A 72,089-nucleotide genomic window follows, 5' to 3' on the forward strand; every position below is an offset into this window, starting at 1 on the left:
GACACACACTGATCCGCACTCTTTTCCTGTCTCTGTGCAGGCGCCATCAGAGGTCATAGAGGTCATCAGAGGTCATAGAGGTCATCAGAGGTCATAGTTGCATCGGTTATAAGAGAGTCCCTCTCTGGCTCAATGTCCCACCTCTATATGAAAAACAGGCCAATCGTTGTTCATGTGGCTGCTCAGCCCAGCCAGCAGGCAGAGCTGAGACTCGATGTATACGATGTATTCGAGATCCCAGTTCTGGTGTGCTATCGTGTGTTTTTACCGCTGCGTCACCTGAGCGGCTCCCAGACTAATGTAGTTTTACCATAAGGTGACGACCACTGTTTCATGTTCCTTGTAATTGGTGCAGTCAAATTAGCTTAATTTAGGAAAAATTTTACACATTTTAAAATGTATGTTAATTAAAAAAACATAAAAAAATTTTTTTTTCCTTTTTCTCCCACTTTAGCGCATCCAATTTCTGCCCGTCAATCATCCTCTCACTAATGCTGGTCCCTGCTCCTGATTGGGGAGGACGAGGCTGCTCCACGCCCCCTCCGACACGTGCACAGCAATCGAACACTTGACGAGTGCAGTGCAGTACAGCGCTGTGTACGGAGAGCCACACCCTCTACCGCACTCCTTTCCCATCTCCGTGCAGGCGCCACCAACCAGCCAGCAGAGGTCGTAATTGCACTAGTCTGAAAGAGAGAGTCCCCATCCGGCTTAATCCCGCCCCTGTCTGAACAACAGGCCAATCGTTGGTCATATGGCCGCTCAGCCTCAGCCGGCAGGCAGAGCCGAGACTCGATACGATGTATTCGAGATCCCAGCTCTGGTGTGCTAGTGTGTGTTTTTACCGCTGCGCCACCTGATTGTCTCCCAGACTAACGTAGTTTTACCATAAGGTGACGAGTTGGGATTTTTACTTGACCAAAGAGACCACTGTTTCATGTTCCTTGTAATTGGTGCAGTCAGACTAGATTATTTTAGTAAAAATTGTACACATTTTAAAATGTATGTTAATTAAAAAAACATAAAAATTGTAAGACTGCCACACAGCACATGTAGAAGTATATATGAACTTTTGTCTGTTTTGTATAAATGGACTAATAATCCGAAAGCCATTAAAGACACAAAAGAAAATGAACAGTAATAGTCGAAATGTAAAAGTAATTTAAGAGTAGAAGCCAAGAGTTGAAGAAAGAGGCGGGCAGCTCGGCCTCTTCACAGACAAGCAGCATGCAGACATGGAGAGAGAGAGCAGCAATTTTCTTTTTATAAACACTTCCTGCCTTTTTTCCTTTCCCTAGTTGGTAAAGGTCGATCTTGATTAGTGTTATTATTTTTTCTCCCATATTTAACCACAGGCTTAGTCAGCCGCTTCAAGCAGGGCTAAGACGAGCAAAAGGAGAAAAAAAAAACACATTTCTCCTCACCTGTGATGAGCAGAGAGCATTCAGTTCAGTATGTGTCTCTGATTTTTTATACTAAGATCTACAGTCTGCAACCTTTAGCATTTTCTCTTCATTTAGAAATTACGTTCTCAATCTGCAAGCTGAGAGAAGGTAGACGGCTTTGATAAAAGCTGCCATTATCCGCCAACTCACCTATTTAGTTTAGAGTAGGCTGCTATTGTCTCGACAGGCGTTCACGTGTATCTGGGCATTTGAATGTGCTCATTAGGCTTTATACTGCAATCGGTGCGGAGGCGCACGTGATTGACACCTGTTGATTCCGGGGGAAAAAAACATTGCTGTTCAAAACTGCCAGCTACACTGATCAGCCATCGTATTAAACCCACATCCTTGTTTCTACACTCACTGTCCATTTTATCAGCTCCATTTACCACATAGAAGCACTTCGTAGTTCTAGAATTTCTGACTGTAGTCCATCTGTTTCTCTGCATACCTTTTTAGCCTGCTTTCACCCTGTCCTTCAATGTTCAGGACCCCCACAGGACCACCACAGAGCAGGTATTATTTAGGTGGTGGATCATTCTCAGCACTGCAGTTACACTGACATGGTGGTGGTGTGTTAGTGTGTGTTGTGCTGGTATGAGTGGATCAGACACAACAGCGCTGCTGGAGTTTTTAAATACCGTGTCCACTCACTGTCCACTCTATTAGACACTCCTACCTAGTTGGTCCACCTTGTAGATGTAAAGTCAGAGACGATCGCTCATCTATTGCTGCTGTTTGAGTTGGTCATCTTTGAGACCTTCATCAGTGGTCACAAGACGCTGCCCACGGGGCGCTGTTGACTGGATATATTTGGTTGGTGGACTATTCTCAGTTCAGCAGCGACAGTGAGGTGTTTAAAAACTCCATCAGCATTGCTGTGTCTTATCCACTCATACCATCACAACACACACTAACACACCGCCACCATGTACAGTAATTGTCACTGCAGTGCTGAGAATGATCCACCACCTAAATAATACCTGCTCTGCGGAGGTCCTGTGGGGGTCCTGACCATTGAAGAACAGCAGGAAAGGGGGCTAACAAAGCATGAAGAGAAACAGATGGACTACAGTCAGTAATTGTAGAACTACAAAGTGCTTCTATATGGTAAGTGGAGCTGATAAAATGGACAATGTGTGTAGAAACAAGGAGGTGGTTTAAATGTTATGGCTGATCGCTGTATATTGCTGTAATATTCCAAAATCTACTGGAAAACACTGGGTGCATAATGGAAACATACACTGGACAGATACTGGACATCTCAGGGCATCACACACTCACATCTAGGGTTGATTTTTTGCACCCCATCCACCTTTTGACATGTTTCTGGGAAATACTTTCATTTGCAGTAGGACGTTCTAACAGACAAACCTGGTGTGTTCAGGTGACACAACGATCTAAAGTTTAAATCTGAGCTGTGCTATCGACCGGCCGGGTGCCTACACAGAAATGGTTGACTGTTTGGAGAGATCGAAGGGTTCTAAGGGATTCCTCATTACTGCTGCAGCTGCGGCCTCTGCTGGCTGTTTAAAGGTGCCTGAACAGAGATGGTGAATAATGGAGAGCAGCGTGTGACTCTACAAAGCTGTTAATCCGTCTCTGGCAGGTGAAGAGAAGCAGTTGGCGACTGTACACATGTCAGAGGGGTTGTGTGTTAGGTATGTCCTTTCTTCTTTCTTGCTCAACAGTTGAGGAATTATATAACTGGGTAGTTGTATATGACTAAATTGGGAAAAAAGAACAGATACATAAACTGAAGTACTAGTTTATGGATTTTAGATTCAGAGCCATGGACTGTTTAACCCACACAGTGTGTGTAATTCAATACTGATCCATGGGTAATTATGACAGACGGGAAGATTTAGCCCGGCTGTACAATGTATGATGTGTGTTCTTCTTTTAGACCATGGTCTCATATTAGCAGTGGGGTTTATAAGCAATGGCTTTGCTATCTATCTATCTATCTATCTATCTATCTATCTATCTATCTATCTATCTATCTATCTATCTATCTATCTATCTATCTATCTATCTATCTATCTATCTATCTATCTATCTATCTATCTATCTATCTATCTATCTATCTATCTACCTAATCTAATCTGATCTAATCTAATCTATTGATGGATAGATTTTAAACTCTGGGCGCAAGGCAGGAACAGGGTGCCAATCCATGCCAGGGCTTCTGTCATATGCCAAGGCTAGTATATAATAATAAAAATAATAATAATAACCAAACATAAGACTAAACTTAAAAAAAAAACAATTGTAATGCACAATAATCTAAAATTTGCATTCAAGCATTTGAATCAGAACTATTAAACAACAAAAAATATAAATTCTGTGTTTATTCGGCTTGCTACATTTAAAGAAATAAGGCTTGAGTGCATTGTGTGTGTGTATGGATATATGTGGGTGTATGTGTGTGTGGTGGGTAGGAGACTGAGGGGCGTGGGCTGATGGCGGGCTATTAAGAGTGTCTGCTCATTTGTCCACCCACATGCCAGCTCTGCGCCGTATCTCAGACTCCACAGAACATGCCCACATAAAATAGCTAGCCCCCTGCTTTCATAGAACACACACACACACACACACACACACACAATGCATACAGAAAACAAAGATTTATCCCCTAACGCCTTTTAACATAAATCATTATCAGGAACTGGGATTGAAATTATTTTGACTAGGAACTTTGTTTTTATAGCACTTATTTCCAGAGGAATAAGAAAACTATAAAAATCAATTCAAAGCATGAAATGTTGTAAATTAGTATCCACACGCTGTTTTAAATTAACTTTAATGTTTATAATTACAAGGGCAGCACAGTGGCTTGGTGGGTAGCACTGTCGCCTCACAGCAAAAAGGGCGATCTGGGTTCTTTTCTGTGTGGAGTTTGCATGTTCTCCCCTTGTCTGCTTAGGTTTCACCTGGGTGCTCCAGTTTCCTCCCACAGTCAAAAGACATGCAGTTATGTTCATTGGCGATACTAAAATTGCCCGTAGGTGTGTGCGTGTTTCTGTATGCCTTACGCCCATTGAGAGCTGGGATAGGCACCAGCACACCCTCCTTCCCCGCAACCCTGATTAGGATAAGCGGTATAGTGAGACTATAGCTACAGTCAGTGCTCTTATTGTGCTGGATATTTTATGACACTGACAGTGTGCATGGTGGTGGTGTGTTAGTGTGTGTTGTGTTGGTATGAGTGGATCAGACACAGCAACGCTGATGGAATTTTTAAACACCTAACTGTTACTGCTGGACTGAGAAAAGTCCACCAACCAAAAATATCCAGCCAACAGCGCCCCATAGGTAGCATCCTGTGACCACTGATGAAGGTCTAGAAGATGACCGACTTAAACAGCAGCAATAGATGAGCGATCGTCTCTGACTTTACATCTACAAGGTGGACCAACTAGGTAGGAGTGGACAGTAAATGGACACTCCAGCAGCGCTTTGTCTGATCCACTCATACCAGAACAACACACACTAACACACTACCACCATGAATGATCCACCACCTAAATAATACCTACTCTGTGGTGGTCCTGGGAGAGTCCTGACCATTGAAGAACAGGGTGAAAGCAGGCTAAAAATGTATGTAGAGAAACAGATGGACTACAAGGAGGTGGTTTTAATGTTATGGCTGATCAGCGTATAAACATTTTTACACTTTTGTGACCATTTCGATTTCTAGTTTGTTGACTACGTTTAAGGGAACAGTCTGACCTGCACAGTAAAGCCGTAGTCTCAGGTCTTGTATTCTTATTGCTCCTTATTATTAGATAGATATGTTTTGTTGTCTCTTTTATACTGATAGTCTATTAAATTAAATATGTAAGGTAGTGTGTTGCAGGAAATAGAAGTAAATTCATTTTAAATATTTTAGTCTGCAGCACTCACAAAAATGTGCAATCTGAGACAACATAAGTATAACCATTGCTTAAGGGGACTGAATACTTACGTGCGCCTGTTGCACACCCACCTTTCAGACGCACACAGACATGCATAATTCACGCCTCTGCCTTTCCTTAAACCACACTTATGCCTTCTTGTCTGCTCTTGTCTCACAGTGTGAGACAAATAGCCTGGAATTGCTCTCGGGCTGAGAAACGCATAAAGCAGTGTTGCGAATTTTAAACCCCCCTCTTACAAACAGCATTTAGAGGTCAAACATTTAAAAGCTCATAAAAGCATGTCATTAGATTCGTCCAGTAAAACAGCTTTAATAAAACAGTTTCCTACAATAGATGACTGTTCTGTACTTTAGAGTGTCTTAAACTCTCACGAATATTCACGAGTTGAACATTTAAATGATTTCTAGTATTCTTGCTGTATTGCTTTTTAAAGGGCAAGTAGTGTCATCCCATTTATGAATTTCATTTTTTTTCATCTATAAAAACGCTGAGTTACTTAAAAACTGCTGGATCAAAAAATGCAGCAAATTAGATTATACACCAATCAGCCATAACATTAAAACCACCTCCTTGTTTCTACACTCACTGTCCCTTTTATCTGCTTCACTTATCATATAGGAGCACTTTGTAGTTCTACAATTACTGACTGTAGTCCATCTGTTTCTCTGCATGCTTTGTTGGCCCCCTTTCATGCTGTTCTTCAATGGTCAGGACCCCCACAGGACCACTACAGAGTAGGTATTATTTAGGTGGTGGATAATTCTCGGCACTGCAGTGACACTGACATGGTGGTGGTGTGTTAGTGTGTGTTATGCTGGTATGAGTGGATCAGACACAGCAGCGCTGATGGAATTTTTAAACACCTCACTGTCACTGCTGGACTGAGAATAGTCCAGCAACCAAAAATATCCGGACAACAGCAGCCCATGGGTAGCGTCCTGTGACCACTGATGAAGGTCTAGAAGATGACCAACTCAAACAGCAGCAATAGACGAGCAATCATCTCTGACTTTACATCTACAAAGTGGACCAACTAAATATGAGTGTCTAATAGAGTGGACAGTGAATGGACACGGTGTTTAAAAACTCCAGCAGCGCTGCTGTGTCTGATCCACTCATACCAGCACAACACACACTAACACACCACCACCATGTCAGTGTCACTGCAGTGCTGAGAATCATCCACCACCTAAATAATACCTGCTCTGTGGTGGACCTGTGGGGGTCCTGATCATTGAAGAACAGGGTAAAAGCAGGCTTAAAAAGCATGCAGAGAAACAGATGGACTACAGTCAGTAATTGTAGCACTACAAAGTGCTTCTATATGGTAAGTGGAGCTGATAAAATGGACAGAATAAAAAGTAAAAGAAACAGCTTACTCTCGTCACTGTGGGTTAAGAAAACAAACAGAAAAGATATTGCGCACTTCTGGTTGCATTAACACAACTAAGTGAGCAGAATTTGGTTTGGAACACTAAAGCCTTAAGTGTTGCACTGAAGGAAGTGGTAATACAGAGGACAGCCATGGTAAGACGGTTGAAATCACTTAGAAAGTAGTTTTTTTTATTTAAAATAAATGTGCAGGTAATAAACATTAACACATTATTATGTATTTATGAAAACATACAGCTATTGCAAACACGTCAGCTTCTGACCTGTGTGATCAGTTACCATCATGTGTTAAACAGGCTAATTCTTTTTTTGGGATCTCTTGGTGCATGCCGTGTTCAGTAAGCTTTTTAAATCATGCATCTATAAATGCTTTCATATATAAAATGGCAGGAGGAGGTTTCATTCCAAGAACGTTTTAATGCAACATAATTCTTAAATGTCAAATAGTATTGTAATGTGTTTAACTGCTTTTAATATGTCATTTTGGTGAAGTAACTTACTCATCTATTTTTCATACATCAGAAGATGCCTGAAAACTTTCAGACTTGCAAATGGACCAATAATTGCTTTAACCACAGGAAATGTCAACAAAATAATACTGAACTACTTTTACTTTGCACAATTCATATTAGTTTTTATAATAGGCTCATCTATCATGGAGATCAGCAGAGGGCACGGTTACAGAATCATGTTCTTCTGCCTTGCCAATTATTGTAGGCATAAGAGACATGAAGGCACACATGATTGATGTGTTGCCTGTACCTCATTAGGCGTTACATTGCTCCAGTTGGGAGTGTTTCAATTTGTCATGGTTTCTTCCTCACAAAGTTGCCGGCTCTTCTTTTGGCAACCTGCTATTCTCTGAGACCATGAGGGTGGCACGGTGGCTCAGTGGGTAGCACTGTTGCCTCACAGCAAGAAGGTCCTGGGTTCGATCCCCAGGTGGGGCGGTCCGGGTCCTTTCTGTGTGGAGTTTGCATGTTCTCCCCGTGTCTGCGTGGGTTTACTCCGGGTGCTCCAGTTTCCTCCCACAGTCCAAAGACATGCAAGTGAGGTGAATTGGAGATACAAATTTGTCCATGACTGTGATCGATAGAACCGTGTGAACTGATGAACCTTGTGTAATGAGTAAGTACCGTTCCTGTCATGAATGTAACCAAAAAGTGTAAAACATGACGTTAAAATCCTAATAAACAAACAAACAAACTGAAACCATGATGATGGGCTCATTCTGGTCAGTTTTCTGCTGGTGCAGATGCCGGTACCCTTTATGTTTTCCTGGGTACACAGATCTTATAGGAGACAGACAATATTTTTTGTAATATTTTCTTTCAAATTCAATTGTTTAAAATTTCTAATGTTTAACAAAAAAACAATCTGCTTTTTTACAATATTTAATAATGAAGAACTTTGACACTATATACATTAATACTGCTACTTACACTGGTATATTTGCATTACTACAACTTGCGAATTATAATCATTACTACTACAGTGGTACCTTGTAACTTAACGTCCCCTAAACTCAAAATCTTTGAAACTCAATGCCCTTTGATGAGAAAATTGTACGCTTAGACTCAACATTTCCCTTAAACTCAACGTGTTCAGTTTGTATTTTAAAAATTTATTTATTTAATTTCAAATTAACAATGAACAGTCGTTTTCTGTGTTCGGCTTGATTGACGGTAATACATCATCAAGGTGTGCACATGAGACGAAACTGCATTTGTGTGGAAATAACCGTCAGATTCACTCTGAAAGCTCCACATGTATCTGTGTTTATTGGGATTTTTAGAGAAATTGTAAAGAAATTGGGGTTCTGAGAAATTGTAGGAATCAGCTTTTTATTTCAGTGTTTTTATATTATATTTGTGTTATTTTCAGTGTATACGTGTCAAAAACAACCTAAAATACACTGATCAGCCATAACATTAAAACCACCTCCTTGTTTCTAAACTCACTGTCCATTTTATCAGCTCCACTTACCATATAGGAGCACTTTGTAGTTCTACAATTACTGACTGTAGTCCATCTGTTTCTCTACATACTTTTTTAAGCCTGCTTTTACCCTGTTCTTCAATGGTCAGGACCCCCACAGGGCTACCACAGAGCAGGTATTATTTAGGTGGTGGATCATTCTCAGTACTGCAGTGACACTGACATGGTGGTGGTGTGTGTTGTGCTGGTATGAGTGGATCAGACACAGCAGCGCTGCTGGAGTTTTTAAATATCGTGTCCACTCACCGTCCACTCTATTAGACACTCCTACCTAGTTGGTCCACCTTGTAGATGTAAAGTCAGAGACGATCGCTCATCTATTGCTGCTGTTTGAGTCGGTCATCTTCTAGACCTTCATCAGTGGTCACAGGACGCTGCCCACAGGGTGCTGTTGGCTCCATTAGCACTGCTGTGTTGTATCCACTCATACCAGCACAACACACACTAACACACCACCACCTTGTCAGTGTCACTGCAGTGCTAAGAATGATCCACCACCCAAGTAATACCTACTTTGTGGTGGTCCTGGGAGAGTTCTGACCATTGAAGAACAGCATGAAAGGGGGCTAACAAAGCATGCAGAGAAATAGATGGACTACAGTCAGTAATTGTAGAACTACAAAGTGCTTCTATATGGTAAGTCAAGCCGATAAAATGGACAGTGAGTGTAGAAACAAGGAGGTGGTTTTAATGTTATGGCTGATCGGTGTATATGCAAGTCCACGGGACCATGGTACCACTGTACTACTATCATTACTATCATTATTACTGTATATTGTCATTTTTTGGCATGGAAACGTAAATAATTAACATTCTGTGATTTATCATTTGGATTTAACAACAATTTCTATCCTTCATCATCACTTTAGTCTTTGATTCACTGTTTTTGTCTGCAATAAAACAAAAGAAATGTCCAGCGTTCAAAAACCTTTGACTGGCAGTTTAAAACACTAAACTGATGTTTACTTTAAAAACATAGTCAAGTTAATTAGTCATATGTCTGTTCAGATAGTCATTTTAATAACTTACAAAATATTAACTGTGACTTTGTGCCACAAACACCGTAAATATGTACTGTAAATACACATCAACATTCAATAGTCTAATTATTCTTGATTCTCTGTGTGGGTACACCCGGACCAGTGTCCTTGAGTAATAGAATTTGGCCTTCTTTTTAAGACGGAAGTGCCATCCCATGCTAACTCAGTCTCACCAACCGGTTGACTTGATCTTAATTCTAAACTTGCAGTATCAGTGGGTTCTCCTTCTTTAGATCGCAGCTCCATGAGCTCTATCTCATGTTTAGCTGCAGTTTCGAGAACACGCTGCTTGCTGTAGAACACCACAAAGTTGTTAATGATGGGGTGTATGGGCAGGGCGATAGCAATGACACCACACAGGAAACTGACAGCAGCGTTGCACCGACCAAGTGTGGTCTTGGGATAAATATCACCATAGCCCACTGTGGTCATGGTGATAATGGCCCACCAGAAAGACTGAGGGATGCTGGTAAACATGGTCTCTGGGTGGCTCTGCTCCACTGTGTAGCCAAGTGCTGAGAACAGAAAGATACCCACGCCCATGTACATGAGCAACAACCCGAGCTCCTTGAAGCTGCTTCTCAGAGCATAGGTCAGCGTCTGCAGGCCAGAGGAGTGGCGCGCCAGCTTAAGGACACGTGCCACTCGCATCACGCGCAGTGCCTGAACTGCCTGTTGTACTGTCGCCAGCTGGAGCACAGCAGCACCGAGGTACGACAACAACAAAAGCACATAGAAAGGTGCGATTGCCAGCAAGTCCACTACGTTCATAAAAGAAAGGGCAAAGTGCAGCTTGTTTGGTGACGCTGCCAGGCGCAGAATGTATTCCACCGTGAACCAAATAATACACGCCGTCTCAATGGCCTCCAGGACTGGATTTTCAGTTCTGTTTCCGTCCTCGTCCTGAACGTGCAGTTCAGGCACCGTGCCCACGCACATCACCACAGATGAGATAAGAACAAACAGAAATGAGAGCAGGGCAATAGCACGGGCAGCCCAAGATGACTCTGGTTTTTCCATCAACCTCCATAGAAAGGCCCTGCATTTTCCCCAGCCGTCACTTGCCGGGGTCCCTTCCATGTCATCCATAATAGCACGCACCTTCTCGGCGATCTCAGCAAGCTCATCCTCGACCTCTCTCAGGTTGCTTTTGCAGCAGTCGTCAAGCAGATCCAAGTCCACTTCCCAAAACTCCATCTCCTTCCTAAAGCGTACTGGGCAAGTTCCTCTTGCCATGTGTACCTCATCATACTGATATACCTCGGCAATACACCGGAATGCATCTGGGTCACGGTCGAAGAAGAACTCACGCGTCGTCGGGTCGTAATCGTCGCAAAGCACAGAGAAGTCGGACGAGCTGTCCTCCAAACAACATGCAAGTTTTGCCAGACGTGTAGATGGGTAGCGCTCAAGGGAACTGGTGGACAGTACATGTCTGGAGCCGCCTATGTTTACTGTGATCTCCACATCCTCACTCGCCTCTGAATATGTCCTTTTTGGTGTTGCCCACATTTTGAGAGTTTAAGTGTATCCTTTATGCATCTGGAATGATAATGCAGCTCTGAGGCAGTTCTAATAGTGGTATAGGAGGGGCCAGTACTGCTGTTTAAACATGGTCAGACATCTGGTGGTCCACCTAAATAAAGAATAAGAATTAGCCTAAGCATTTGCAAATTGTTGCAAAAATAAAGACTTAAGAATGACGTGATGCCGCTTTCTATTCTGCCTGGTAGGTATTGACAAATAATTTTTAATTTGATTGGTCAACATTAAACAAATCAGGGTCAAAAATGCAGATCTACATTTGAGGTCAGGCTTGCCATTGGATTGTCTTTACTTTTCATTCTGGCACAAATACTGCACTGCATGGACTGAAATACATTGAATGTACTGTTTCTATTGGCACATTCAAAGCACCACACAGTTTATATCATTTCAAGCATGTATTCAGGATTTCATTCTTTTAAATGCAAACCTACATGTATTGTTTTACTGTTAAGAGGTTGAACAATGTTAAATCAATGCGATGGATCTTTAACTTTTCATTTTGGCACCTTTTAGTCATGTCAGTTTGATTTAAACAGTCTCACCTGCACTGCATTGAACTTTTTTCACTGTAATGATTGCAATGACACAGATGTTTGAAGCACAACATGGTGGAAAGCAATAAAGCTATGCCGTGATTAAATTTTACAGTCAGTTCTATACAATTCTGACACAAAGATATAGAGATGTAAAAACAATGTAATAGAGGTTTAGCTTTTGCATTTCAGATTTTTCCACTGTTGTGACTGCATTTCAGTCGGCACTAATTTCTCTCCATATGGGATGGCACTGTCGCCTCACAGCAAGAAGCTCCTGGGTTCGATCCCCAGATGGGGTGGTCCATGTCCTTTCTGTGTGGAGTCTGTGTGGGTTTTCCCCGGGAGCTCCGGTTTCATCCCACAGTCCAAAGACATGCAAATGAGGTGAATTAGAGATACAAAATTTTCCATGACTGTGTTTGACATTTAACTTGTGAACTAAATGTTGTTTCTGTCATAAATGTAACCAAAGTGTGTAAAACATGATGTTAAAATCCTTCCTAAAATCCTTAAATCTCTTAATATGATAGAGTGGTCAAAGATTCAACCAAAACTTTATCAAGTGTCTGATGAAGGTCAAACAAGCTTGTGCAGTATGCAGCTTAGGGAACATTCAATACTACCATATGTTAGGTGTGCTGTATTCTAAATAAATGAAAGAGCTATTTGTTTTAATCATTCACGCATGGAAATTTAGGCACCCTATGTCAAATGTCATTTTTACGTAAAAAAAACATTTTTTATTTAAAATTAGTTAACACATTATTTACAAAGAACTTACTTAAGTGTGGCATTTTTCTTCTAATTTTGTGTACAATTGGTATGTATTTGCTGGATTAAAAATACTACAAGCCTTATAACATTAAAAGTGTTTTAACCTCAGTATAATCCACATTGCCACAGTGTTTTATATTTTCCCTAATGAATAAAAATTACATAAGACTTTACATGTTTCAATTGTATGTAAACTTTTGACTTTAAATGCATTGAACATCAAGGGCTTAGTGGAAGTATCTATGCATGTGGGCAGATTTGCAAATTAAAACTTTAATAAAAAAATCGTTTTATTTTAAAGGTTTGAGTTGTCCAGTCTTCCAGGGTTCCATATACTGACCCATATGATTAACAACTATAAACACGCTATCCAAATCAGACAAAAATTAGGAATATACTTACTTTACCTTCGGCTGATTTTAATTCCTACATAGCAGTTCGCAGTTCGATCGTCCAAGCAAATACTAATCCTGCCCAAGTGTCCAGTAACAACAGAAAGAGCCTCATGAAGCAACAAGAGGTGTGGAGAGAGCACACGGAGTAGTAAGTGACTGAGTGAGAGAGAGAGAGAGAGAGAGAGAGATATGTAAATGTGAAATAAAGTACAGTTTTGCAGGACAGAAGGCAATCTGCTGTCCAGTTCTCTTATTTCGGTCTAAAATTGCATTACTTTCTCTAAGAAAATTTACAGATCTGAAGTATGCATCTGTAAGAATTTATGCCTAATTTTGAAAGAGCATTGAGTCTTTGTTGCCCTCTCAGTCTGAATTCCATCATGGTACACATGCATTTATACTAGAATTTCACAGATCTGCTCAATGATTAATACTATTAACTAGATTAAACCAGATAATTTGTGCGCAATTACGCACATGGCACAGTATCAGTTACGTGGGAGATGTCCCCACCTAGTGTCCAAATGCAGATATGGCGAGACAGTAGAAACGAATGCAGGATTTTTATTTAATTTCTTTATCCTGGTCAGGCCTGGTTCCAAACACTTCTTTCTCTTATATGAAGTCATGTACATACATGTGTGTATACATTTCAATTAAGGAATATAAATGAAATTAAACGTTCTTAAGGCCAAAGACAAAAAACAAACAAAATTCTAACAGCCAGTATTTGTCATGGTATGGGTTGTGTTAGTGAAGGCACTATTACTGCTGAGGAATGCGTACGCATATGGAGAAACATAGCCTGCCATTTAGACATTTTTTTAAGGGATGTCTCTGCTCGGTAAAGCAAGACAATGCCAATCCAGATTCACAACAGTGTGACTTTGCAGTTAAAGGGGACAGTTGCTATGCCTGCCTGCAGTCCAGACCTGTATCCTATTGAAAATATATAGTATATTATAAAGCACAGTATATGACTGAGTTACAGGACTGTTTAGCATATTAAGTGTTACATCAAGCAGTAATTGGTCAAAAAACAAATATGCTCACTTTTACAGTTAGTCCCCAAATGATTGTAGAATAAATCAACATGCTGTCTTTGTACTGTTTTAATAAAATACAAAAGGTGCTAAAAGTGTTATCTGTTTTTATTTAAATTTTCCTGACTTATTGTCATAGCTTCATTTTGATCTCAGGTTTAGGACTTCTGCATTAATAAATAATAAAATGTGACTTGGTCTTTATCAAAGTCCAAACTTTTATTAACAAAAAGAATGTAAATGTTTTCTCAGTATAATTCACATGCTTTGATTTGCTCTTTCAATATATACACTGTTTCACACAATTTTTAATTCTGTGTATTTGTGAATCTCATCCTAGGGCATTAATAGGGTAAGTAGGGCATAATGGAAAACCTTCATTAGTTTACATTAACTAACTAGTCACACCTATTGTAGCTTTAAAATTGTTCTTTGTTCTTCAAAATGACTCAAACCAAATTTATATGTGTGTGTTGTTTCATTAGACATATAATCCAATTTCTGGCTATAGATAGATAGATGGATAGATAGATGGATGGATGGATGGATGGATGGATAGATGGATGGATGGATGGATGGATGGATGGATGGATGGATAGATAGATTAGATAGATAGATACTTTATTGATCCCGAAGGAAATTAGAGAAGGTATTGTAATAAATTATTGTGTATTGTAATAAAGCGACTAAGAAATATTTACTAGTGGCCTAAAAATTTTGATAGGTACTGTCTGCATTCATGTATGTATGTATGTTGCATATATTCACACACACACACACACTCACACACATAATCCATTTTATTTATGGCGCCTTTCAAAACACTCAAGCACACCTTACAAAAGCAAGAAAGTAACAGACATCAATAAACCATTAAAATGTAATATAAATCAATAAGATAAATGCAATAAAATAAATGAAATAAAATAAATGAAATAAAATTAAAAAAAAAAATCGGTACAAACTCTCAACAGTCAAATGTAATCACAGTTAGACATATATTGGAGGTAGTAGTACCAATAAAGTTTGAAAGATTAAAGATTAGTAGTAGGCTAGCTTGAAGAGGTGAGTTTTAAATTGGGATTTAAAAGTAGAGAAACAATAAATAGATTATACTGTATATTATACACACACACACACACACACACACACACACACACACACACACACACACACACACACACACACACACACACACACACACACACACACACACACACACACACACACACACACACACACACACACACACACACTGATGATACTTTTATTTTGATAAGCGGTGAAATAACTCGTCACCGGAATATGACTTTTGTTCTGTTCAGTTCTCTGCAGCTGTTCTAGAAAAAGCACACTGGAAACTGAACTGTCCTCTGAGACTTTATTTGGTCCAAACATGGTATGTACTCAAGTGTTTTTATTTTAAATCATGTTTCATATCAAACAGTGTGTTACTGGTGTCTTTATTACCTGCTACTACTGTTTTGTTAGGGCCTGCTAGCTCATTTATACATGTAGCCTGTTAGCATTGCATGTTAGCGTATTTTCTAACAAGCTTAGAGTTAACTTCCTAAACAAATACGGTTTTCACAATGAAATGTATGCTTTAAATGCTTCTACAACCTGTCACGACTTAAAATTGAGCTCCTAAATTATATAAACACGAATTATATAAATGTTTGTGATTCCTACGCGAGTTTGTCAGATTCTGTGTAGCTAATCGTTAGTTAGCCATAAACCAAACTGATCTCCCTTCGTTGGTGCACTACATATTATTCGAACAAGTGATTTGTACACGCCAACTAGTGCACTATGTGTCCAAGACAAAGCCATTTGGGATTCAGCCGTTCTTAGAGCGTATATGTTTACATGCACTTCTGATGGACATCAGTGGTGGACTAAAGTCTGAAATCCACTATTGATTTTGCATTATTCTGTTTATATAAAAATACAGTGTGTATTTTGAAAAGGTTTAACTTTGTATTAAAATTGGTATATTGATTACATGTTTTGGAAAGGAAAACATTAAATGAAAATGGCCAAATAGGAGAATGTTCATTAGTGATCTCAGATTTTTGGCCCCCACTGTATGTAATGGCAGTTTGTTTTAGACCATACTTCTTTACCCAAGAAACGTTCACAAATGTGTTCAATCATGTACTTGTCAAATGGACAGGAAAAAAGAAGTATTGGTATTATTCTAAGCCCTGGGTAAGGTGAAGTGTGCTGGACTTCTTTTGTGGGTGCAAATAAGTAATCAGCTGTAGTCAAGAATAATCATATATTTGTCAGTAACACAATCTATCTTTCAGTCTCACACAATTCTGCTCGTTCAGCCAACTAAAAGACCAGAAGGAAGAACATATGCCGATTATGAATCTGTCAATGAGTGCATGGAAGGTGAGCCCTTTTTATTTTATTTATTTATTTTTAAATACTTTGAAGTACATGACTAAGTCTCATCAACTGTTATGATTTTAGGAGTGTGTAAAATGTATGAGGAGCATCTGAAAAGAATGAATCCCAACAGTCCCTCCATCACTTACGACATCAGTCAGCTGTTTGATTTCATCGATGACCTGGCTGACCTCAGCTGTTTGGTGTAAGTTGCATGGATTTTAAGGCAGTTGTGTATGGACTAGCTTTTGTTTAGTACTAAGTGAGCAGCAATTATATATCCGCATTGAAACTTTGATTTTACATGACTGTGTGTGCATGTTAACACTAACTGTTACAAAGAACCTATACAAACAAAGCAAAGGCAATAGTCAGCAGCTATATTAAATACAGTGGATTCAGATCACTTAAAGAGTAAGCTTCAATTAAGTTTTAGGTCAAATCAGGGATAATTGTAGCAGAGGGGTGCACTTGACCACAATTTCGACTGTAACCATTAAATGCTGCTCAATTAAAAAAAAAAAAGAGTGGTTTGCTTATGCTAGTATGTAAATAAACACAAATAGTCCTCTGTAAACTTGATTTTTCTTTTGCTAAACAAAATTAATTGCGTACAACCAGACCATTTAGGAAGTGGTGTTTGTCGCAAAGGCATGTTTTACTATGAGAAAAAGCTGCTACCCAATATTGCAAACTAGATTTTATTTATATCATTAACAATCAGATGTATCTATGACCATTTGTGTGCTACAGTAATCGAGCTGCTAGGCTGGCATGCTAAGTTAACTGGCATAGTTTCTATTAGTAATGTGTAGACGTCTTATATTTCAGGATTTGAGTTTGCATTTTTCTGCTCTGGCATTGGGCACTTGTCATTTGTGGTATGTGATTTGCTCAAAGTTGTGGATGAAAATACATTAATTTCTCTAATTTGGACAGGTACCGGGCTGATACACAGACCTACCAGCCCAACAACAAGGACTGGATTAAGGAAAAGATCTATGTATTGCTAAGACGCCAGGCTCAGCAGGCAGGCAAATAGAGCAGCGAGGAAAGGTTTTTGTGGGCTGCATGGATTTTTTTGGACATGGGATCCATCCATGTAACTGTTACAAACTGCTGAATTTTTCTATGCCATAAATGTTTGTTTATGATGCCCAGTGTAGGATTCCACTGATGAATGTTTGTGTTTTTGATCAGCTGAGATGACTAACATCTGAGTGGTGGGTGTTGTACTGTGGGACTTAATCTTATTTACATTGAAGTGGGATTGGAAGTATTTTTTAAAATATATTTTTATTTTTTATCGAACTTTACATTTTTACATTGTCTTTTTTTGTTATTTCAGTACTTCACAGAAACCAATGTAATCTAAATTCTGCATACATTCTGATGCTGTTAATACACTAGTCTAACTTTAAAAAAGCTAATTTTTACAAATGGTGTCATACAGAATTCCTCTTGGCAGTCTTTCATAAATACTGAAAGCAAAGTCTTTAGACATCCTTTCATTTAAATTTCAAATGTTATGGCATGTACATTTGCAATTTATACTTTATAGAAATTTGTATTACATTTAACATTTATATAACTTAGTGGTTAGGTTCGGTTATCTTTCTGTTATGTTCCAGTGGTTCGATTAGTTGTATGATTATAACCTCCAACCACCAATATCTGTTTTTTAAGCTGCCATTAAGCAGTTTTGTTTTCTTTTTCTTTAATACAATAAACAAGTTAAAACAAATACTGTGAACCGATGTATTTTTTAATTATTATAACACATTAAACTCACCAACACAATGTTTCTCAACAATGTATTTAGCTTATCTAGTTTCTCTGATCCTCTCCTATTAAGCCCTGTTAATGACCTAGTGGTGATTATTGTCAGAACAATATTTAATTTATAAATCCTGAATAATGCCACACAAACCTCATGTAATTGCTTTTAGTATATACTCTGTGTATTAGTATCTCTAACTTTTTCATTGTAAATTGTTTTCTTCCTTTTACTGATGTTAATTTTAAAACCATGCCTTATTAAATTATGATTGAAGTATGTGCAAAATAAATTTTAAAAATACAGATTTCTGCAATGTTAGTCCAGACATCACTGGTCAAATTTCATGTTTTTTAAAATTTTATCTTGTAAATGTAAATAAGTTGAAACAACTGCAATACCAAAAGTGGCAAGTCACTAATTGCAAACTGCTGGCTTGCATTTTGTACCCCTACTGATTATAACATAATAAGCCAAAAAGAAAAAACACTGCTGTCTAAAATATTATATCACACTTGTGTCAATATTATGTGAAAAGAGGAAAGTGTACAAAGTGTATAGCATGGGAACAAGCATTTTAGTTTTCAGAATGCTTAATAATGTTAACTTCTGTGGATACACGGGTCCAACAGTGGCTGCTTGGCATAGCTGGGATTCAAACCTTTAAAATTTCAATCGATAGCCCAGAACCCTAAACACTGGGCTATCACCACAAATGGCTAAACTAAGCCATGTGTGACCTATAATATAAAACCAGTGCATAACAATGAAGAGTGAAAGTGGCAAATGGTGACAATAGACTATAAAAACAGTGCAACGATGTAAGCAGTACAGCCAAGACAGTAATTACATTGTGAACATCAAGCGGTCAGGCATTGGTTAACAAGCTGATACTGATTTGTTCAGTTGTAAGGAGTGATGTGTGCAATAAAGTGTGTATGGGCAGAGCTATTGGGTTAAAAAATGACTGATAAGTTAAATTAGATAGCCTTTGAAAAGAAGCTATGTAGTTGGCATTTGGTCTGACATGATGAACTTGTTACACTTCTGGAATTGTTGCCTGGAGGTTTGAGGTCCTTAGCAATTTTCTTTGCCCTAATGTTGTCCTTAATTTTGTTGAGTCCTTAGTCGTCAATGAGTTGTCAAAATTTCATATTTTGATTATGCTTTACTAATTCTGCCAATAGTGGTCAACACTTAGGGTTGCCAACCGTCCCAGAAAATACGGAATCGTTCCTTATTTGATCAATGGGAGAGAAATGCTGCAGATTAGATTGAGACAGGCCGATATGTATGAAACAGAAGGAAACTGTTGAAAGCGTTTGATTATTATTTTAAGTAGTGTTCACTTTTAGTCTTAGTAACGCCGTGTGTGCGCAGGCGTATCAGCATAACAACCTGTTTATTACTCCGCTGTTTGAGTAGCGCAGTGGGCAGAGCGCATTGCAGATATTTTTTCGGCTTAGGGCGAAACTGAATTAACACCAGCAGGGCCGGCGCTATAGGGGCGCTGTGGGCCCCCCCCCTTTTCTCACTGCTCCCCTAAGCAACGCAGTCCAGAACCAGGGCTGCATGTCAGTGTGAAGATGGATTATGTAAAAATGTTGTTTGCACTATTGAGAAAAAACGTTACCTGTGACGGTGTAAGACCCGGCATCCCACCCCCCACCCTATGCCCTCACAAACCCGCCAGTCCAGGGTGTTCCTTATTTCCAATTCTGAAAGTTGGCAACCCTATCAACACTTCAACCAGAGTTGTGCCAGGGGCTTGTTTAATGGCTATCAAGTGACTGAAGTAAAAATGTCTGTCAAATATATAACAAAGTAATGGGTGTGTTGTATATTTTTTATTAAAATATGTATAAAATGACTCGAATTAGTGAGTTTTATTGTTGAAAACCTCTGTGTACCATTCATTTATGGAAAATGCTCAGACCGCTGGAGGTGCACGCTGTACCTACTGTAGCTTTAATTGTGTGGTTCGCCCCTGCGCTCTGAGCGAAGGAAACCCCGTGCTGGCTTGCTGAGGGGACCCAAGATGGCTGAACACTTACAGTTGGGCTAATCGGTACTCTCGGTACAGACTTTACAAATTTGATGGTAACCGGCGCTTATATAAGATAATAATTGTACCGGAAAGTAGGACGAGTTGAATTATTGGAGCGGTTCGGTTCAGTAATGTGGGTGTGCGTGTGAGGAGAGACACTCAGCCCCGATACAGCCCGCAGCCAGAACATGGCGGAACACTGGCACAACACTGAGCTTTGCTGCTAAGCTAATGTAGTTGAGCATGAAAACATTGGTCTGAGTTTAACATTTCACAAACACAACTGGGCCTTAATGGGCCAGTGATGCTATCGGGTTGTTTATATATATTTTCTTTATTTTTTTTACACTGGGTTAGGTTTAAAGTGAAGTCAGAATGTTAAAGACGAGCAGATAGCCTGCGTTAGGCTAGGACGGCTAGTTAGCTTGGCTAACTAGTACTGTTTGGCTCCATTTAGCTGTAGCACAGAGCTAATCTGAAAGGGCATCTAAAATATTTTTTTTTCCCTAATTTGTTTTGTGTGGGGTTTTTAAATATCAATTTGCAAAGTAACTCGGTCACCAGTGTCGGAATTAATATTGCAGGACTATGTTGTGGATAAATGTGAACACACAGCTTTACGCCGAGACGTCAGGAATGACAACAGGTAGCCGTTAAGTGTCCAGTCTACAATTATCTGTTCAGCGGGTCTAACACGGGATTCTGGAAATAATATTACCACAGCAAAAGTCAGACTAAATTCAGATCCAGGATGACTGACACTCGGAGACGGGTGAAGGTCTACACCCTGAATGAGGACCGACAGTGGGATGATCGAGGTACAGGACATGTATCATCTGGATATGTAGAGCGACTCAAAGGCATGTCTCTGCTGGTGCGTGCTGAAAGTGATGGTAAGTTTGAACTCATGGCAAAGTCATCAATTGATGTACATTTATTTGTTATTTTATCCAGCACACCCTTCATACAGGTGTATTCTGCACATATTTACTCATCTGTTGCTATGCAACATTTTTCATGACTGACCAGATTTGTTTGGGTGTCAAATCATAGGGCCTGTCAAAATGACAAAATTGCCATACAAATACGCACAATTAACTATCCCAGTGTCTACCAGTTTAAGCCATCATTACTATACAACACATTTTCATAGAATATGTTAAATATAACAGAGAAAGAGAGAGAGAAAGAGAGACTGAAAACAACTGACTCTATAAGCAATATCTTTACCAGAAACAATGCAAACATGATCATAAACTTTCTTACAAATACAAACTTGAGGACTTTTTTATAAACGCAATAAATTCCTGCCCCAAATAACCGGTCCTGCCTTGAAATAACTCAACAGAGTAAACAAGGCGTTAGAAAAACCAAATAAACAAAAAACAAACAAATAAAAGTCTACCCGTTTCCGTTTGTCATATTTATAATGTAATTCTATTCTACAGATGTATTATTTAGTTTACAGACTTTCTCAACATGTCCAGCTCCTAGTACTGTAAAATACAGCAGGCGGCATGGTGGCTCAGTGGGCAGCACTATCGCCTCACAGCAAGAAGGTCCTGGGTTCGATCCCCAGGTCCTTTCTATGTGGAGTTTGCATGTTCTCCCCGTGTCTGCATGGGTTTCCTCCAGGCGCTCCGGTTTCCTCCCACAGTCCAAAAACATGCAGTTAGGTTAATTGGAGATACATTTACATTTTCAGCATTTTGCTCACGCATTTATCCAAAGCGACTTGCAGTTGTGACAGTATCTAAGCAATTGAGGGGTAAGTTTTGCTCAAGGGCCCAACAGTGGCAACCTGGCAGTGGTGAGGCTTGAACCAGCAACCTTTGGATTACTGGACCAGTACCTTAACCATTAGGCTACACTGTGCCCGATTGTCCATGACTGTGTTTGACAGTAAATAAATAAATAAAATATAGCAAATAAGCAACTTTACAGAATCGTCTTTATGAACTTGTTTTATGTACAAAAGTTTACCAATGATACAGATTATAAGATTTTAAGAACCTAGTTCCAACTGTTTATATTATCAAAACTAGCACTGTATAAACCAACATTAATAGTTAATAACCTTTTTTATGTTGTGTGTGCTGTTTTATTTAAGGAGACATTTACTGGTGAGAGTCAAGTCATGTGTTAATTCTATTTTTTACTAACAGAATGAATGGTTTTCTGGATGTGCTTTTTTAAAAGAATGTCAGGGTATTGTAGGGTGTATTGCGGTCCCTTTCTGTTGAACTTGTGCATAGCAGTGTTCATTAATTGTATATCTTCAGACTGTACCTATTTAGTCAATCATAGTAGGTACAGGTACATTTATAATTTAAAATTAAAAATAGAATATATTTACTTCTCTGCTTAAAGAGAAATTAAACAGTTTTTTTTTTTTTCTTACAGGGTCTTTATTGCTCGAGTCCAAAATTAACCCCAACACGGCTTATCAAAAGCAACAGGTGAGCCAGATGCTTGTTTTAATTTTCATCATTCATTTATCATTTTCCTAAACATGCCTTATTGCTACACGGAAGAACGGTCTAGGTCATAGGTACACAGCTCTAGTACTGAGGGCCGGAGTCCAAAACAATGTGATGATTAACTTTCTCAAACATACTTGATTTAGATCATGACCAGACTGCCCTGAGCCTGTTTGTGCACCTTGCCTACACACTAAAAAGTATGTGTAAAATGGGCATGAGCACTTAATTGATCTTAACTGCCATCATGTGTCGTTACAGTGTATTTTAATATCTGCATCGATCCTCCTACAGGTTTGAACCACGTGCTTGGTGCTCATGTTAAATTGCGGAAAACAGCTGAAAATAAATAGTACACAGGCACGTTCCTGAAATTCCTGTTTAAATGTATTTTATTTTACTGAAAAAAGACAATCTAATGCAATGTGAACTGCAACGGGCTTATACATAATTACACTGAAATGAAGCAAAAAAAAATTCAAGTACTTGCCCATTTTCTCTACCAAATGCTTGAGATGTTCCAAAAAAAAACAGCAGATATTTATCAGTTATTTACACTACACTAAAACAAAAACAATAAAGTTTGTTGCTACTAGTAAAACACACCGCTAAATAGACGACTTGTTCTTTTCCTTTATTAGTGTATTTTTTATTAGAATGTAAATTATTTGATTTTTCAAGTTACCATGTGGCTGTTTTCTACAAGACCCAGATTTAATCGCAGTGTGATATGACTTGTTTTGGTTAAATGCTTCCATTTTAATGACACTAATTATTTACCAGCGCATTGTAGACTGTAGACACGTGGATTAGTTGCTATGGTTACTGCTACTATACTAAAACATCAGTGTGGGGTGTGTGTGTCTGTGTGTGTTTATACAAGTATGTACAACATTTGAACCACAACTATGTATACAAGCGCAAACAAACCTGTTAGTAATCCAATCACTGGCTTGACTTCACAAACCTAAACAACACAGTCATGTAACTGCTAGGACTTTAAATGTTGTATTGAAATTTTGCTTGACTTTTCCCTCCCTTTTTTCTTTCAGGACACATTGATTGTCTGGTCAGAAGCTGAAAACTATGACCTGGCCCTCAGTTTTCAGGAGAAAGCTGGGTGTGATGAGATTTGGGAGAAAATTTGTCAGGTGATTTTACAATGCACTGACACTAGAAAAAATGTTGAGGCCAGATATTGTTAGCATATTGTCAATTTTTGGTTATATTTAAATGGAAATATTTACACAAAACACACATAACTGAAACAATGTAATTAACAATTCGCTTGTTAAGTGTGACGTCACGCGTCATTTCCGGGGCCAAACGAACCTAATCGCAAACGCAAACAACTATGGCTAAACCTGTGAACCTTTTTATATATATATTGTAAGATCCATATTGCACTAATTGTAATGATCTATGTTTATTGTCATAAATATTTTCTGTTTGGTTAAAGAATACTTATTTGAGGTGACTTGGTATTTCAGCTATTGATGATTTTTCCTGGTAATCAGTGTATGCTGTTATTCATTAGTCCTCTTCGGTGGAGCCTGCGGGGGACAGAATTGTACTGACTCTATATACCGACAATATTGATCAAATATACGGAAAGAAAGAGGACGTGGAGCAACAGATTTATTTTATTTATTTATTTTTTAATTTAATTTAATTTTTTTATTTTTTTAATTTTTTTTTTAATTTAGCACGTCCAATTTCATCCCATCTATCATCCTCTCATTAGTGCGGATTCCTGCTCCTGGTTGGGGCTGACGAGGCCGTTCCACGCCTCCTCCGAAACGTGCACAGCCAATCGACCGTCTTATCACCCACACTTGACGAGTGCGTGGCAGAGTACTGTGCACGGAGGATCACACACTCCGCCACACCCCCTCCAGTCTCCATACAGGCGCCACCAACCAGCCAGCAGAGGGCGCAACCGCCCCGTTCCTGAGAGAGCATCCCCTACGGTCTCAAGTCCCGCCCCCCACCCGGACAACAGGCCAATCGTTGTCCATAGCCGCCCAGCCTCGACCGTGAAGGCAGAGCTGGATTCGAAACGACGCTCCTTCGAAATCCAGCTCTGGTTGCAGCGCATGTCTTTTACCGCTGCGCCACCTGAGCGGCGAGCAACAGATTTATGATCGAAGTTTTGTTTGTTATACGCCAATTGCGAACATAGTGAGTTTTTATAAGAAACTTGGATTAACGGATAAGTCAATGTAAGAAGAAAGTTAAAATAAATTCTGTTTGTGGAAAACTTAAGGAACTCGTGTTGCTGTCGTTGGAAATTGGATTTACAAACATTACCCGAGTCATAAATGTCTAGTCCTTCTCAATAGCGGTCTGGACGAGAAAAGGTCTTATTATATACATATATTATATATTAGAAACATACATTAAGATACAAATAAGACAAGATGTGCAGTACACTAGTGCATTTCAGGTAATCAGAATATCATGACATGTCATTATTTCATTTCATGTCACCTCATCAAGAGGTAAGCGCTCATATTTTTAATTCATTACATGAAAACTGACATTTCTAACTCTTTGGTTTTACTTTTAATCAGTATAGCTTATAGCTTATATAGTAAAAATCCAGAATCTCACATTATTATATGAAAAAAAAAAAAAAAAAGCTTAACACGTGTAATGAATATACAATGACAGTTTACCTTTTTACATTGAATTATGAACAAAAATATTACTTCATGATATCTAATCGCAAGGAAAGCGGTAAAAAGACAGTTGGGTAGTTTTTTTTCCGACTCGGACCTGTTGAAGCAGTACGGGACACAGCACTGTGGCATATTGAAAATACGAGCGACTCGGCCAACTTGGACCCGGATGTGACGTATCATAAGGTCGACACGTCACCACTTAACAAGCGGATAGCTTGGTTATTTTCTTGCTGCCAGGCATAATACAGACATGTGCCCAGAAGCCACTTGCAGATCGAATGATACTTTATGCCCAGTTCACACTACACGGTTTTTGCTTAGATTTTTGCTTTGTGACAGGTCGCCACTGGATGTGCCAGCTCAGAGGCAAATTGGCGTTCGCTCTGGGCTTGAAAATCGACTATCAATCGCTATGTGTGTTCTGTTTAACGACTTGATTCGAGTGAGACTCAAGAATATCTAGCCTGCTAAATATCTGGACCTGTCTGTGATTGTTGTTAGATTTTAGATTAGATTTTTGGACATGGTATCATTAAACCCTATTACCCATAATAAAGCCAGCACCCTTTTATTACCCTAGCCCAACCTTTTGGTCACCTTTTGCAGTCCCCCTCTGCATGGTCATTCCTGCCCCCCTGACCTCCTCCTCTTTCTTTCTAATCCTCCCCTTATTTCTAGTGTATATAAAGTCTTCCCAAAATATATGTAGTTAGATTTTCTGCCGGTCTTGCAAGCTGTGCCCATACGCCTGTATGTGTCAATAAACTACTCCTGAAGACCCGGAAGTCTCCTGGCTCCTGTTTAGCTGAATTTCTAGCGTCTCATGTGTGTTTTTGTGTTCTAATAAATTATAATAAAAACAAAGCAAAACCCACTTCAGCAAAGTAAATTGCACACCACAATTACGCTTCTTAAGTTCTTTAAGGCGCACATGTGGTGACCTCTGCTGGCTGATTGATGGAGCCTGGACAGAGACGAGGGATAATAGGATTTAGTCAGATGCTCCGCGCATGAGACTGGGTCCCATATGAACTCACCTTGTGCACATGAAAAGATGCAGTCGGCTACTGCACGTGTCGGAGGGTATGTGTGTTAGTCATTGCTCTCCTCGGTCAGAAGTAGAGGTCAACATCAGCAGAGAGAAAGCGAAACTACATTGTAAGAAAATTAGAGAAAAATGCACTGTATCCACTGTACCCACTGTACCCATGTCCTAACCAGCACATTTTTGTGTTTTTCCATCCCTAGGTTCAGGGCAAGGACCCGTCGGTGGATATAACCCAGGAGATAATAGATGAGTCAGAGGAGGAGCGGTTTGAGGACATGTCCTCACCAGGCCTGGAGCTTCCACCATGCGAGCTTTCACGGCTGGAAGAGGTGGCCGAGATGGTGGCATCATCACTGCCGTCACCACTGCGGCGCGAAAAACTAGCGCTGGCGCTGGAAAACGAGGGCTACATCCGCAAGCTGCTGGAGCTGTTCCGAGTTTGTGAGGACCTGGAAAACCGGGAGGGTCTGCACCACCTGTACGATATTGTCAAGGGGATTTTCCTGCTGAACCGCACAGCACTTTTTGAAGTCATGTTTTCAGACGAGTGCATCATGGATGTGATTGGGTGCCTGGAGTTTGACCCAGCACTTCCACAGCCACGACGCCACCGCGAGTTCCTCACCACCACGGCACGCTTCAAGGAGGTCATACCCATTACGGACCCTGAGCTGCGGCAGAAGATACACCAGACCTATCGTGTGCAGTACATACAGGACATGGTGCTTCCAACGCCCTCTGTGTTTGAGGAGAACATGCTGTCCACCTTGCACTCATTCATCTTTTTCAACAAGGTGGAGATTGTCGGCATGCTCCAGGTAGGTCTAGCAAACATCTCTACTCGCACACAAACATACAGCAGTTGTATCAAAAAGCACAAAAGCCTGTTAAACATTTTATGCTGGACATGCAAGTACTTTTTGATCCCTATGACAAATCACACTACCAGCATGCTTAATGTTTGCCTAATTGATAATTTTTTCTGGGTGAGCTAAAAGCTGCAAGTTTAGGTTAGTGCTGGTGTCCGATTCATAGAGTTCATTTCACCCTCTCAGATGTTTTTGAATCATTGGGATTTGTTGGCTGCAACAAGTTTAAGGCTGCAGTGAGTGAGGTGGTCTAACTTATCTTGAGCGTCACACACTGCACACATAGACCACTGAAGTCGTGTCGTCATATTGTAGGCCACACCATGTTGTTATGCCCATATTTGGTAACCCGGGTGTAACAGAAATTTTGAATGGGAAAGATGAATGAAAATTTCGCAAATTGCCTCTCTCGCAACCTGTGGTCATAAAAATTTTTCCAAAGCTGTTACGTTTTGTTTTATGGAGATTCTTCTGTCTATTATCACTGGATCCTCTGAATTATGAAGTCGTTAAAGAGTCAAAATATGAATATTGCTACATGTAAGCTAATGCTACTGCGCACTGAATTGACGTCACTAGACTGGAAGCCTCTTAAATTTTTCTTTTTTTTCTTTTATAAACCTCTTAAATAACCGCACGAAGCAGCGCGATTCACCAGAGTAACAGTGGAGTGATATTCACAAGTTTTACTTTATATTTTTAGTAGCTAGGTACATTAAAGTAGAAAGCAAGGATGGTCGGGTGTTACGCCTTCGGTTGTACTCAACAAAAGCGGGCTGCTCTTTCCGGCAATTCGATTGGTGTAGTTCAGTGACGTCTAATTAATGCGCAGTAGCATTAGCTTACGTGTAGCATTATTAGTATTACGACCCTTTAAAAACCTCGTAATTCAGAGGATCCAGTGATGTACGGGAGAAAAATGTACATAGGACAGAGCGTTCTGAACATGTTTATTTAGCACAGGATGCGTTAGAGTCGATTTTTTGAAAACCCCGTTCATTTTTCCTATAGGAAATCTGACTTAGACCCGGGTCTCCAAATATGGGCATAACGAGGACTACAGAATGACGCACGACTTCAGTGGTCTATTTACTGCTTTGCCACTTGTTGTTTTGGATCGGATTGCTTGTAGTGTGCATGTGAACAGATATTGTTCAGATTGTTGAGTAGAGCGTACATATAAACACCTCGGTCTTAACCTATGATTGGAAAATGTTTGCATCTAAAAATAGCCATTGCAAGAAAAATACGGTAGCGCAGCTAGTGAACTAAGAAACCTGAAGACGGGTTTGCACTTTAGATACAAGTTTCGTCATCTTGGACTTGCTTGCCATGGCTTCGTTCAATATGATTCTCTAGTTATTCAATATGATTTTAATTGCCTATAGATTTACAAAACTAAGTTTCATGAAGCCACTTTAGTCATTTGCTGGATTTTTTAATGTTTTCACATCTCTAAATGACAATGTATGTTTTCAAGCTTAGTGGCACAGCCAGCAGAAAGCCTTTATAATGTATGCATATTATCTACTTATATACAGTATTATATATTTATATAGTGACTGTGTCAAGCAAGGGTAAGCAAATGGAAAATAATTGTTTTTAAATAGATGGAATGATGGCTAAACAGCTAGTGTAAACTAATGTATCCAGGTGTGGTTTCAGATGCCTTATGAAGTGTAATGTTGTCCATCCAGTGTCTAACGTTTCTCACATTCTTTGCACATTGCCACTTTTACGTTACATCCCAGGATTTTTAACTCTCTGTATCTGAAATCTACCACGTACGCTGCTTTGTTTACACTTGACACACCTTAGCGATATAGCCCAGATATTAATAAATACTCCACCACTCTGGCTTAGGTCTAATGGTCATTACCAACTGCTGCTCATAAACATTAGTAAACAAACACATTGATTTATACCAGTTGGCTACTTTGCCTTAAATCCCATTACAAACAATAACCAACCAAAGCAGAGACTCTGATCAGTTTTTTGAAAAAAAAAAACACATCTGATAACACACATCTGATAACACACATCTATAACTAAACACAGAAAGGACACGAAGAACATGAATAAATAAAATGTACATAATCTAGGTACCTATCTTGCCATGAGAATGACCAAAGTGTAAACATGGTGTTAAACAACAATTAAATAAATAAATACAAACAATAACCAATAAAGCCAAAAATACTACAAAGCAGTAGAAGAGAAGAAAACAGTGACTGTCTGCTCAGCAGCTTTTAGGATTCTGTAGAATACAATCCATTAGCATCTTCCAGACAGGACAGGATATGCTAATAAAACTACAAGGCCTACCTGTTTGTTAATACTTGTTACTTTGGTACTTTGAAGAGAATAGTTTGCTCTGAAAGCACTTGTACCCAGTCCCACACTAAACCAAAACATAAATAGGTAAGTATTTACTGTGTAAAGCACACCAACAGGCTAGGCTTCATTCACAGAGTACAAAATAAGCACAATGCACAAACGCACAAGCGTAGTGGTTTTTAGACACGACACAATAGTTGAAATAGCAAGTTGCTAAAATGCTTAATAAACGAGCAAGCATCGACTTACATTAAACTGCTGCAGTATCCAGCTCTACAACCAATCTCCCACAGATTCAGAGCAGTTATACTGTTGAAAAGGTAAATTCCAAAGATTAAAAGCCGTCCTTGCAACCACTCGTAAGTGTGTTGCTGTTGAACGAAACCAAATGGTGCTACTTTCTTAAAAAGGGCAATGCACAGTGAGTACATTTATGTGACATTAATATTAAGTGCTGTCACAAGGTGATTGGGTCCCACCCATTACATCAGGAATTTCTGTGGAAGTGATAAGGTTCTCCTAAAAGGACAATTTAGTAACAGGTCCTACCTAGGGTGAAAACAGCACCATTTGTAGTGCACTAATATGTGCTGTTTAATACAGATGTATGTACAGTAGTTTGTAAGTTGCTCTGGATAAGAGTGTCTGCTAAATGCTGAAAATGTAATGTAGTTTGAGACAAAACTAAAATGGGTGGCTTAGCCTGTTGTTTTGGGATATGAGAGTTTGCATCTTTATGTGGTACATATGTGGTATATTTAATCAGGATCATAATTGGTTAAATAATAACCATTTGTTTATTCAGTTTTTTCCTTTTCTCGCCACTTAAGTTGTAGTCAGATTCTTCTGATTGCAACCTCTCTCCTGCAACCCCCCATCCTGATTAAGGAGGGCTGTATACTGTCGCATGCCCCCTCTGTCATTCATGTAACCACCAACCATATCTTTTCACTTGCCAGTAGTGGGCTCTCACAAAGCACAGCATCCTGTCACTAACTGCCATTTGGAATCACCCGGTTGGATTTTCCCCATTGTTGTTAGTGTGCGATTAAGAAAATTCACCAGAATGTCTTATAACCCTTTTTTATACTCATTACGAAGGGTGCCAGTGATTGTGAAGGGAACAGTATTAGTTTTAGTGTAATTACCGTTCTGGTTCAAAGAAAGTTTTAGGGTGTACCTAGGGTCACTGTGCTAAGAATATAATTTGCTACATATTCTTGTAGACCTGTGTCACATAAGTGTGGACTGTATGAAAGGACATGGTCATTTCAGTACATCCTCTCAGGATTTTCAGTAGGAAATGCACACTAGTGTGGGGTTTAAGGTGTTAGAGAAGTAGAGAAGTAAGGGAAGAAAATGCATAGACAGACGAAGAAGGGTCCATAACACATCAGGTTGGCCACCCAGCAAAATCAGACCAAACAGGAATTTTGGAATCAGCAGCCAGCTAGAACTTAGGTGGTAGACTTGCTGAAGCAGTTAGGCGAAGAAATGGAAAAGCTGGTCTCCTCCAGTAGTGCAAAGTGATTTGCTCGAATCTTCATGAAAAAGGAGGAGAAGAAAAGCAAAAGTAATAGTAGGAAGCCACTAAAGCAGCTGATAAGGTATCATGCTTGGTCTGTATGAGGGGAAGCAATAGAGGGTGGTAACCATCGCAGCGGCATTGATATGACAACCGTTGGTGCCTACTCAACCGTTGGTGCCTGATTACAGGTTAAAGGGGAAAACTTCTCGTGATCACCAGTCCCCAGCTGAGGAGCTTTGTTAGGTCAGTTGGAATAACATGTAGGAGGTAAAAACATTGGGGCAAGGCTTTCGAGGTTCTTATGGTTGACCATTGCCACCCATTAAAATACAAGGAACAGTAGTCTCTTGTCAAGGCTGGGAAAAAATCTTAACTTTCTCCAAGTGAATATAATTCACTGCTGTAAATTAGAACTCCTGGAACATGTGATAGTGTTTACAGTCAAGTGAGCTTGGATTAGTGCTGGACAATAATTCGATATCGATATATATCGCGATAGAAAATGTTTCAATAACGGTGATATGATTTTTAAACAAATTCGATCGATATGCATTACGTCAGTGCGTGATGACGTACGCCGCAGGCACGACGCCAGTGCTCAGCGTTACGGCTCTGATTACACCACGCTACCTGCAACACCAACACGGTGGATATTAGCGGCAAAATTAGTTCAACAGCTGTGAGTGAACGAGCATCCACAGTCAGGTGCGGAGCCAGGGGGTGGCCGCTTTGCCGGTGTTACTTATTTGCGGAAGCATTTTTGCACGCAGGTGTTCCCACAGGGACGCAATTCAACAGCGCACCTCAAGCATGTAGTTCTCCACCAAAACAGTGCAGTAACACATTTAACATAAATGTCAACCACCAACACAATTACAGAAGAAGTACTACTACTGAGTACTAATACCAGTTATTAATATTACTTCTTATTAGTTGTGGCGTGCTATGAGTAAAGGCACCAACGGAATATTCGCGTTCCACTGTTGCCAGATTGGGCGGTTTTCCTCCTAATTGGGTGGGTTTTATTTTTCAAAAACAATTTAATAGCATTTAAATAACACTTCTATTGAAAATAGAATATTCAGTTTTAAGAAGCCCCAACATTGTAGAAGGCTATTAAAAGTAAAGTCAATTTTCAATGCTGATTTGGCTTAAGTGTTGGACTCTTTAATTGAAAATTAAAATTTGTTTTCCATGCATTCACTTGATGATCAAGTATTGCAAAGGAATATCTTTGAAATTCTGTTAAGGTTATAGGCTATATTTTAGTTTTTCACAGGGAAAATGAGAAAAAATAAAAAGCTTATTATGCTAGGCTTGATGTAATTCTACATGGCACTCACTGCCTGTATAGGTAAACGAGTGAATGACCAAAACATTACTAGATCAACAGCCACTAGTCACATACAAAAAATAAGGTATCAGACAGTTTCTGTGCCGCCCCTGTGTGAGCAATGGTCTCAGTCTGGCCACCCCTATGAAAATTGTCTGGCTCCAACACTGTCTACAGTTGAAAAAGAAGCAGATGAAATAGCTGATAAGAGAGGAAGGACTGATTCAGTCGTGTATTCAGCTTGTATTTCTTGGCAGAAACCAGAAAAGAGGTTTGCAGGTACAGCCATCCAATTTTGGTGTTTTTGGCAGTTTTTCTGACATTTGTGTTATTCATATCGATATCGTAATTATATCGCATCGACCGAAATTAGGAGTTATATCGTGATATAAATTTTAGCCATATTGTCCAGCCCTAGCTTGGATTACTATTGGGTTAGACACAAACATTCACTATATTCTTATATTTATTTTTTTGTAGTTTAAAAGCAAAAGTCTGTTCTTGGATCTAAAATATGTATCAAACTGGGGTGAGGGCTATGAGCACTATTATTTGAAAGTGGCTGTACATAATAAATATAGAAAATAACCCAAATAAAACAGAAAATGTTTTAATAAATCTGAAAAACAAACTGACACTTGAAAAGAAAAAAAGAAAAAAAAAAAAGTATTAATTTTTAATAATAATCAATTAAAAATTAATAAATGATTAATAATAACAGAAACAAAAAGAAGGATGGGTGGTATTTTAAAATGATGCATCAATTAGCAGCAAAAATGGAGAAATCCTGAAAAAAGCAAAAGAAAAATATTAGCAATTGAATGACCTTGAATATAATATTGGTATTAGATACGGTATCTGATCATTTTACCTTTGCACTTTGGCATGCCTCTACATCTTATCTCTTCTTAAGCTTTCAAGCGTTTGGCCAGCCTTTCCTGCCTCCTTTTCTGAAGCAGTTTCTCCAGCATCTCCTTCTCCATCCTCTGTCTTCCTTCTCCCAGCTGTTTCAGTTCAAGCCGGTAGCTCTGTTCTTCTTCTTTTTTTGTAAAGTACTCTGCAATGTTTCTGGAAACCCGTTCCAGGACTGTCTTTGGGTTCTTCGCCTCAAGTTTACAATTCGTCTGGGACCTGGTGGCTACTTCGGCTTGTTTTGATTTCTGGGTTTTTCTGGAGGATTCAGACACCGGCTGCTCTGCAGGTTTCTGTTGTTTGCTGGGCTCTGCTGGATGTGATGGGAGGTTCTCACTGTTTGTGCTCTCTACTTTTACCTTTCCATTTTCCTTCATGGTCTGCTTCTTCCTCCTTTCACATTCGCTTTGTATTTCCTTCTTTGTCTTTCTTATAGCCCAGATCATTTCTGTCTCTTGAACTATTATGTCTTCTTGTCTTTCACTTTCTTTATTATTTTTCTGCTCATCTTCACTGTATTTTTCTTTTACCTGCCTCTCTGTTTTCATCTGCTTATTCAAAACTTCCTCTCTTTCATCCTCTGCCTTCCTTTTCTCCACATCTGTTCTTTCCTTCTCTTGTTGCTTTTTCTCCTTATCATTTTTTCTTTTTTCTCGTTCTCTTTATATTTCTCTTTCTGTTTCTTTTCCTTTTCTGTCTTTTTTCTTTCCTCCCCATCTCTTTCCTTTATCTCTGGTCTCTCCTTCTGCCTCTTTTCCTCCATTGCCTTTGCCTCATTTATTCTTTCCTTCTAGTCATCCTCCTCCTCCACTTTTCTTCTCTCTTTCTCTCTCTCTTTAATCTCGGCTCTATATTTCTCTTTCTGTTGCTTTTCTTCTTCTGTATTTCTCCTTTCCTCCTCCTCTTTTTTTATTTATCTCTGCTTTCTCTTTTTGCCTCTTTTCATCAATTACCTTTGCCTCATTTTTTCTTTCCCTTTCCTCTCATTTCTGTATCACCATTCTTTCTTTCTGCCTCCTCTTCTCAGCCCTTTCCCTTATAGCTTTTCCTCTTTTCTTTATTTCGGTTCTTTCTCTTATCTTGCACATGTGTTCTTTCCTCTTCCTCTGTTTTTTTCTTTTTGCCTCTTATTACTGTCTGTGTCTTCTTGTTTTGTTGTCCTTTATTTTTTTTTCTTTTGAATCTGTTTCATTTTCTTCTCCTCAGTCCTTACTCTTTCTTCCTCCTCGGTCTCGGTGTCCCAAGGTGTATCCAGCTCAGTGTCTTCTTTCTCAGTATCCTTATCTTCCTCTTCTTCAGGTGGTTGTGTTTCTTCCTCCCTTATATCATCAGTCGTTCCTCTGTCCTGCTCCTCCTCACACCTTTTCTCCTCCTCCTGAGAGTCTGTATCCCAGGGTGTCTCCAGGACAGTCTCATCAGCCTCTGCCTCACTCTGATTAACAGTGCTGATACTTTCCTCCTTTTCCTCCTGACACCATTTCTCTTCTTCTTTCTTTTCAATCTTTGATATTTCATCTTTGGCTTTCTTTATCCTGTCCTCATCTTTCTCCTTTTCCACACTTGTCTCTTGTTCCTCAGACAGTGTGTCGCATGGTGTCTCCAGGTCAGTCTCTACTGTCTCTGCCTTACACTGGATATCAATATTGCTTTTTTCATCTTTCTCTGTTACCTCCTGACACTGACTCTGTTCATCAGACTCTGCTTCTTGTCAGACTCTGTGGCCAGTGATGACGCCACATCAGTCTCTATTGCCTCTGCCTCTGCCACTCTGGACAACAAGGTTGCTGCTTTTACATTTTGTTTTTATTTAATAGCACTTTGTTACTTACCTTGCTGTCCTCATTCAAACTTCTTTTCTGGTCCACCTCCACCTGATGCATTTCTGTATTTGTTCTCATCACTTCCATCCCTCTTTGCTCTTTCCCTTTTTCATCTCCAGTGCAGACAGCTTTCCCTCCTGGTTTCTACTTGAAACCTGTATGATCTTTACTCCTTCGGATACCTTCGTATCACTGTTTCTGCCCTGGGAGCTGCCTGACACTTTCCTTTTTCCAGCTGCAGAAGATGGAAGAACAGCTCTTTCTGACTTTCACCCTGGATGGCTCTATCTAAGCAGATTACATTGTAGATGCTCCTCTTAGTCTGACATGGAGACCATTAGGGGAGACCGATAGACTTAGTTAAAAACCAGTAGGGTGGCATGGTGGTTTGGTGGATAGCATTGTTGCCTCACAGCATGAAGGTCCTGGGTTTGATTCCCAGGTGGAGCATTCCAGGTCCTATCTGTGTGGAGTTTGCATGTTCTCCGCGTGTATGCGTGGGTTACTCCGGGAGCTACTTTATCCTCTCACAGTCCAAAGACATGCAAGTGAGGTGAATCGGAGATACACAATTGTGTATGACTGTTTTGACATTAAAAGTTGTTGAACTGATGAATCTTGTGTAATGAGTAACTACCTGTTTTGTCATGAATGTAACCAAAGTGTGTAAAACATGACGTTAAAATCCTAATAAATAAATTTAGCACAGCGCTTGTTGTTTGTTTTTGGTTTTTAATTCATCATTAAAATCCATATTATTTAATAAAGTTATCTTTCAAAAGTCTATTTTAATGAATGATCTGTTGGGATGTGCATGTGTACTTGAATATTGAGAATGGATTCCATTTTTACACATTTGTACATATTGCCGCACTGGTTAAAAGGTAAAGTCTGTAGTAGGAATACGCTGGTGTTTTTTTCATGTCATGTCATTTGTTTTTTTTGTGTTTTCATGTGTATTTGTTTGTTTCATCTGTGGCCAAAGTACCACAATGTACCACACAGCTGTTACAGCAGATTTGTGTTCTTAGTCTGTTTATTTGTACTAGAGTAAGGGAATTTTTACTGAGGAAGCATTTCTGTAAGTCGCATATGCTAAATGCTTTGAATTTAATTTATGTAATTGCATCTAATTTTTTGTATGCAATTTCTGTTGAGATTGTATCATCAGGTTGATCACTGAGTCACCCTTATTATTTTCTGCTTTAATTTCCAGGATGATGAGAAGTTTTTAACTGAGCTTTTTGCGCAGTTAACAGATGAAGCCACAGATGATGACAAAAGACAAGAATTGGTATGCACCCATTACTGAGAAACATTTTTTTTCTTTATCCTTTTGGTTGCTTTTGTATTAGGGGTCACAGCAGCAGATCATTCTGCTCTACACACCTGATCTGGTTTAGTTTTTACACCAGATGCTCTTCCTAACATATCGTTTTCCCCCCTCCCCCCAAACATAGTCAATTATGTCTGTGTAGACATCTGACTGGCCGATAACACACAGGGCTTGAATCTCTGTGGTATTGTGCTATAGTATTTTACCACTGTGCCACCTAAGCAAATACTGTTACTGTTACCAATGTTACTAAACTGTCTCTCTCACCATATAGGTAAATTTTCTGAAGGAGTTTTGCGCGTTCTCACAGACTCTACAACCACAAAACAGAGATGCATTTTTCAAAACGCTTTCCAACATTGGAATTCTACCAGCATTGGAAGTTATACTGGTGAGTGAAGATCTGTTGATCTACTAGCATTGGTGCCTACTGTCTTGTTCACTATGTTTGGTGTGATATGTTTGTGATTGCTTTGTATAGGAAATCAATTAATGCTGTCTGTTACAATGGACACAATACAATTGCTGATGGTTTTAAAGTGAAAGCCGAGCTGAAGCTCTCACCCAAAAATACCAAAACTCATTACAATCATTATTGGGAAAACTATGACTCGCTCAAACACTGCTTATGTGGATGTGTGTAGTTTTTTATTTTAATTTTTATTGTTTTTTTAACATTTTGCATCATGCCCCAGTATTAGGGTAGGTCCCTCACCATGTTATATTATCTGCCCTTATATTGTCAGGCAGGGCTTTAAGATACCGAAGGCACCCCTGTTCGTTGATCAGCATGTTAATTGGCCCTAATCTATTGACTCTACGTTCTGAATGTTAAATTGTTGCTTTTATGGTGTTTGTTACTGTTTAAACATTATATGCCTATTTGCTACTGTTAGCAGTTTTATGCCATAAAGCCTTTATTTGGACTTTATTTGTTTATTTGGACTCTATAAGCCAGGCATTGGATATTGGTTAAAATAATCAGACCCAGTTTGCATCCCTTCTTTAATAGTTCCTGTATTTCAGACTGTTCAAGATGGTTTTTTTTGTTTTGTTTTGTAGGGTATGGATGATGTGCACGTGCGGGGAGCAGCCACGGATATCTTCTCTTACCTGGTGGAATACAACCCCTCTATGGTGCGCGAGTTTGTCATGCAGGAGTCGCAACAGAATGATGATGTGAGTGGCTCTTTTCTGTTTGTGCTCTGTTCACTACTTGGATGACACCAGGTACCCAATTTTGAATGCTTCCAGTAAGGAGTAGCTGATGAAACAGTATTTCTGTAGCGACCACATGGTAACCTTATAGATGATGAAAGTACTACTGACAAGTATGTGTTTAGTTGGTGGATAGTTGCCAATTTCAAAGAAACAAAAGCATAATGTATTTAAAAATATTGTAATATGTTTATTGTCCAAATGTCTGCAAACGTATAATTTGATAAATTAATTTTACACAAGCTGAAGCTTAACTGTCCACCTAGCTTTTGCCACCCATGCTTCAACCGACAGTGCTATACTAGTCACTTGTCCTTTACCAGCTTGAAAATGGATAATGTATTTCAAGTATATTGAGCATTTGTTTGTTTATTAAAACTTGTTTATTGTTGTTATTATTAGTTATGTATTAATTATTCAGAAATCTACTATATATTTCTATCTGCTTCTGTTAATCCTGTGCCCTTTTTCATTTTCTCTATAGGATATCCTGTTAATTAATCTGATCATTGAGCACATGATCTGTGATACAGACCCTGAGCTTGGGGGAGCTGTGCAGCTGATGGGGCTGCTCAGGACACTGGTGGACCCTGAAAACATGTTAGCGACTGCTAATGTAAGAAACCTACACTGCCTTTAAGTATCCTCTTCATATTCATTGTGAATGAAAGGTCATATTACATCATTTAAAGTAGCTATTTTAAAATGTGGCAAATTTTCTCTTGCAGAAAACCGAGAAGTCTGAGTTCTTAAGTTTTTTCTACAAGCACTGCATGCATGTGCTCTCAGCCCCACTGCTGGCTAATACCACTGAGGAGAAACCCGGCAAAGGTGAGAGAGTGTAAGCCTGAACGTGTTTAACTAAGCGACAAACATAGCCAGTAAGTGTTTGTTGAATTGAGTCACGCTGGAAAGTTGGAACGTGAGTTAAAGCGTGGGCCGACGTTTAAATTTAAACATTTTGTACGTCTGTGGTGTTAAATTATTTTTGAATTAACTGTAAGACGCACACTGCTGAAGTCCGCTAGGCTGAGTCTTTGGATTTGATTTCTCAGATGATTTCCAGACGTGCCAGCTACTGGCGCTGATCGTGGAGCTTCTCACCTTCTGTGTGGAACATCACACGTATCACATAAAGAACTACATCATCAACAAAGACATTCTGCGCAGAGTGCTGGTACTCACCGCATCCCAACATGCATTTCTAGCTCTATGTGAGTGAACACATTCATACACACCTACACACTGTTAACAAAGCCTGTTAATGGTGTTTTAAATAATATTGTGCACTATTACTTTACTCCATGTGGTACCACTTAACAAAACTATGTTGTTGTTGCACTTTAAAATTTACAGCATTTTCTTAAACCTTCAGGTTCTTTACGATTCATGAGGAAAATCATCGGCCTTAAGGATGAGTTCTACAATCGCTACATAATGAGGAACTTTCTGTTTGAGCCAGTGGTCAAAGCATTCCTCAGCAACGGTTCCAGATACAACCTCATCAACTCAGCCATAATAGAGATGTTTGAATATGTTCGTGTGGTGAGTACAAGAAGATTTGCTTTCGTCTATAAGATTGTTCTTGCAAATGGTTTTAAATAGCTAATAATAAACTATACATCTAATGCTGTCAGTTGGAATCCTGAAAGAAGGTTAGAGCTATCAAAGGGTCTGTCCGAAAACCTAGTGAGTGCTCCACATAGACGGCATTTTTTTGAGAAGAAGCCTGTTCGAATTCTTAAATGATGTTGTCCATCACTTCCTTGCAACTAAATATTTACAATTATACAACAGTTAGTTCCGACCGTACAATCTGATTGGTTGAGAAGCCTTCTAACCGTGCTGATATTCGTGACAACAGCACGGGCTTTTCACACCACAACGGTATTACTCCGCTGACGCGTTGCCAGTAACGACAAGCTGCATGCACACTGTTGTGCCTTTAAGACGTTAAAGGGTTAACACAGAATACGGAGTTATGCTTGATGCTGTATACGCATGCGTGGGTTCAGTTTAAGGATGCAATAAAACAAAGCTCTACGGAACAGTTTTTCTCCTGTATTTCTTTTTAATAATACTTCACACACAAACGTGCACGCAGGCGACACAGCTCCCGATCACGTTTTAAATCCGTGATCTGATATACAATCTATCGTACTGTATAGGGAACATAACCAATTGTCTAATTCACTATCTAGTGCACTGTGTAGCGAACATAAATCCGTGATTTGATACACATTCTAGTGCACTATGTAGGGAACTTTAATGTGTTTGTAACGCGAACAGTTAGCATAATAGCCCAGTTAGCAGCTTCTAAGAGTTCTGTTATCACCCGTATATCCTCTGGTGTGTGCAAGAGGTTTTTTTTATTTCTTTTTTTCCCTTCGGAGGTTCTTACCTTTTTCTTGTTGTTGTTCTTACCTCCCTGAAAGGAGTTTTTGCAACTTGCGATGTCTGCTTTGTAGTGTTAAACTTTATATTCGTTGTGGAACTACTTTTTGGCGGAAGGTATTGTCAATATTAAAGCATATTTAATATGAAATTCAGGGCTTCTTTGATTTATTTTCTTTCTTTATTTTGTAAAAACTGTTGTATAAAAGCAATAGAACACTCGAGGTCGTGTGTTATCGCGAATAACATCACGGCTGTGATGGTCTACGGCTACTGAATCACAGTCGTGATGTTATTCGCGATAACACACTCCCTCTCGTGTTCTATTGCTTAATTATATACTGCATAACAGTTAGTAGTTTTATTTATAATGTGTGTGCAAATTGTTGAAGGCCCAGCCTAAATGGCTAGTCACAGTAATTCTAACAGCTACATTTCAAAACGGTCACAAATACGTAGCACTGATAAAAAATAATAATATATTTTTCTGCTAATTTTGCATTAAATGTGTCCCAGTGCAACATCATTGTCGGACACTTGTCTGTCAGTTTTAAGCAACTATTTTCTTATGGCTGTGGTATAATAATGAATCATATCTGATTCAACTAATTAAAGAAAACATAAAGTTATTGAAGATTGGAATGAATTATTATTGTTTTAGTAATAACAGCGACGACTTGGTTCTTGTCCAATTGTTTTGGCCTGTTTGCTTTAGGAGGATGTGAAGTCATTGACGGCTCATATCATGGAGAACTACTGGAAGGCCCTGGAGGATGTCGATTATGTTCAGACATTTAAGGGTCTTAAGCTTCGGTATGAGCAGCAGAGAGAAAGGCAGGACAACCCTAAACTTGACAGGTTAGTCTGTTCATACTGGCAAGTGTTTTTTTGGGACTCCACTGTGGTAAAACCTGCTTAAATAGGCAGGCATGTTTCTGGCATAATCGATTCAGGCAATATTTTCCCATGTTTCATCAGCATGCGGTCAATACTGCGGAACCACCGTTTCCGGCGAGACGCACGAACGTTAGAGGATGAGGAGGAGATGTGGTTTAATGATGAAGAGGACCTGGAGGATGGTGAAGCAGTGGTGCCGCCATCAGACAAAATGAAGAATGATGAGGATCTGATGGATCCTATCAGCAAGTTTATGGAAAGAAAAAAGTGTAAGAGAGCTTCAGTTGCTGCAAATCATTTTGGTTTATGTTCTATTAAAACAGTACAAGACAAGCTATTATTTTTTTGAACTAAACGACTATCATTCTAAATTCGATGGCTGCATACATATTTGATACTTGATACATTTTTACTATCGAAAAGGCTGGCATAAGGTGCTCTTAATGTAATCCTGTGTTTTAAGAAAATTTAATACTAAATAATTCTAACGTGAATTCATCAACTCGTTGTGTCTCAACAGTGAAAGAGTCAGAGGACAAAGAAGTGTTATCGGGGAAGTCTGGGCGACAAAGCCCCAGTTTTAAACTGTCCTTCGCCAGCTCAACCAAGCCCAGTCTCTCATCACCCACCACGGCCTCACTGCACACTGGCTCTCCAGGCTCGGGGTCCAGGAACTCTCCACCCACGGCAGCTGTCACTACTAAGGTGAATTACTGGCACATTGTATTGTGTTGGCATGTGCTGATTATTAAATATTAATGTCAATAATATATTGCCAAAAATAATGGCACTACAAATGTTGTTCATCTGAAAACTTAAGAGTTACTTATACACAATTTTGGTCCTTTTGGCACTATGACAATTTATTAAAATTCCTTAAAGTTACTTGGGTCCCTTTGATTGACTTGCAATTCTTAATTTCTTGATTTTATTTGGCAGATCAGATTAAATTCCTCTGTAATATCTACCAGTTCTGTTACAGTGCTTCTGTCCCCATTCTTCACTGTGGATTTGGTGTTTTTTTAAGCACACACACATCCTTGTTTTTTTTCTCCAAACATGACAGGCAGAATTATTGTACTTTGTATTTGTTATATTTGGCTATTTTTCGAATTTTTCTTTATGCTCTTTTGCAATGTTTGAATGTGCCTCTCTGTACTTGTATAATAACCTGGGGTGTAAAACTGCTGTGCAGTTCGTTACATTTTGTTTAATGAAGAATTGTTGCTTTTGCTGTTTCAGGTCATTCTGCAACTATTCAAGTGATTGCTACTTTATCTCTTTCTTATTAGTCTGAAAGCACGTTGTAAAAACTTGGTGCACCTGTCTGTGGACAGTTTGGGGCTCCATGAACTTTCCATTTTAGCTTTAACAAACTAATGTTACTGACTGAGATGTTTAAGGTGATTTCTTTAGTTCTGTGTTTATTTAATAATTTCGTCCTTTATACCTTTTTATACTATAATTGCTATTTGGTGCCTAAAACAAATAGCATCGTCACTTGTAATTAAACCACGTGCAATTTGCATAAAACACATTATTACTAAAGTATTGCCATAGTTTAAAAACAGTTTTAAGCAATGAGTAACAGTTGTGAAGCTGAAGGACCCCCCAGCTTCCTGATTCTCAGAAACAATGTAATATATTAAACATCACTTGAATAATAAAGCTACAGAGCAACAGCAATCAGTTTGTTTAAACATCCATGTCCATTTACAGATCAATTTGTTTCACTTATCCTCATGTAGAAATAGTCTTTGGACAGGTTTGTATATAAAATAAGTCATGGAGCATTTGTGTATTGCTAGATTTGGGCTGTCAGGTGACAGCGGTAAAATATGGTAGTCCACTATCGCTAAGGTCCGTAGTTTGAATCTTGACTCAGGGTGTCTACATAGGCATAAATGGGTTATGTCTATTTTTGACCTGGAACCTATTTAACCCTGCTACCCCTCAGGCGTGTCTATAAACTGGTCACGGTGGCTGCGTCTGGCTCTGTTAATGGTAAGAATCCAGCCAATCGGAATAAAGATGTCTGTCAGTTATAAATATCGTCCTCTTGCAATAGCATTTAGGCCTCCTAGGTTTGCCGTCACACCTACATGTATTAAGGGTGTGGCTTTGTGGAGAGCACTAATCCATTAAAATATTATAATTGTTGCTTCTTTTTGTCTCAGGGTGGTTTGGTGGGGCTGGTGGACTATCCCGACGATGATGAAGATGACGAAGACGAAGAAGATTCAGACAGTAAAGAGGAGAGTCCCCCACTGTCCAAGAAATCAAAGCTCAGCTCCTAAAGCACTCCCTGCCCAGTCGCCATGGTAAAGCTCGGAGGGAGCCTTATCCACAGACTCATCAGAGCGTCCAGTCTAGAACTTCAAATCCAACCAATATGAATGATTACACAAATGAACGGATAAAAGAATAAACGCTGCCCCCAAACCCCTACCGGAGTCCGAGGGGATGCCATGTGGAACATGAGAAAGGGAGAGCAAGAAAGAGGGAAGGAGAATCGTCTCGGAGCGTCTCCAAACAAAGGATTCAAGTGCCAATCGGAGACAGCGAGAAAGACTTAAGTGGAAAGAGAGCGAAGACTAGAAGATAAAACTGTGGACTAATGATAAGGATTCCAAACAAAATTTCAACAAAGCTAAAAGTACTAGGGGGTTAAGACATTACACAGACAACACACACTCAGAGACTGGTGCCCCACAGAGCATCCCAGGCTCGGACCAGGACACACTGCCCCCCCTCTCAGGGAAGGACGTCACATGACCCGAATGGGCCAGCCAATCCTGAACTACCACTCACCTTCGCTGACTCCCATGTCCATTTCTTTCTCTCTTTCCTCTGTCTCTTTTATCTGCCCCCTTTTGTTCTTTCGCTTTTTTTTTTTTGTTCTTGTTAACGGAGCCTGCCAGTAGACCCGGGGGCAGAGCGGTCTTGAGTTGTCATTGTTGATGTCATCTTTGTCCTTGTGGCTCAGCGGAAGTTCTTCCTCTTTCAAAGCCAGCGGTTTCCTCCTTATTTTCTCGTTCTGTTCTTCTCTTCCTCTCCCTTTTTTTAAAACGAAAAAAAAAGAGACCTGCCTTTAAATGTTCAGGACGTTTTCAGTCGCACTTGAACAGGTTTTTAAAACCTCATTAGGGGGAAGAGTTAGTTTTACCCTTTTTTTGCCCTTTGAAACTGCAGATTTTTTTGGAAAATTTGTAAGCCCGTCTTGATTAAAGATTGAGTGGAACTCTAGATGTGATTGATTTTTGTTTTCTTTTCTTTGTCATATCTTCATTTCTCTTTTACCTGAGTGTACTCTTAGTTGATGGGTATGTTTGGGACCATTAAAAAAAATCTTTGCTGTAATATATCTGTTGGTTGTGCTGGCGTCCTGAATGCTCTCGATTTTTCTGGTACAGTGGTACCTTGAAACTCAACGTCATTTGGTTCTGGGAGTGGCGTTGAGTTTAAAAGGCATTGAGTTTCAAGGTATTTTTTCCCATAAGGATGTATGGGAAACCTGCTAATGCGTTCCATGGTCCAGTGGAACTGCATATATTTTAGGCTGTGTGATGTAAAATAATGGGGTTGGTTTTGACACTGAAAATAACACAAATATAATATAACAACACTGAAATAAAAAGCTGATTCTTACCATTTCTCAGAACCCCGAGCTGTAACACAAGTTAAAAAGTGAAACTGTGAGGAAGATCCAGATAAACACAGATACATGTGGAGCTTTCAGAGTGAATCTGATGGTTATTCCACACAGATGCAGATTCATCTCATATGCACACTTTGCTGACGTATTACCGCACCACTCAAGCTGAGCGCTCAACAAATTGACTGTTCATTGTTAATTTGAAATTAAACAAATACAAAACATACGAACTGAACATGTTGAGTTTAAGGGTACAAATTTCTTTTTGAGTTTAGGGGATGCTGAGTTACAAGGTACCACTGTACTATTTATCGTAGTGTGCATGCATGCTAATAATCCGAATATCAGATTTTGTCATCTGATTACTGATTATGTACAGCTCCAAGTCACTGTCATACATTGCCGTAGGAACAATTTTTAGACTTAATAATATATTATTATTATAATACTATATAATAATATAAAAAAATATATAAATAATAATAAAAAAACTTAGATTTTATTCCAGGATGCAGTTTGTTTAGTGGTTGTGTCACAAAGAGTTAACTTCAATTCTATCTCTTCGGACCATGTGTAGAATGCCCCTCATCATAAAAACAAAGCAGTGATGTGTTACTCCACTTTATGCCAAGTTCACACTACACGACTTTCCAAGTCGTCAGGTCGCTGTACAGTTCACACTACACGACTGGATCTCTTGTAACCGGGAGTCTTTCAAGTGGGTGTGGCTTTCACACTACACGACTGATCGGCGATAGGTGGTTTCACACTACACCATCTATCACCAACAGGAATCGCAGGCGAGCTTCTCTGGTCTCCCAAACTACGTTTTGTCACGAAAGCAAACATGAGAAGTGACGAGGGGTTTAATGAAACCACGTCCAAAAACGCACGTCAACAAGTAGTGAGTGATCAAAGTTTGTGTGCTGATGTGCAGCGTAAAATCAAAGAGAAAAAATAAATGAATCTGAGTGGATTTGGATACGTGAGCAGCATGGATTGTTCTATAGTGAGTTGGAGGTTAATAAATATTTTTGCATTGCAACGTTGGTGTTATGTTTTGTAGAGAACGATCAGTCAGAAATACTGTAAAACGTGTGTGTGCGCCGATGTATTCTGATATAAACTATATTATGCCCCTGTCCTACCTTTGTACAACTCCTCCGCTGCGTTTCCTCTCGCCCCGTATCTTGCGTTCTCAGTGGCTGTTCGACATATCACTCATTGCCAGTCAGGCAACTTGGATCTAGATATTTGACAAGCTAGAAATCTCGCTTCGGTCACCGAGCGCTTGAGTTGTTGAGTAGTTCACACATAGCGATTGAGAGCCGAGTTTCGATCGCCAAGCGAACGCCGAGTTGCTCCCGAGCTGGCAAATCTAGTGCTGACCAGTCGCCGAGCGAAAATCAAGGCAAAAATCGTGTAGTGTGAACTAGGCATTAGTTGTATTTCAGTACAAATGTTCTCTTTATGTGAAGTTCCAAAAAAGCTGAACAGAGCCATTTGAGACATTTTGAAATGTTGACATAAAACAAGCAAAAATAGGTCAAGGCTCTTTGCCAAAAAATTTTTTTATAGTGACAGGCCGTGCGCCTATATGGACAACGTCTGGCTCGTCCAAGGGTGGGAATGCCGGAGGGGATTCTTCATGACCTCTGCTGACTGCTCGACGGTCCCACCAAAGAGGTGGGAGATGCTAGAAATCGGTGCGTGACTCTTCGTGCATGATACGGATCTCCATATGAACCCGCCTCATGCAGGTGAAAAAGAAGTCGGCTATTGCACACGGCTCTCTTTGCTCAGGAGTGGATGTCAGCAGCATTAGAAGTGAAATGCTATTGGATACGAGTATGCTGTGAGGACAATTGGGTGAAAATGCATAAAGAACTCCTTGGTTCGAAACTTGGTGTGTGCCATCTGGCGGGCATAATTGGCAGTGCCTGCAGCAGATACTAATTGGCCACCGTATCTGCAGGGTGGGGGCCGGACTACATGTGGGTCCTCGCTGTGTAAGGACCCTGATTGGTGGAAGAGACGCCTGTGCCAGAATGCAGGGGCGAGAAGAGGAGGGCTGTACACGTGTCAGAAGAGGCGTGTACAGCGACGTGCTCTCCTCGGATGCAATCTGGTATCTCTCAGCAGCGGAAGACAAATTGAGTGTGCTAAATCAGGAGAAAAATGGGGAGATATACTACAGTGTATACCATTTAAAAGATTTAAAAGATCAAAACAGAAACCGCCATGAATGTCTATGATCTTTTATCCCTTAGAGGGCTCTAACAACCAGCATGCTTCTGTGATTAATATCACCACATGGGCTCAAAAATCCATTATCTTTGCTCTCTACATTCACACGTGCAAGTTAACTCTGTTTTATTCCCAGCAGGAGCAATGATTCAACTAGGTCCAGAAACGCTTCTGATCTCACTGGGCTCAAGCCTGAAAAGAACAGAATTATTTAACATGCGCATTGTGGTTTTGATGAGATATTTAAAATTGTTTATGAAAATGTCTTTATAGATCTCACACACGGGTATAGTAAAGCTGAAACAGGAAAAGACACAAAGTGGAAAGCATCTACTTTTTCAAATGCTTTGTATTTACATGTCAGCAATGTGACTGAAATAGTAACATTCAATTATTAGCAGTGGTGTCCACATATTTTTGACCATACAGTGTTTTTTAGAGAAATTTATGAAAATAAGCAATTAGACAGTGTGACCGTGTACTACCGAGTATCACCACCAGATGGCAACACGCCATTTCATTCCATTTAAATAAAGTACAGTACTGTGTACAAAAGTACCTGAAACACTGTTATTAAACATATCATGCTTGGTATCTCTTGAGTGTTTTTATCTCTCTTAAACGTATAAATTAGTTTAAACAGATGTGTTGTATTTGGCACAATTTTAATAATATGTACCGTAGATTTTGCGTCTCCAGAGATATTATTTAAAAAAGGAACAGAAATAGAACGTATTAAGTCTGGTTAATTGCCTTTAGTTTAGCTTTAATGCTACCTCCAAACATATGGAAGTAGCACGTGAATCAGTGCTATTGCTAATCCGATTGTCACGAATTTAGCTGCAGACCACAGAAAACGTCATCCAAAACAATTCACCTAATCAACCAATTTATTGTTAATGCCAAATTCACGCAGGTCGCCGTACAGTTCACACTACACGACTGGATCTCTTGTAATCGGGAGTCTTTCAAGTCGGTGTGGTTTTCACACTACACGACTGATCGACGATAGGGGGTTAAAAACTGCACGATCCATCACCAACTGGAATCGCAGGCGAGCTTCTCTGGTCTCCCAAACTACGTTCTGTTTCGAAAACAAACACGAGAAGTGACGAAAGGTTTAATGATACCACGTCCAGAAATGCACGTTCAGTGTGTATATACACCGATCAGCCATAACATTAAAACCACCTCCTTGTTTCTACACTCACTGTTCATTTTATCAGCTCCACTTACCATATAGAAGCACTTTGTAGTTCTACAATTACTGACTGTAGTTCATCTGTTCTCTACATGCTTTTTTAGCCTGCTTTCACCCTGTTCTTCAATGGTCAGGACCTCCACAGGACCCCCACAGAGCAGGTATTATTTAGGTGATGGATCATTCTCAGCACTGCAGTAACACTGACATGGTGGTGGTGTGTTAGTGTGTGTTGTGCTCATATGAGTGGATCAGACACACCAGCGCTGCTGGACTTTTTAAATACAGTGTCCACTCACTGTCCACTCTATTAGACACTCCTTACCTAGTTGGTCCACCTTGTAAATGTAAAGTTAGAAACGATCGCTCATCTATTGCTGCTGTTTGAGTTGGTCATCTTCTAGACCTTCATCAGTGGTCACAGGACGCTGCCCATGGGGCGCTGTTGGCTGGATATATTTTTGGTTGGTGGACTATTCTCAGTCCAGCAGGGACAGTGAGGTGTTTAAAAACTCCATCAGCGCTGCTGTGTCTTATCCACTCATACCAGCACAACACACACTAACACACCACCACCATGTCAGTGTCACTGCAGTGCTGAGAATGATCCACCACCTAAATAATACCTGCTCTGTAGTGGTCCTGTGGGGGTCCTGACCATTGAAGAACAGGGTGAAAGCAGGCTAAAACAGTATGTAGAGAAACAGATGGACTACAGTCAGTAATTGTAGAACTACAAAGTGCTTTTATATGGTAAGTGGAGCTGATAAAATGGACAAGTGAGTAGAAACAAGGAGGTGGTTTTAATGTTGTGGCTGATTGGTGTATGGTATATGCCATTTGAGAAGCAGACAGAGGCATGTATTTGCTCCTAACACGACCAGCAGATGGCGTAATCGTGCAACTCTTCAGTAGCAGAGACTCATTGTGTCGGAGTGTGAGCAGTAAACTCTGTTGAACCGGAAATCTGCGGCGCTTTTATCCAAACAGCAGCACAATGCACGCCTTTCAGCCGCTGCGCACTCCCTACGCTGCCCTCAGACACAAGCCTCCTGGTGTGTGTGTGGGTGTGTGTGTGTGATGAATCTCTGTATGGATGAATTTAGGAGCTCTTGTACCGAGTCCGCTGGTGCGGTACAGAATGAGGCGACAGGGGTCTATTGCGGTCCGTGACTCAGAAACAGCGCACAGTGCTCCGCATCTGGATCAGATTAGCGCACTTATGTTACAGTAACGGATTAATCCGCTGCTGCCGGTCTGCTGTGCACCACAGACATGGACATAAAACAAAAAGAGAAGCGGTTTAGAAAAATTGATAGCAGAAGAGGTCATTACCTTTTAATGTTCACACAGTAATCTGTACCATACCGTATTTAGATGTTTAAATCCTGTATACTGTATGTACGCATGCTTTTATTCAATTATTAATTTTAAATGACCGCTCCTTATGGGTCCGAGCTAAATAACATCCCATTCTAAAAACATAAGCTTTTATATCACATTGCACCCTCAACTTGCAGCTATATCTGTCTCCATTCTTTGGAAGGCTTTCTTCAAAATTTTGGAGTGTGCATGTGGAAATTTGTGCCCGTTTAGTCAAAAGAGCATTTGTGAGGCACTGATGTTGCAGTTCATATGGAGTTCCGTATATATATATATATATATTTATATATATATATATATATATATATATATATATATATATATATATATACAGTGTATCACAAAAGTGAGTACACCCCTCACATTTCTGCAAATATTTTATTATATCTTTTCATGGGACAACACTATAGACATGAAACTTGGATATAACTTAGAGTAGTCAGTGTATAGCTTGTATAGCAGTGTAGATTTACTGTCTTCTGAAAATAACTCAACACACAGCCATTAATGTCTAAATAGCTGGCAACATAAGTGAGTACACCCCACAGTGAACCTGTCCAAATTGTGCCCAAATGTGTCGTTGTCCCTCCCTGGTGTCATGTGTCAAGGTCCCAGGTGTAAATGGGGAGCAGGGCTGTTAAATTTGGTGTTTTGGGTACAATTCTCTCATACTGGCCACTGGATATTCAACATGGCACCTCATTGCAAAGAACTCTCTGAGGATGTGAGAAATAGAATTGTTGCTCTCCACAAAGATGGCCTGGGCTATAAGAAGATTGCTAACACCCTGAAACTGAGCTACAGCATGGTGGCCAAGGTCATACAGCGGTTTTCCAGGACAGGTTCCACTCGGAACAGGCTTCGCCAGGGTCGACCGAAGAAGTTGAGTCCACGTGTTCGGCGTCATATCCAGAGGTTGGCTTTAAAAAATAGACACATGAGTGCTGCCAGCATTGCTGCAGAGGTTGAAGACGTGGGAGGTCAGCCTGTCAGTGCTCAGACCATACGCCGCACACTGCATCAACTCGGTCTGCATGGTCGTCATCCCAGAAGGAAGCTGACGCACAAGAAAGCCAGCAAACAGTTTGCTGAAAACAAGCAGTCCAAGAACATGGATTACTGGAATGCCCTGTGGTCTGACGAGACCAAGATAAACTTGTTTGGCTCAGATGGTGTCCAGCATGTGTGGCGGCGCCCTGGTGAGAAGTACCAAGACAACTGTATCTTGCCTACAGTCAAGCATGGTGGTGGTAGCATCATGGTCTTGGGCTGCATGAGTGCTGCAGGCACTGGGGAGCTGCAGTTCATTGAGGGAAACATGAATTCCAACATGTACTGTGACATTCTGAAACAGAGCATGATCCCCTCCCTTCGAAAACTGGGCCTCATGGCAGTTTTCCAACAGGATAACGACCCCAAACACAACCTCCAAGATGACAACTGCCTTGCTGAGGAAGCTGAAGGTAAAGGTGATGGACTAAACCCAATTGAGCACCTGTGGCGCATTCTCAAGTGGAAGGTGGAGGAGTTCAAGGTGTCTAACATCCACCAGCTCCGTGATGTCATCATGGAGGAGTGGAAGAGGATTCCAGTAGCAACCTGTGCAGCTCTGGTGAATTCCATGCCCAGGAGGGTTAAGGCAGTGCTGGATAATAATGGTGGTCACACAAAATATTGACACTTTGGGCACAATTTGGACATGTTCACTGTGGGGTGGACTCACTTATGTTGCCAGCTATTTACACATTAATGGCTGTGTGTTGAGTTATTTTCAGAAGACAGTAAATCTACACTGCTATACAAGTTGTACACTGACTACTCTAAGTTATATCCAAGTTTTATTTCTATAGTGTTGTCCCATGAAAAGATATAATAAAATATTTGCAGAAATGTGAGGGGTGTACTCACTTTTGTGATACACTGTATATATATATATATATATATATATATATATATATATATATATATATATATATATATACTGTATATATATATATATATATATATATATATATATATATATATATATATATATATATATATATACATACATATATATATATATATATATATATATATATACTGTATATATATATACTGTATATATATATATACAGGGGTTGGACAAAATAGTAACATTTTAGTGTGGGAGGTTTCATGGCTAAATTGGACCAGTCTGGTGGCCAATCTTCATTAATTGCACATTGCACCAGTAAGAGCAGAGTGTGAAGGTTCAATTAGCAGGGTAAGAGCACAGTTTTGCTCAAAATATTGCAATGCACACAACATTATGGGTGACATACCAGAGTTCAAAAGAGGACAAATTGTTGGTGCACGTCTTGCTGGCGCATCTGTGACCAAGACAGCAAGTCTTTGTGATGTATCAAGAGCCACGGTATCCAGGGTAATGTCAGCATACCACCAAGAAGGACAAACCACATCCAACAGGATTAACTGTGGACGCAAGAGGAAGCTGTCTGAAAGGGATGTTCGGGTGCTAACCCGGATTGTATCCAAAAAACAATATACACGGCCGGGTTGCTATAGCCAAACCTTTGGTCACTCGCGCCAATGCCAAACGTCGGTTTCAATGGTGCAAGGAGCGCAAATCTTGGGCTGTGGACAATGTGAAACATGTATTGTTCTCTGATGAGTCCACCTTTACTGTTTTCCCCACATCCGGGAGAGTTACGGTGTGGAGAAGCCCCAAAGAAGCGTACCACCCAGACTGTTGCATGCCCAGAGTGAAGCATGGGGGTGGATCAGTGATGGTTTGGGCTGCCATATCATGGCATTCCCTTGGCCCAATACTTGTGCTAGATGGGCGCGTCACTGCCAAGGACTACCGAACCATTCTGGAGGACCATGTGCATCCAATGGCGGTGCCATGTATCAGGATGACAATGCACCAATACACACAGCAAGACTGGTGAAAGATTGGTTTGATGAACATGAAAGTGAAGTTGAACATCTCCCATGGCCTGCACAGTCACCAGATCTAAATATTATTGAGCCACTTTGGGGTGTTTTGGAGAAGCGAGTCAGGAAACATTTTCCTCCACCAGCATCACGTAGTGACCTGGCCACTATCCTGCAAGAAGAATGGCTTAAAATCCCTCTGACCACTGTGCAGGACTTGTATATGTCATTTCCAAGACGAATTGACGCTGTATTGGCCGCAAAAGGAGGCCCTACACCATACTAATAAATTATTGTGGTCTAAAACCAGGTGTTTCAGTTATTTTGTCCAACCCCTGTATATATATCAGGCATAACATTAAAACCACCTCCTTGTTTCTACACTCACTGTCCATTTTATCAGCCCCACTTACCATATAGAAGCACTTTGTAGTTCTACAATTACTGACTGTAGTTCATCTGTTTCTTCAATGTTCAGAACCCCCACAGGACCACCACACCTCACTGTCACTGCTGAACTGAGAATAGTCCACCAACCAAAAATATCCAGCCAACAGCACCCCGTGGGCAGCATCCTGTGACCACTGCTGAAGGTCTAGAAGATGACCAACTCAAACAGCAGCAATAGATGAGCGATCGTCTCTGACTTTACATCTACAAGGTAGACCAACTAGGTAGGAGTGTCTAATAGAGTGGACAGTGAGTGGACACAGTATTTAAAAAGTCCAGCAGCGCTGCTGTGTCTGATCCTCTCATACCAGCACAACACACACTAACACACCACCACCATGTCATTGTCACTGCAGGGCTGAGAATGATCCACCACCCAAATAATACCTGCTCTGTGGTGGTCCTGTGGTGGTCCTGACCATTGAAGAACAGGGTAAAAGCAGGCTAAAAAGGTATGCAGAGAAACAGATGGACTACAGTCAGTAATTGTAGAACTACAAAGTGCTTCTATATTGTAAGTGGGCTGATAAAATGGATAGTGAGTGTAGAAACAAGGAGGTGATTTTAATGTTATGGCTGATCAGTGTATGTTGAAGCATTTGTTATGTTTCTGTAATCTACAATCTTTCATCTAAAGTCCTTTTGATTGAGACACTGTTCACATAAATGAATATTTTTGGAGGAAAACATGATTAGCACTTTGTAGTTCTACAATTACTGACTGTAGTCCAGCTGTTTCTCTACATACTTTTTTAACTTTCACTCTGTTCTTCAATGGACAGGACCCCCACAGGACCACCACAGAGCAGGTATTATTTGGGTGGTGGATCATTCTCAGCCCTGCAATTTCCTTCGGGCTCAATCTGCAATTTCCATCGGGATCAATAAAGTGTTATCTTATTTTATCTTATCTTAGATTTTGTAAGCATTATTTTTATTAGATTAGAGCTCAGTAGCCCAGCTGTTCTCCAGGCAATGGAAAATGAAGGATTTATTGATGTCATATAAAGCCATGAAAAGTCTGATAGTTGTGTGTAAATCTCAACGTCTTCCTGCAATCACGTGTGTTTCTCTGCCTATTTAAGACGATATTTACTGGATGCCGTGTAAGCTGGAAATGCTCCCAACGGGAGTCATATTAAATTTGCTCCGGTCTAATGTTACAAGGATAAAGACCTCGCAGTATCTGCTCCAATCAATAAATAAACAAAAGAAGAAAGAGGGGTTTTCATGCAATTCTCTTACATGTCCATGTTGCACTTCTACCTCAATAGAGAGATAGATACTTGGGACGGTGGTAGCCTAGTGAGTAGAGCTTTGGGCTATCAATTGGAAAGTTTTAATCCTGTCAGTTCCTCACTGTCCACTCTATTAGACACTCCTACCTAGTTGGTCCACCTTGTACATGTAAAGTCAGACACGATCGCTCATCTATTGCTGCTGTTTGAGTTGGTCATCTTTGAGATCTTCATCAGTGCTCACAGGACGCTGCCCATGGGGCACTGTTGGCTGGATATTTTTGGTTGGTGGACTATTCTCAGTCCAGCAGTGACATTGAGGTGTTTAAAACCGTTTGTGGTGGACAACCGTAATAGACTGCTACATCATTGAAGAGATCGAACTAAGCTAACCCACGCCCCCTCCGACACGTGGGCAGCATGCCGTATGCATCTTATCACCTACACTTTGACGAGTGCAGTGCAGCTCAGCGTTGTGTACGGAGAGACACACCCTGAGAGCACTCTTTTCTCATCTCTGTGCAGGCGCCATCAATCAGCCAGCAATCGTAATTGCACCAGTCATGGGAAAGAGACCCCATCCGGCTTAGTCCCGCCCATATCTGAACAACTGGACAATCGCTGTTCATGTGGCTTCTCAGCCTTAGCCAGTAGGCAGAGCTGAGATTCGATACGATGTATTCGAGATCCCAGGTTCCAGCGTGTGTTTTTTCCGCTCGCCACCTGAGCGGCCATCAGGAGGCGTAATTAATTTAAGGGTGGGATGGAGGCTTGGTGGGTAGCACGGTCGTCTCACAGCAAAAAGGTCCTGGGTTTGATTCCCAGGTGTAGCATTCCCATGCCCACAGTCCAAAGGCATGTAGTCAGGTTCATTAGAGATACAAAAGTGTCCTAGGTATGAGTATGTGTGTGTGTGTGTTTGCCCTGTGATGGACTGGCAACCTGTCTAGGGTGTTTCCTACCTTTTGCTCAGTGAACTGGACCCATCACAGCCCTAAACAGGATAAAGCTGTTGTAAAACATACAATTAATGAATAAATAAATAATAAATGTAAGTGTTTGATAAATTAAACTATTCTGTGTGTCATATATGCAGTAACCAATTCAGATGTACTTTCAACATTCTTGATTATGCTGGTAAGTGGATGTTATGCTTAGTATTCACACTGCAGGGTTGGTAAAAGGGTCATAACTTTGTTTTCCTCCTCTATCTGTCTATCAAAAGCTGAGAGGACTCAAAGAGCCTGGGCGAATGATAAGAGAAACATGTCAAATGCCTCTTGAGCGCAACACTTCAGCCCTGTCCTTCATATCTCTCATACATTAATAGCCCCCGCTTCACTCTTTCGTGTTTTTTTTCTTCTGATTGAAGAGTCGTAGAACAATCAAACTGTGTGGTTTTCAACATTTAAGAGTAGACTTGAGATAACCCTGTTGCCAGATGTTGTGAGTCAAAATATCTTCCTTTGTAAGTGGTGGACTGATTAATCCATGATTCGTCTTATACCACTGGAAAATTTTTGATACAGCTGAGGTCTAGACGTAGTAGCCCAACTGTGCTCTGAACACATTGAATCAATTATGAAAGAAATCACACTTGTGTCTTAGCTGAAAAGCACAATGTGCATTATGTTCTACAGTAGTGAAGGGTTTATTACAGAGAGCTCATTTACTACACATACACTGATCAGCCATAACATTAAAACCACCTCCTTGTTTCTATACACACTGTCCATGTTATCAGCTCCACTTACCATATTGAAGTGCTTTGCAGTTCTACAATTACTGACTGTAGTCCATCTGTTTCTCTACATGCTTTTTTACCCCCCTTTCATGCTGTTCTTCAATGGTCAGGACCCCCACAGGTCCACCACAAAACAGGTATTATTTAGGTGGTGGATCATTCTCAGCATTGCAATGACACTGACATCGTGGTGGTGTGTTAGTGTGTGTTGTGCTGGTATGAGTGGATCAGACACAGAAGCACTGCTGGAGTTTTTAAACACCTCACTGTCCCTGCTGGACTGAGAATTGTCCACCAACCAAAAATATATTCAGCCAACAGCGCTCCGTGGGCAGCGTCCTGTGACCACTGATGAAGATGACCAACTCAAACAGCAGCAATAGATGAGCGATCGTCTCTGACTTTACATCTACAAGGTGGACCAACCAGGTAGGAGTGTCTAATATAATGGACAGTGAGTGGACAGTGCTGTGTCTGATCCACTCATACCAGCACAACACACACTAACACACCACCACCATGTCAGTGTCACTGCAGTGCTGAGAATGATCCACCACCTAAATAATACCTGTTCTGTGGTGGACCTGTGGGGTCCTGACCATTGAAGAACAGGGTGAAATGGGGTGGGGGTGGGGGGGTAACAAAGCATAGATACTGTTTGTATCTATTTTTGCATGCTTTTTCTCTGTTACGGATATTTAACTATTTTCTTTAATAACTGCAATTCTATTTAACATTAATAATGTGCTACCAATCTCTAATTAACAGAGATTTATTAAAAAAAAATAGTTAGAGGATATGAACCATTGACGTTAAATCAGTTACAGTGAGTTAGAATAAATCACGGCTCCTCCACACTGGAAAACCCAAATATTTATGCATCACTTTATAGCCCCATGGGAACAGGAGTTACACTCCAGTCCACAGGTCACAGATCCTGACTTTTTGGTTGAATAGCTGGGCTACGGCTGAGCTCCGACCGAGCCCCGGTCAGGCACTGTTTCCTGTGTCACCCAGTGAAAGGAGGATTTTGGGGTACAACAAGCGGCAGGATGGATGGCTACATGCCCTTAAATTTTTCACTGACAACTCACTATTGTGTTTCAAACAGTCCGTCATAGCATGCTCGATATGTATCAACATAAATAATTCATGTACATGCATATGTGTTTGTTCTACTTGCATCTACTTTTATTAAATGAACAGCTTCATAATTCTTAATCTAAGTGCATTTTGACATGTCTGATCAATAAACAGCATGCTGAACTTCCATTATGATAATGTCATCACGTAATGACAGTTTGAGTTAATCATTTATGAGTAGTAAAGTGAAGTGCAAAGGCTGCATGTACTGTACAATAACAGTGGCAACCTGGCAGTGGTGGGGTTTGAACCAGTAACCTTTTGATTACTGGTCCCAGCTTTGAATTTGCTCAGTGGAATGATCCACAAAGTTGAATCAGTTCATCTGGACACAAGTTTGTTGTAGAGATACGTTTCACCACTCAATCCAAGTGACTTCTTCAGTCTGAGCTGGTGGTGGATACTTCAACCTTATATGCAGCCGATTTGCATAACGACCGATCACCGCCCATTGCATAACAATGGAACCGGTGATCGGGTCCATATGCAAATCACAATGACCATTAATTACAATGGTCATTGTAATTAATTGGACCTTGTGTCCAGATGAACTGATTCAACTTTGTGGATTTGTGTACCTGGATTATAGAGCAGGCATCAACAGATTCAGTGGAATTATATTTCATCATCCATGAATTGTAAATAGATGGCTCTGTGGGTAGCACTGTTGCTTCACAGCAAGAAGGTCCTGGGTTTGATTTTTCAGTTGGAGCGTTCTGGCTCCTTCCTGTGTGGAGTTTGCATGTTCTCTCAGTGTCTGTGTGGGTTTCCTCCTACAGTCCAAAAACATGCAGTCAGATTAATTGGCGATACTAAATTGCCCCTAGGTGTGTGTGTGTGTGTGTGTTTGCCCTGTGATGGACTGGCGACCTGTTCAACGTGTTTCCTATCTTTCACCCGGTGAATCCCCGTGAACCATAGCCCTAAGTAGGATTAAGCAGTGGTAAAACAAACAGTGAATCAATTGTACCTGATGTTTGTTATTTTGTTGATGGTTATTCTTGATTGCTGTGTTAATGATAAAACACTAAATGAAAAGGTAAAACATTTTACAAAGCCAATCAATTTGTCTGTGTTACCCCATCTGGCAAAAATCATGCCACACCATTGCTTATATTTTAATTCAATAAAAAAAAACCCTGTTATTTAATAGCGTAAAACTTAGTTCCTCGCCTCCACCAGCTTCTACATGGCGGTTGCTATGATAACGTTTTAACGTCTGCATAGTACTGCATTCATGCTTCTGAACCCTCAGTACCCACATGTAGAGTGAAAACACATGTGAAATACACATATGGGCTCTTTCAGCTGCTTTTCTGTTACTTGAGTTTTATTTCTTGCCTGCCTCTTTTACTGTCTATGAGGGAATATTTCGGTGCCTTCGGTCAGCTGGGTGAGCATTTTATTAGTATTTTCTGCCGGTTTCCTGGCGGGGGCCATTTAACATGTGGGACACTAGTTAACAGGTCCAAGTGGGAGATGACCAAACCCAAACAATGTTGAGGAACAGGAGTATGGAGGTCACGGTACGGGGCACTTTTATTTTATAAAGGTTATGGGCAGTGGTAGCTCAGTGGTTAAGGTACAGGACTGGTAATCCGAAGGTCGCTGGTTCAGATCCCACGTCGTCTGGGTTATCACCAGAGTTGATCATACTGTAGTCATTTTATTTTCAAATTATAATGAATAAAATTTATATTAAAAATATATAGTATAGCTTAGAGTGTCCCACAGCAACATGAGCCTTAAGGGAATGAATTTGATCCTAGCCTCTGGTTGTTGTCAGGCATGTTCACCCAGTGTGGTAGAGCTGGGCGGTTCCTGAATCACCCGGGTTAATGATTCGAATCTTCGTACTGAATCAGGAATCACGAGTCAGAGGTCTCAATTAACCCGGAAGTACACATGACGAGTGAGCAGACTCACTGGAAACACCTCAGACTGATGATTTGGCTTAACCGGCTTCACTCCAGTCCGTGAATCTAAGTAATAAGTTAAATATTCTAATAAACAAGCGTTTCAACACACTGGTGTTTGTTATGTGGCTGATTTTATACACATGCTATTATTATTATAATTATTATTATCAGTAGTAGTGGTATAGATTAGTGATGCAGCATATTTTCTTGTAAGCAAAACAACAACAAAATATAGTTTTATTATTATTAAACTGCAAATGCTTACAGGCTACTTTAGGACTGTACCACTTCATAGTATCATAGCCCCCATGGTAATTTATTGACTGCTTGTTTTGGTGCGACTGTGGTTGCCTAACTGGGTCAAGTTACCATGGCAATTTGTTGTTGACCATCCCCTTTGAACCCTTGACCCATTAATATACCCATCTGACTGGTAGGTGAGTCCACCCCCCTCTCCCCCTCCTTGTCCCTATCCCCTATGATCAAGATTCCACTTAAGAGAGGATTTATTTACAGAAGATGAGTGAATTGAAGACAAGTGATATTTGGATGCATTTTCATGCAGTAAATCAATCGCAATCAAGATGTCAGAACATGTCAAAACAGAGTCCATAAAATGAACCGAATTTACCACCACTACTGTGTGGGGTTTCCTCCAGGTATACTTTGACCCTGACCAGGATGTAGCAATTGCGATGAATGAATGAATTAGGGAATTACATGTTTTAACCCATCGAATTATAACACAATTATAAAAATAATAAAAAAACATCAGTAGGTTCCCTTGTAGGTGAGTGTGAGTGAGTGATTAAGAAGAATGTAAATTACTAGCCAGGTTCAACAGATGCTTTAAATCTAGAAAAAGCATTATAGACATCTGGAATCATAATTATTTTATTTAAAGCATACTTCAACTCTATTAACTGCCCCACACGCACACATAATGTCTAAACAGAATTTTTCAAATGTGCAATAAGAAACAGAAAGGACCTAAAGGACCTCTCCAGCCCCCCTGGTGATTTGTACTCTTCCTTATACATCTTTCAATGTAAAGTCTTAATTGCAGTATTTTGTTTTGAAAGCACTCATTCTGTTTTCTGGCAGTTGGAAGAAGCAGCTTAGCTTCTCGGTCAATTTAAAAAGTGAAAGGTCACGACTAGGATGAAACACTTCGTCGAACCTTTTCTACTTCGACTAACGGCGCACTTCTGGCTGAACGGTAAGTCGTGTCTAAATGTAATTTTTGTAAGTCGAAGCAAAGGAAAACCCAAAGAACAACAACTACAACAACAAAACCCTCTGTAATGGATCAGGGTCAAATGTGAGTGAGGGACCACATGCTTCAGGCTCTGTCATGTGTGAAGTGTGGAGCTTCTGGTTTCGCTTTCAAAGAAATTCCACTCATCCATCCATTCTCGTGTTTCCACAGAGGATAGAGCCAACAGACTGTGAGATGGAGATGAATCACCAGATCATTGGGTGAGGACAAATAATCAGATATGGTCTTCGTCTGAACAAACATATACAGCAGTGCTTACATTTGAGTCCGGGATACTTTGTGTAAGCAAAAATTAGGTGAAAAAACCAATGATGTGGCCACCAATCTTGATCATCTTGACCATTCTTTTGTCACCCATTGCTAACAAGTGTGTTTTATCAGTTATATAAAACTCATATTATACCCACACAAAGCAAACTGCATAAAGAAATGATAAGCTTGGTACAGAGGAAATCAAGTGGCCTGAAAAAAACCCTGACTTTAATTCCTTAAAAAACTGGATGAATTAAGATAAGATAAGATTCCTTTATTGATCCACATGGGGGAAATTTGAGTGTTACAGCGGCTCCAGTACAGAGTAAATAAAAAAAGTAGAATAAAATAAAATGTAGTGGCAATTACTATTAGACAGTATTATGATAAATAACAACTATCAAGGAAACCACTATATACACTGATCAGCCATAACATTAAAACCACCTCCTTGTTTCTACACTCACTGTCCATTTTATCAACTCCACCTACCATATAGAAGCACTTTGGACACTGACCGTGGTCCATCTGTTTGTCTGCATACTTTGTTAGCCCCCTTTCATGCTGTTCTTCAATGGTCAGGACCCCCACACGACCACTACAGAGCAGGTAGGTGGTGGATCATTCTCAGCACTGCAGTGACAATGACATGGTGGTGGTGTGTTAGTGTGTGTTGTGCTGGTATGAGTGGATAAGACACAGCAGCGCTGCTGGAGTTTTTAAACACCTCACTGTCCCTGCTGGACTGAGAATAGTCCACCAACCAAAAATTTCCAGCCAACACCGCCCTGTGGGCAGCGTCCTGTGACCATTGATGAAGGTCTAGAAGATGACCAACTCAAACAGCAGCAATAGATGAGCGATTATCTCTAAATTTACATCTACAAGGTGGACCAACTAGGTAGGAGTGTCTAATAGAGTGGACAGTGAGTGGACACGGTATTTAAAAACTCCAGCAGCGCTGCTGTGTCTGATCCACTCATACCAGCACAACACACGCTAACACACCACCACCATGTCAGTGTCACTGCAGTGCTGAGAATGATCCACCACCTAAATAATACCTGCTCTGTAGTCGCATTGGGAGAGTCCTGACCATTGACGAACAGCATGAAAGGGGGCTAATAAAGCATGCAGAGAAACAGATGGACTACAGTCAGTAATTGTAGAACTACAAAGTGCTCCTATATGGTAAGTGGAGCTGATCAAATGGACAGTGTGTAAAATTTGCCCTTTATTTATAAGGGCACAGTAAAGTCACCAGTTTTGATCAGTTATAATAATTAATACATTTTGAAGCAATGCTACAAAATTAAATGACATTATACTGTAGAACGTTCTAGTCCCTCCAACTGTACTTTTATAATACATTTATTAAACATTAATATCAATAAGAACAATCATAAAGCTAGTAATCTAGTTACTGGAATGTTTCTGTAAGAGGACTGTCAGTTGAAGTGATAGCTGTGAGTGACAGATGTTCTTTAGGTTTCAGAGGTCAATGTGAACAGACGGTCGGACCTCAGACCTCCACCATGCTGGGGAGGTGCAATCTGACCCCCGATCAGTATCGCCCATTGATCGCCTCCACTTCAGCACATATATGGTTACACACACATACACTCTTACATGCACATGTATATGCTGAAATGAAATCAGGCCTGCTGGGAAGTTGCTCCTCTTGGTCCCGAGTGTCAGGAACTGAGCAATAAAACATCCTAAACATCACTATTGTGGGTACTCCAGTTACCATGCATTAACATCTCTTTCTGACTGTAGTTGAAGGAGTACGAAAACATTTTAACCTAATTCTGTCCAATTCATCTGTAGTGTATGTGCATTTGTCATATTGACATACATATACTATAGATCCAAAAGTATGTGACACCCCTCCCAGTTATTAAGTTTAGGTGTTTTCTCTGAAAGCATTTAATATTAACGCTTAGAAATTTCTCAAAACTGGACTTTCAATAAAAAAGGAGATAATAATTAATAGTAATCCAATGCCAGAGCTAAAAGGTTTGCCTCAAATTCTGGAAGAGAAGAGTTTCAAACAGAGTGGAACACCTGAAAAGTAGTGGTGTGCGATACTGCAAAATGTGGTATCAATCCGATACCAAGTAAATACAGGGCCAGTTTCGCCGATATCGATCCGATACCGATACTTTTTAATAATTAAGGTAGATGCATCATCAAATTGCTAAATCTGAATGAATTCTCATGACATTTAAGTGTATTATTGTAATACATACATTTTTGTAAGTAGCTGCTCTCAGTAGGGTTGTAAATAAATCAGTTGTGTAAAGCGGTCCGATTTCTTGTTTCTGGTGCTTTACTTTCTCACAACGTTACCATCATGGCGTATCACCACAAAGCGGCTAACTCATACCACATAGTTGTGTTTGCAGGATGAATACATTTGTAGATTTTTAATAGTGACCGAATATATGTGTGCTTGTTAATTTAAAATAAAAAATCAATGCTATTCTGTTTACATTTATAAGCACAAAGTCAAAAGAAAAGAGCACTTATTCACCAAAACACGGAATAAGAGCCTCACTATATGCTCCGATTAATTTGCGTCGGGTGCGCAGTGTGCGTAAGGTGCGTCCGTACTTTATGTACATACAGTTTACACTATTATTTCCATAAAATCACCCCTATTTCTGTATCTGCAAGGCAAAGTATTCAAAAACTTACAATCTTCCAATGCAGAGCAGGAGGAGAGGAGTAAGGTGTGCATGTAAGATGTGAGAGGAGGCCGGATATCGCATTGAAGTCCCTTACACAGCATTGAGGACTACATCCACTTATTAGTCCGGTCTTTCCCACCCAGCAGACTAGTGGCCAGATTTGTCTGCTGCGGGCACTGCCAATTATCCCCGCTAGGGGGTGCCCAGCCGACTGAAAACAGAGCTGAGATTCGAACTCGGGGAGTTCAGAAGCATTTAGTGATTGTATACAACTTTTAGAAATGGGTGTGGCTGAAACACCTAAACTCAAATATTAGGCATGTGTACTTTTGACTATATAATGTAAAAGTATTTGGACAGCTGGTCCGGTGCTACTTTTTACTGCTTGCTTTTGAAAGTGAGTGAGGGTACGCCTCTTTTGCTTCACCATTAAGCAACACTCTTTGGATGTGGATAGTAGAAAAAAGCAATAAATATCAACTCAGGAAGATAAAGAGAGACTCATGCACTGCCTGATTGTCCTCAGATGTGCCAGATGGGCGAGTTTACATACTGTTACTGACAAGGAAAAGACAGCTCAAAAGAGACTCTCCCACACTCTCTTGTTCCATTTAGCCTGGTCAAAGAGGCACGTGTATATTTTTCAGTGCCGTATGTGGTGGTTTGTGCTCTGTGGGGAAAATACGAGCCATTAATCATTGCACTGAAAACTCTGCATTCGAAATGTCACCGATTCACTGTCCGCATTACCTGCTAATGTTCGCCAAGTCCAACAATCAGAGAGGATGTCCGACCGAGAGCTTTAATGCCTGGAACAGCCCGTAGCACCCTCCCGCCGGCGTATACCTCTTTGTCTGTCTGTTGGACCCGCTCCATCAGTTCGGGATATTTTTAATCTCGCTTTCCCTCGTAGCTCAGCGCTCAGGAATCCGTCGTGGCTGTTCCTGCCTGCTTACCATTACTTTTATTTGAAATTCAGATCTATATTGGCTCATCAGAAACACATGTTGAGGCGGGTGGCTGCGCAGAGTTACAGATGGAACCCAACTCTTGAGGTTTGACTGTAAAGTCCTCCGAGGTGCATGCGTGTGTTCATTACAGAAGCACAGGAAATACCTGTCAGTACGCAGGAAACCTGCTGTCATTATATTACCGTTTGATGTGTCCGACTGTGCACGGACCGTCATATGAAGATGCATAGAACTAAACCCGACCATTAAGATGTGCAGCTGGGTTCAGATTAAGGTCAGCAGTCCAAAAATGGCTTTTATACATCACAATCATTTCTCTGCAGTGCTTATGCGTACAAACCCCATTTCCAGAAAAGATGGGACATTTCTAAGAACATTCTAAGAAGCTTTAGAGCAAAATTATGTGGACACATGTTGGACACCCCATTCCAAAACTGGTGGATTGTGTTTTTAGAGATCTGTGTGGCTACTTGGCCATGGAAACCCAATCCATCAAGCTCCTCCTCATCAATGGAGCTCAATAGTGAGTGCTGCATCTAAAGTGAGATTGCCCTGTTATTGCTTTAAGATCATTTCACTTACAAAAAATTATGTGGACACTTGTTGGACACCCCATTCCAAAATCTTAGGCATTTTGAAATCCTGTCATTGTGGTCTTGGAGATCTGTGTGGCTACTTGGCCATGGAAACTCAACCCATCAAGCTCCTCATCATCAACTGTTATTCTGCTGATCTTGCTTTCAGAGGCAGTTTGAATCTCAATAGTGAGTGCTACATTTAAGGGGAATTTTTGTGTTGTTGCCTTAAGAGGATTTCACTTCACAGTAACAGCTGACAATAGAACATGTAACAGAAATGATTTTGGTCCTAAGAACCTTTATAGCAAAAGTATGTGGACGCATGTTGGACACCCCATTCCAAAACCTTAGGCATTTTGAAATCTTGGCATTGTGGATTGTGGTCTTGGAGATCTGTGTGGCTGCTTGGCCATGGAAACCCAATCATAAAGCTTCTCCTCATCAACTGTTCTTCTGCTGATCTTGCTTTCAGAGGCAGTTTGAAGCTCAATAGTGAGTGCTGCATCTAAAGAGAGATTGCCCTGTTATTGCTTTAAGATCATTCCACTTTACAAAAAAATATGTGGACACATGTTGGTCATCCTATTCCAAAACTTTAGGTATTTTGAAATCCTGGCATTGTGGATTGTGGTCTTGGAGATCTATGTGGCTGCTTGGCCAACCCAATCCATCTAGCTCCTCCTCATCAACTGTTCTTCTGCTGATCTTGCTTTCAGAGGCAGTTTGGATCTCAGTAGTGAGTGCTGCATCTGCATCTGTTATTGCTTTAAGATCATTTCACTTTAGAATAACAGCTGACATTAGAACGTTCAGAAATAATTCTGGTCCTAAGAACCTCTATAGCAAAAGTATGCGGACACTTGTTGGACACCCCATTCCAAAACATTAGGCATTATTATTAAGTTGCCACCCCACCCCCTTGAAGCCCTTTACTCTTTTGGGAAGGCTGTTGGAATTTGTGCTATTCAGTAAAAATAGCTTTTGTTAGCTTTTGTTAAAGTCTGGTTTAAAACTGATGTTCCAATTTCATCCCAAAGGTGTTCACTGGTGCTAAGGTCGGGGCTCTGTACACCAAAAAAGTGATAAAAAATACCCCAAAAAAAGGGTCTCTGGAAAATTAATACTTTTTTAAGCCACTGTGTGAGGTATATGGCGAGTGCAAACCTGAGAAGGCGCTCACATTTACAGCAGCTCATTGTTCTTAAACTGGGAAGCCCTTTGTGCCCTAATCACTCCCAGTAGGAACGAGGTTTTTTAGGAGTTTCTAGGAGGTAACGCATAATTTCCCCAGCAAGCCTTTGCCATTGAAATCACCAGGTTAAAGCAACACATCACTTCTGTCCCTCCTTCGTCTCTGTCTCCGAAATTAGTATTTAAGCTGCGTAAATAACGCTGTGTCTCTCCTTCCCTTTGAGACCTGCTTTATATGAGTTTAGGAAATGTTCCAACGATCAAAAGATTGAAAAATAGTCGAGGCCGCAGACTTCCTAGAAACGTGTTCCCGTTTAAAGCACGACGGTCGGATCTCCCCCATGCTTCTCTGTGTTTTTAGGATTCACCTGAGGGGAGACCCCTGCGTTTCTGTGGTTATGCTAAATTCCAGTGCATTCATGCCAGTCTGGGGTGGTCCGACCGTCTGTGTGTGAGTATAAGTGTGTGTGTGTGTGTGTGTGTGTGAGTGTATTTTTCACAGGCCCCTTGTTGAAGCCCAAACCATCATTTTAAACAAGCTGTACACCATTCACTCTCAGCATACACGCAACATTCTGCATACTGACACAGTTAGAAAACACACTGCATGGTTAAAAATATGTGGACACCCAAACTACATTCAAATGTGCCTTAAGATCTCAATCTAAAACGTTTATGTTGCATTCAAATGAAAAGCAGCAAAACAAACCGCGAGCCTTGGCGCAAACCGTCACTTTGCTCGCCGCTTGACTTGAATGGTCTGGTAAAACGTCATCAAAGTGCACCACGACACGAATATGCATTTATGTGAAATAACCGTCAAATGTTTAGATCTATGTTTAGCTGTATTTTCCTCACTGTTTCACTTTTAAACCTGTGTTATAGCTCAGGGTGCTGAGTAATTGTGAGAATCAGCTTCTCTGGGAGAGTCTAAAACACTTACCGTGGTTTCATTTACTAAAAGAACAACACACAAACACTAAACTTCTTTTAATTACTGGTCATAAGTTCTCACCACTAATGGAATTCTTTGGTCGTTGTTTTAGTACAATAAGTTTTGTTCACGTTAAGCATTGTTGGTATGAACTGAGATGCCTTTACCGTGTCAGGTGGCACAGCGGTAAAAACACATGCTGGAACCGAGCTGGGATCTTGAATACATCGTATCGAATCTCAGCTCTGCCTGCCAGCTGGGCTGAGCAGCCACACGAACAACGATTGGCCTGTTGTTCAGATATAGGTGGGATTAAGCCGGATAGAGTCTCTCTCATAACTAATGCAATTACGACCTCTGCTGACTGATTGATGGCGCCTGCACAGAGATGAGAAAAGAGTGCTCTCAGGGTGTGTCTCTCCATACACAGTGCTGAGCTGCACTGCACTCATAAAAAAAAGTGTAGGTGATAAGATGCATACGGCATGCTGCCCACGTGTCGGAGGGGGCGTGGGTTAGCTTTGTTCTTCTCAATCAGAGCAGGGATCGGCATTGGTGGAGAGGAAGCATGACGCAATTGGGCAATTGGAAAAAATAATAATAATTCATTAAGCTGTTGATGTCCTGGTACTGCATGTTGCAACAAATAACAGGGAATCTTTTCCACACCGCACATGCTGCAGCACCACGGCTTACTGCTTCGTAGCTGAGCTATTGTTGCTCCTAGACATTTTCTATTCATTATAATAGCTGTCCAAGGCAGATCTAAGAGGCTGAATTGTTGGAAATGTGGCATCTTATAACACCTTCACACGTATGTAAAGTCCATTTTATTGCTAGTTTTATTTTTAGATTGCAAGTAGCTGTTACTACAAACTCCATACTATTGCTCAGGGATTTGTAAGAGGATGTCCAACAGGTCTCTGACTTGTACATCTACAAGGTGAACCAACTAGGTAGGAGTGTCTAATAGAGACAGTGAGTGGACACGGTATTTAAAAACTCCAGCAGCGCTGCTGTGTCTGATCCACTCATACCAGCACAACACACACTAACACATCACCACCATGTCAGTGTCACTGCAGTGCTGAGAATCATCCACCATCTAAATAATACCTGCTCTGTGGTGGTCCTGTGGAAGTCCTGACCATTGAAGAACAGGGTGAAAGCGGGCTAACAAAGCATGCAGAGAAACAGATGGACTACAGTCAGTAATTGTAGAACTACAAAGTGCTGGAAATGTGGCATCTCATGACGTTTTCACACTGAAAGTCACTTATGTCCATTTTATTGCTAGTTTTATTTTTAGATTGCAAGTAGCTGTTACTACAAACTCTATACTATTGCTCAGGGATTTGTAAGAGCATGTCCAACAGGTTTATGGTCAAGGATTATGGTTTGGCCATATGTCATTATATTCCCTTTTAAATACACAGCAAGTCTAAGCCTGCTTTACAACCCAATGTGGTCTCCGATTGGCAGACGGCTTTCCAGCGCTAATTAGGATAGCTTTAACAAATCCCACACTCCTCCCTCTGTTTTACATATGTGATCTTTATTCAGATCGGACCTCTCATATGCAGATGAGTGGCTGCATTGTTGTTTGAGAAGGACGGTGGTTTCTGCGTGTGCATGCCTGTGTGTTGAAGCAGATGAAGCATTACTTGTGGCTGCACAAAGACAAAACGGATTAACCGAGGGGCGGAGGAAACTGCCAATTAAAATCCACAGCCGAGTTGCCGCGCACGAGTTGATTGGCTAATTGAGGCTAAGAAAAACACTTTTTTTTTTGAAGATCTCATCTGCTTTTATTCTTCAGCTGCTTTTGCCTGTAGGAAGGGTTTCTTTTTTGTTTGCTTTGGAACCTAGAAATGGATGTGGCTTCCTCCTTTTCCTAGTAATACCACTCTCTCTAAGTCTAATGCAGACTCATATATTGATCTATACTGGGTGATGTCATCCTAATGATGTTTTCTATTAAGAGCACAACGTTGGGTCATCTACCTGAACATCACATCCAAATCCATGGACATTTACACCAATCAGCCATAACATTAAAACCACCTCCTTGTTTCTACACTCACTGTCCATTTTATCAGCTCCACTTACCATATAGAAGCACTTTGTAGTTCTACAATTACTGACTGTAGTCCATCTGTTTCTCTGCATGCATTGTTAGCCCCCTTTCATGCTGTTCTTTAATGGTCAGGACTCTCCCAGGACCACTACAGAGCAGGTATTATTTGGGTAGTGGGTCATTCTCAGCACTGCAGTGTGTGTGCTGGTATGAGTGAATCAGACACAGCAGCGCTGATGGAGTTTTTAAACACCTCACTGTCTCTGCTGGACTGAGAATAGTCCACCAACCAAAAACATCCAGCCAACAGCGCTCCATAGGCAGCGTCCTGTGACCACTGATGAAGGTCTAGAAGATGACCAACTCAAACAGCAGCAATAGATGAGCGATCGTCTCTGACTTTACATCTACAAGGTGAACCAACTAGGTAGGAGTGTCTAATAGAGTGGACAGTGAGTGGACACGGTATTTAAAAACTCCAGCAGCGCTGCTGTGTCTGATCCACTCATACCAGGACAACACACACTAACACACCACCACCATGTCATTGTCACTGCAGTGCTGAGAATGATCCGCCACCTAAATAATACCTGCTCTGTGGGGGTCCTGACCATTGAAGAACAGCATGAAAAGGGACTAACAAAGCATGCAGAGAAACAGATGGACTACAGTCAGTAATTGTAGAACTACAAAGTGCTCCTATATGGTAAGTGGAGCTGATAAAATGGACAGTGAGTGTGGAAACAAGGAGGTGGTTTTAATGTTATGGCTGATCGGTGTATATAAATTTGGTTCCTTTTTGCTTTTCCCCTCAAATTTTAAACTAAATAAATGCAGGTATTTGTGTCATTGATGTTTTTCCTGGCTGACAGTTGGTGTTCCAATTCATTCCAAAAATGTTGGATGGGATTGTGGAGTTGGAACTCTGTCCAGGCTCTGTCCAGGCAATTCACATTCTTCCACAAGCCAAACCATTTTTAGAGAACACAGACTGTGTAAGCAATCATTGCCGAGCTGTAACAGGAAAGGGAATTCCCCAAAATGTCAATGCTAATTAAGTTCGTCCACAACTCAACAAAGCATTACTTTTTAAAGCGTGTGCGAGGTTGGTCACTGATGTTTTGCTTGGGTCAGAGTCAGTGTTCCTGGGATCAGGAATCTGGTCCAATGAAGTTCTTCTACAATTTAACAACCATTGATTTGTGGGCCGCACCAAAATGTAGGGGTTTGGTTTGGTCATGTGGAGGTGGAATTGCCATGCTGAAACGGAAAAAAATCCACAATGTTTTAAGCACACAATGTCCTGAAATGTCACCACCGATAAGTTGCCACTGTTGGGCTCCTAAGCAATCCCCTTAAGCCTTACCTGCTCAAATAGTATTAGGTCATAATTGTAAGTTGCTTTGGATAAAAGCATCCACTAAATGCTGCAGATGTATAGCCTACCACTTCAATGTTAAGCTCTTGTTGCTCCAAGAGGTCTTTATTTTAGACTAAAGGCAGTTTAGGTCGATCATGGGTTTTGTAACAGAGCAGAAAGTCGATTAACCTGCTTATTTAAGTGGTAGAAATTGTAAGTGTATTATCTGGCTCTTTTTTTTGCCAGTCTATATCAACAGAGATTGCTGGACGCTTGATTTAATGCAACTGTTATTAATAAGTATTCCTGATATACAGTACCACAGTTTAGAATATTACTTAGTATTTACAAAAAACAGATAAGGACTAATAGATTATGGTAATTACTAAGTAATTGCAGGAATATTTATATATTTTTTTGTGCTATAACAGCAGCATATAATCCCAAACTCCTTTATATAAATACCACCAATGCAAAGAAAAAGGGACACAAGTAAAGGAATGCAAAAAAACCCTCAACAATTAAAGTAAAAGTCCTCGCTCTTCTGTAAAGGATTTCGCTTCTCACAATGAGATCTGATGGTTTTTGACAATGCATTCCCCCTTTTCCCCAGTGCATGCACCCTGTTGTGGAGTGTGTGGGGGGGGGGGGGGGGGGGGGGGGTCAATCTTGGGGGCCTCATTGCCCCTGGGAACGTTCGTCGGGTAGGCGGATATTCACCTATAGTCTCGAACTGTAGCCTCAACGGTGTGCTATGTGTGAGGTCGTGCTGGCCGGGGGCGACCCCAGGGCCCCCTAACAAACGCCACTGTGGCTCATTAAGTAGCAAGAGGGAGTAAAATGAGAGCTGACAACAGTAAACTGAAGCACAGCTAGCGCAGCCTAGGAGCTGCCCATGATCGTTTTACCAATGCTAGCTGTCTTTCTTTGTGTGTCTTTGGGTAAAGTCTGAAGTCTTTATGTAACATCTCGCTTTAGTGTCCTGTCTTTTCTTCTGCCGTTTTCATCCTACATTATATTGGAAGTGCATTCGTCAATCAGTATAGGCTGCATGCTGGGTACATTTGTTGAACTCAGTAAGCCCACTCGGTTTGACTAAAATAACTGTTGGCATATGATTGGATGATAAGATTTCCCCCGCTTGGCTTGGCCACCTCATCAACTCACAGCATCCATCTGCCACCCAGTCAGAGCCGTTGCCCCTGTTTTGCACCCCTCATTTTTCTCCTCCCGACATGCCTGAACTATCCCCGCCAATATGCCCACCCATTGCTGCCCATTCAAATGAACACTGCTACATTTCTGCATGTACAAATGCTCAAAATTCCCGCCTGCCTTCTTAGTATTGCTTTTTTAGTACCATGGACAAAAATTTTGACACACATTTTGTACAAGAAAGAGTTTTGAGACACAACAAAACCAGTATTTTCTTCTTCCCGATCTTCCCAGAACTGGCCACCATAGGAAGTTGCAAAAATAACTAAGTAGAGCATTTCAGTAACTGCAGACCCCTTGATAAGGTCAGCATTCATGATTCCTCTTCCAGAAACAAACAGGCTTGTTTTTGGAATTCTTTTTCTCCAATTTTCTCCCCTAAACTAGCCGTATCCAATTACCCTGACTGCGTTACGCTTCGCCTCTACCGATACAACCCTCCACTGCTGACTAAGGAGCTTCGCAACTTACA

General features: G+C 40.4%; 3 protein-coding genes across 4 annotated transcripts; 2 read left to right on the forward strand and 1 right to left on the reverse strand.

Moving 5' to 3' along the window:
• Positions 1–9,823: 9,823 nt before the first annotated feature.
• kcnf1a (potassium voltage-gated channel, subfamily F, member 1a) lies at positions 9,824–11,351 on the reverse strand. The gene has a single exon (XM_063001142.1). The coding sequence runs from the start codon at positions 11,305–11,307 to the stop codon at positions 9,862–9,864; it is 1,446 nt and encodes a 481-aa protein (XP_062857212.1). The 5' UTR covers positions 11,308–11,351; the 3' UTR covers positions 9,824–9,861.
• Positions 11,352–15,383: 4,032 nt separating this feature from the next.
• On the forward strand, positions 15,384–18,232 carry erh (ERH mRNA splicing and mitosis factor). The gene is made up of 4 exons (XM_063001143.1): positions 15,384–15,490; positions 16,404–16,491; positions 16,573–16,693; positions 17,428–18,232. The coding sequence occupies exons 1-4, from the start codon at positions 15,488–15,490 to the stop codon at positions 17,528–17,530; spliced, it is 315 nt and encodes a 104-aa protein (XP_062857213.1). The 5' UTR covers positions 15,384–15,487; the 3' UTR covers positions 17,531–18,232.
• Positions 18,233–20,299: 2,067 nt separating this feature from the next.
• smek1 (SMEK homolog 1, suppressor of mek1 (Dictyostelium)) lies at positions 20,300–44,414 on the forward strand. 2 transcript variants are annotated; one of them, XM_063001896.1, is made up of 16 exons: positions 20,300–20,365; positions 20,897–21,205; positions 22,716–22,771; positions 23,845–23,943; positions 26,725–27,342; positions 36,540–36,617; positions 36,934–37,050; positions 37,722–37,838; positions 38,362–38,493; positions 38,606–38,708; positions 38,933–39,091; positions 39,253–39,422; positions 40,987–41,129; positions 41,250–41,437; positions 41,689–41,873; positions 43,346–44,414. In XM_063001896.1, the coding sequence occupies exons 2-16, from the start codon at positions 21,064–21,066 to the stop codon at positions 43,463–43,465; spliced, it is 2,427 nt and encodes an 808-aa protein (XP_062857966.1). In that variant the 5' UTR covers positions 20,300–20,365; positions 20,897–21,063; the 3' UTR covers positions 43,466–44,414. The 2 variants fall into 2 exon arrangements, with proteins under 2 accessions (XP_062857966.1, XP_062857967.1); XM_063001897.1 differs by having other exon boundaries at positions 20,306–21,205; positions 40,990–41,129.
• Positions 44,415–72,089: the final 27,675 nt, after the last annotated feature.

The sequence above is a fragment of the Trichomycterus rosablanca genome, chromosome 9 (genome assembly GCF_030014385.1).
Source record: "Trichomycterus rosablanca isolate fTriRos1 chromosome 9, fTriRos1.hap1, whole genome shotgun sequence".
NCBI classification, from domain to species: Eukaryota; Metazoa; Chordata; class Actinopteri; order Siluriformes; family Trichomycteridae; genus Trichomycterus; species Trichomycterus rosablanca.

Bases quoted from the DNA above. Each gene is read 5' to 3' on its own strand.
- smek1 (XM_063001896.1), top strand. From the start codon at position 21,064: ATGACTGACACTCGGAGACGGGTGAAGGTCTACACCCTGAATGAGGAC. The intron at 21,206-22,715 runs GTAAGTTTGAAC...TTTTTCTTACAG, and splicing joins GGTGCGTGCTGAAAGTGATG to GGTCTTTATTGCTCGAGTCC. The intron at 41,130-41,249 runs GTTAGTCTGTTC...ATGTTTCATCAG, and splicing joins GACAACCCTAAACTTGACAG to CATGCGGTCAATACTGCGGA.
- erh (XM_063001143.1), top strand. The intron at 16,492-16,572 runs GTGAGCCCTTTT...TTATGATTTTAG, and splicing joins TGTCAATGAGTGCATGGAAG to GAGTGTGTAAAATGTATGAG. The intron at 16,694-17,427 runs GTAAGTTGCATG...TAATTTGGACAG, and splicing joins GCTGACCTCAGCTGTTTGGT to GTACCGGGCTGATACACAGA.
- kcnf1a (XM_063001142.1), bottom strand. From the start codon at position 11,307: ATGTGGGCAACACCAAAAAGGACATATTCAGAGGCGAGTGAGGATGTG.